Source organism: Theobroma cacao, chromosome 2 (assembly GCF_000208745.1).
Source record: "Theobroma cacao cultivar B97-61/B2 chromosome 2, Criollo_cocoa_genome_V2, whole genome shotgun sequence".
NCBI lineage: Eukaryota > Viridiplantae > Streptophyta > Magnoliopsida > Malvales > Malvaceae > Theobroma > Theobroma cacao.
The window spans coordinates 34,373,300-34,437,383 of record NC_030851.1 but is presented as its reverse complement, the minus strand read 5'-3'; the positions used below and the strand labels follow the sequence as shown (position 1 = coordinate 34,437,383).

General features: G+C 33.3%; 8 protein-coding genes across 8 annotated transcripts in view; 4 read left to right on the top strand and 4 right to left on the bottom strand.

The window, feature by feature from the left end:
• Positions 3,471–5,148, top strand: LOC18609687 (mitotic spindle checkpoint protein MAD2). The gene is made up of 7 exons (XM_007044922.2): positions 3,471–3,797; positions 3,891–3,906; positions 4,038–4,168; positions 4,313–4,433; positions 4,540–4,643; positions 4,724–4,845; positions 4,925–5,148. The coding sequence occupies exons 1-7, from the start codon at positions 3,725–3,727 to the stop codon at positions 4,979–4,981; spliced, it is 624 nt and encodes a 207-aa protein (XP_007044984.1). The 5' UTR covers positions 3,471–3,724; the 3' UTR covers positions 4,982–5,148.
• Positions 5,648–10,793, bottom strand: LOC18609686 (trihelix transcription factor GT-1). Its single transcript, XM_007044921.2, has 5 exons — positions 9,840–10,793; positions 8,659–8,697; positions 7,253–7,384; positions 6,662–6,886; positions 5,648–6,201 (listed from the first exon to the last, which is right to left on the bottom strand). Exons 1-5 carry the CDS (start codon positions 10,384–10,386, stop codon positions 5,999–6,001), a joined length of 1,146 nt encoding a protein of 381 aa, XP_007044983.1. The 5' UTR covers positions 10,387–10,793; the 3' UTR covers positions 5,648–5,998.
• Positions 11,332–13,658, top strand: LOC18609685. The gene is made up of 2 exons (XM_007044920.2): positions 11,332–11,592; positions 12,483–13,658. Exon 2 carries the CDS (start codon positions 12,518–12,520, stop codon positions 13,451–13,453), a length of 936 nt encoding a protein of 311 aa, XP_007044982.2. The 5' UTR covers positions 11,332–11,592; positions 12,483–12,517; the 3' UTR covers positions 13,454–13,658.
• On the top strand, positions 14,042–14,719 carry LOC108660754. Its single transcript, XM_018115117.1, has one exon. The coding sequence runs from the start codon at positions 14,137–14,139 to the stop codon at positions 14,320–14,322; it is 186 nt and encodes a 61-aa protein (XP_017970606.1). The 5' UTR covers positions 14,042–14,136; the 3' UTR covers positions 14,323–14,719.
• Positions 15,377–19,463, bottom strand: LOC18609684 (F-box protein SKIP14). Its single transcript, XM_007044919.2, has 2 exons — positions 17,638–19,463; positions 15,377–16,810 (listed from the first exon to the last, which is right to left on the bottom strand). The coding sequence occupies exons 1-2, from the start codon at positions 18,571–18,573 to the stop codon at positions 16,256–16,258; spliced, it is 1,491 nt and encodes a 496-aa protein (XP_007044981.2). The 5' UTR covers positions 18,574–19,463; the 3' UTR covers positions 15,377–16,255.
• On the bottom strand, positions 21,173–25,778 carry LOC18609681 (signal recognition particle subunit SRP72). Its single transcript, XM_018116223.1, has 6 exons — positions 25,471–25,778; positions 25,246–25,382; positions 24,172–24,524; positions 23,034–23,130; positions 22,641–22,922; positions 21,173–22,482 (listed from the first exon to the last, which is right to left on the bottom strand). Exons 1-6 carry the CDS (start codon positions 25,610–25,612, stop codon positions 21,481–21,483), a joined length of 2,013 nt encoding a protein of 670 aa, XP_017971712.1. The 5' UTR covers positions 25,613–25,778; the 3' UTR covers positions 21,173–21,480.
• LOC18609682 lies at positions 33,559–37,011 on the bottom strand. The gene is made up of 8 exons (XM_018114985.1): positions 36,706–37,011; positions 36,039–36,609; positions 35,403–35,664; positions 35,061–35,255; positions 34,874–34,975; positions 34,519–34,597; positions 34,032–34,383; positions 33,559–33,860 (listed from the first exon to the last, which is right to left on the bottom strand). Exons 1-8 carry the CDS (start codon positions 37,009–37,011, stop codon positions 33,559–33,561), a joined length of 2,169 nt encoding a protein of 722 aa, XP_017970474.1.
• LOC18609680 (probable thimet oligopeptidase) overlaps positions 56,972–64,084 on the top strand; it is an 8,248-nt gene continuing 1,135 nt past the window's right edge. Inside the window, exons 1-17 of the mRNA XM_007044914.2 lie at positions 56,972–57,477; positions 57,600–57,721; positions 57,813–57,976; positions 58,194–58,284; positions 58,541–58,720; positions 59,247–59,327; positions 59,806–59,886; positions 60,672–60,764; positions 61,491–61,571; positions 61,652–61,814; positions 61,911–62,031; positions 62,120–62,192; positions 62,382–62,489; positions 62,647–62,744; positions 62,821–62,866; positions 63,204–63,300; positions 64,025–64,084. The exon at positions 64,025–64,084 is cut by the window's right edge and continues 14 nt beyond it. Of these exons, the coding sequence (XP_007044976.2) occupies positions 57,324–57,477; positions 57,600–57,721; positions 57,813–57,976; positions 58,194–58,284; positions 58,541–58,720; positions 59,247–59,327; positions 59,806–59,886; positions 60,672–60,764; positions 61,491–61,571; positions 61,652–61,814; positions 61,911–62,031; positions 62,120–62,192; positions 62,382–62,489; positions 62,647–62,744; positions 62,821–62,866; positions 63,204–63,300; positions 64,025–64,084 (1,813 nt within the window). The 5' untranslated portion in view covers positions 56,972–57,323. The remainder of the gene's footprint in view (positions 57,478–57,599; positions 57,722–57,812; positions 57,977–58,193; positions 58,285–58,540; positions 58,721–59,246; positions 59,328–59,805; positions 59,887–60,671; positions 60,765–61,490; positions 61,572–61,651; positions 61,815–61,910; positions 62,032–62,119; positions 62,193–62,381; positions 62,490–62,646; positions 62,745–62,820; positions 62,867–63,203; positions 63,301–64,024) is intronic.

Genomic DNA, 64,084 nt, shown 5'->3' with positions numbered 1-64,084 from the left:
CGGCGAGGGGGGTTCTGGCACCCCTGGAGTTGGTGGCCAGAACCCCCATCCCGCGTAGTGGGTGGGGGATGGTACGCCCAGCCATCCCGATTTTTTTTATTATTATTATTTTATTTATTTACTTTATTTAATTTAATTTATATTATTTTTTTAATTTATGTGTCTACATATAGTGGTTGGTATGAGTCTTCAATTTCATACCTTTTGTATTTGTGTGGTTGTTTATGTATTATGATTTCATTAAAGGGAATGGTCTTTCCAATGTAATCACATTTGATAAGGGAGTTGAACCAAATATGATTACATTGGAAAGACCATTCCCTTCAATGCAATCATAATAGATAAACTATATACAAGTATTATGAGAACAAAGGGTAATGAAGTTGAAGACTTATGCCAATCACTAAGTTAGGCGTCGATCCTTCACAAAATCTCGAGGCGTACGAGGCATAGAAGGAAAATGTGCACTAGATGGAGAATCGTTTAATGAACTTGGAGTTGAGTGTCCAGCAAATCTTCTAATGCGTGATGAGGTTGATTGGCCACGCCGAATCTTCATTAGAGCAGCCAATAGGCTTTTCTAATAACGAGATGCATGACCAAGAGACGATGTTAGTACATAGATTTATATTCTTAAAAAACTTGTATTTTTTTATTTATATTTTATTATTGATTGTAGTATTCTTGTTTTTATTAATTAAAAAAAATATTTTTTACATATTTACAATATTTAAAATTATTCATTATTTGTATTTTTTTAATATTTAAAAATTATCGACTACTTTAGCAATTTATGGACAGAATTTGGGATCACATTATCAGTGGAAATAAGGACATCACCGATGAAAGTTCCATCGATAATTCTAACGAAAACCATTTAATATTGACCATTCATGCTACCGTTTGATTAGATGCTTTGCTCACCAAACTTTCAACAGAATATTCCGTCAGAAGTTTACCAATGAAAAATTGAGGTATCGACAAAAAATTGAAACACCAACGAAATGAGCTTTAATTACCGATCACAGTATTTCTAACTAATCATGGCCAATTCTTTAATCTGAGATATATTATGACATAACAAATATCAGAAAATAAACAAAACACAAAGATCAACCTATTCAGGAAGTCTATTAATTTATTCAAAAAGAAATGGAGAGCAAACTTTCATCATGCTAATTTATCCCTGCATCCTTGCCAGAAAGTTAAGTTTATTGTAATCTAAGCAAAGGGTGATTTGATTACAAATTCAATTATATGAATTTGTCCCTTTCACAGCCGATGGAGGAAGGTGCTCGGTCGTCGGGCATGTGCAGAAGTGATCAATGCACTTGCAGGCTGGGCATTTGGAACACACACTACCACAATCTGAAGTTTTGTTGCATTTAAATGAAATAATAGGACCCCTTGCCTCGGCTCCCATCTCCCAATCTGCAACCAATTATTTTTGTTTACTATCTTAATTTCGCAAGAAAAAATAACATTTGTGCTGTATGAGAATATTTCTTCAAATAAAACTGAACAGATTTAGAAGATAACAACAACAATAATAATAATAATAATAATAAGAGATCGAAAATAAAGAAAAACTAACGGGATGCAAAGATTAGAACAGCCAGAAGAACCAAACTAAGATAAGACTTGTCCATATGTATCTTATAAATTGTAGCCTTTGCTTCTGTATTATTTATGTACTTGGAGTAGTTATCTAAGGTATATATAATTCTTTGAGCGGAATAAAAAGGAAAGAAAATCAGGTCAGCAAGAAGCAGATTCTATGTGGATTTGCTTTTAATTAACTTAATCTACTTCTGATTGTTAAACTATGTGCGCCAGCAGTTATTCTAAGGGCCTATGCTCTGGAAGATATGAAAAGGGTAGCCTTAATTAATTAAGTGAAATTTTATTATTTTATATCTAATCTCACAATTTTTTAGTGTTAGGAAATAATAATGCCTCTGTTGTTAGTGTCTGTTACAATTTGCCTGGTTTAAATAATGAGATAAAAGAACAAGAAATTAACAAAAATTGAGTTAAGCGTACAAAAAAAAAATTCTATTATTAAACATGTAAAAAAATTACGCTACTAGCGTAAATATCTTATTTGTCCGAAATTGTTTAATGTGAGTTTCAAAAATAATTTAAGTTAAATCATTTTTACAGTTAATTCGATTTCCATTATTTAACTTTTGGAGTTTGGTCATATTTGAAATCATTTTTAATTATAGTTTATATTACAAATCTCATATAAGTAAAAGATGATATAAGTTTTGAGTATATAAATATATATATTTTTCCTAATTTATCAAGCATGTTTTTAGATTGGAAACGTGAGTTTATAACGAGTGGTATTAGAGTAAACATAATCTTTATTGACGTAGGATTAAATACAAGGGTCGAGATAGATTCAAAGTAGACCCGAACTAGTGTAAGGTTACGAATTCGGATTAGATACACTGGTTTGAGGTAGAACTGAACTAATGTAAAGTCAGGAATCTCATATTAATAAAAAATAAGGTGTATACAAACATAGGCGTATCTTCACCTATTATACATGTATTTTAAGGTTAATTTATTGAGTTGGAAGTCCACTTTAGTAATTGTCAGAGGCCTAGTTTTTTAATTAAGATGGTCAGTTAAATTACTAACTGGATTTATTTTACAAAGATCTATTGGGCTCAAGTCAGTTGAAATTTTAAGCCACTTAGATTTTTGGACCATTTGAACTTTGGAGTCGTGTGGACTTTAAAGCCCAAACAATAATGAAAACCAAAACCGAAAAAAGAAAAAACCACAAAAACAACAACCAAAGAAAAAAACAGGCAAAGGATTAGGGTTTTGGTTTGGGATTCTTGTGAGGCTTTTCTTAAAGAAACTAAACCGATCAAGAGGAAGGGGAGGATGAGCAGAAGTGAAAAGGGGGGTTTCTAGAGGTGGTTGACACCGGGGAATTGGGCCGTGTGGAGAAAGCTTCGAATTTTTTATTTTATTTTCTTAAAAAGATCTCAAGTGAGAATTTTCTCAAAAAATATAAAATATTAAGACAAGGGCTATTTTTTAAAATAAGTTTAAGATAATACATGATTAATTAATATTTTTTTTAAAACCAATGGTGAGGGTCCCGTACGTAACCATACTCTTGAATTTAAATTTGTCTCATAAATTGAAATTTATCAATTTATAATGGATATAAATAAAATTAAAAATTTTATTAAAAATAAGAATTTAATAAAGTGGTTAATTACATTTAAATAAAAATGGGTGGCGATCGAATTCTTGGAATAAGTATATAAAAAGAATAATAACTTTGGTCTCTTTGAAATGTTGGCTTAAAAGATAGAGAAAGAAATTAACGAGAGCCAAACAAATTATGCTACGTCGCCGTACCATTCGTGTCTTAAAAATAAAAGCACCAAAAAAGAAGAAAAAGCGGACCGACTTTCTTACCGTTAAAGGCGCAATTTGAAAAGTTACCGTTGGCTCCAGGAAACTAGCCGTTACTCTGCTTTTTTGGCCCTTTCATGCATTTTTTTTTCTCAAACCCGCATTTCTTGAAAAGTCACCACCGATAATCCCCATCCTCTAATTCAAGCCTAATTTTCTACTTCCTGAATCTCTGATTCCGGTTGCCCTTTCTACTGATTTTAGCAATAACAACATAGAATTTTTTTGAGTAGGCTTCGCTTCAAATCCGAAAGAAGCTGTGATCGTAGAAAGAAGTCCAATGGCGTCAAGAACAGCTGCCAAAGATATAATCACTCTTCGAGGCTCAGCGGCAATTGTAAGCGAGTTCTTTGGTATGTGATTTCTCAAACGTAAATTTCTTTTCTACCCTTTTTGGGTTTTTTGGGAAATTTTGGCTGATTTCTCTCTTCTTTTTTTTTTTCCAGGATATGCAGCGAATAGGTAAAAATGAGTGGATGTTTATTTCTGGGTTTCTTGTCCTTGTTTTCTTATTTATTTTCTGAAGCTAGTGTTTGTTTTCTTTTAAATTTTTAAGCGAAGAGAGTGATAATGTTGGTTTCATAATTGTTTAGCATTCTGTACAATCGAGGGGTTTATCCAGAAGAAAGTTTTGTGAAAGTGAAGAAATATGGGCTTCCAATGTTGCTTACTGAAGATGAAGGTGTTAAATCCTTCATTACTAACCTAACAGCTCAGCTTTCTGGTAAATCAATGTTTTGGTATATTCTTAGTTGCTTATAAAAGATGTTGGAAAATGTGATAAACTTAAATCTATATTAATCATTTCCCAACATTCTGCAAATGAAATTGCTGATGTCTTAATTCGATGTTGAAATTGTTGGAAAAGAATGGCTGGAAGCTGGGAAGCTACAGAGGGTTGTGTTGGTTATAATGAGCAAGGCAACCAATGAGGTCTTGGAGAGGTGGAATTTTAGCATTGAGACTGATAGTGAGGTTGTTGAGAAAGGGTAATATTTGATGATGATCTTTTTACTTCACAGATGTAATTACTCCTGATTTTTGTGTTAGATGTGAGATGGATTTCATTGATGCCTTGTTTGTCTTTGATTGCAGTGTGTCAAGGGAAAAGAGTGACAAGGAAATTATGCGAGAAATACAGGCAATCATGAGACAGATTGCCTCGAGCATCACTTACTTGCCATGCCTTGATGAACCGTGTAAGAGAGATATTTGATTAAAAAGCCGTATTATTTTCTTCCTCATCAGATGTCTCACTTTGTATTGCTTATTCTTCCAGGTGTATTTGATGTATTAGCATACACCGATAAAGATGTTGCAGTACCATTCACTTGGATTGAGAGTGACCCCAAGTTGATTGCAAATCCCCAAATGGTGAAGTTGCATTCCTTTGATACCAAGGTAATGTTTAGTCACAGTAATGGAAATTGACCACAAACTTTTATTTTGCTTCTAAGTACTTTTATGTTGGGTTATGCAGATACACAAGGTTGACACTCTTGTGTCATACAAGAATGATGACTGGGACGAACAGTAGGAGTGCTTGAACCTTCTTGACCGTTGGGTTTATTATAATCTGTGAATCATCTATTCACATAGTTCCAAGATTGCTATGAAAGAAGATAAAGAATGATGTACTGGGTCTGATCTTGTATGGTTGTGAACTGTTGGAATGAAAGTAACATAATCTTTCAAACGTATTGACCTAGTGCCCAAGAATTTCAAGTGTATCTCTGCTATTATACTTCTATAATCAATCAACAAGTCAACAGCAGATAATCAATTCGTACAAGTTGAATCACAATTTATTTGGTTGTCCAAGTTAACCATGCATTGTTACCATGAAAAGCTCTAGCAGGGAATTTTTATATTCCAGGTTTCAAATGCAAAACCCCGTGAAAATAATGCGTGACTGAAATGTGCTTTCGGCTCTTTTTGCCATTGCCACAGCCTGCTTCAAAGCCAGATCGTCCTTTTAGTGTCACTTCTAAGGGCTTTAGACAAAGTTTCGAGTTTGAACGTTAAGATGAATCAAGTGAAATTTATCAGAAAAAAAAATATTACTTCTTTTTCTATAATCTAATATCACATGTACCACAGGCAAAATGGAGCTGTAGTTTGTACCATGCACTTGAAAACTAAGGTTTCATTATGCAGTCTTATTAAAGAGAACCAAAAGCAATATAAATTCTCAAAACTGGAGTTCAAGTTAAGTTGCTGACTGCAATCAAATGCTGTAAAATTGACAACATTGAAAATTTAGAAATACATTGTTTTCATCTGAAGTGCGTATTTACAAGCGGGGGCGTCATGGCAACATTAAAAGAAACTGTACTGACATCCGTGGCCTAAGAAGAAACATTATACAACATGCTATAAACAGCTCAGTTATAGGGTTCAGGATTAGTATGTGCTAACTCGAACATAATCACAATCTTCATAAAGCACCAGAAGCAAATATCAGAATCTCACGTGCACACTTATGTCAAGACAAGGCATCTTTATTATAGCCTCTCGAGAGCACTGCATTTTTGCAAGCAAGATGTGCCAGCTTTCAGCTCACACCTCTATATATAACATTAGTTCGAAGGTCATCCATATTATCAACATTTCTGTACCCATCAATATCCCTGAGACCTGTGTAGCCCCGACGGGCCAGATATTCACGGTAATCATCTTCTGTGTAAAAAATCTTCTCCTCTGTGTGGACTGGTATATGATCTGACTCATCGTAGAGGCACACCTTTATGGCCAAACCTGAATGCAGGAGTTTGAACATAAACAGAGAAAAATAAGTACCTTTCTTATTATTCGCTTCTTCCAGTGACAAAAAATATGTTGTCTGTTTCAATAAGCCCAAGGCACATTTGATAGCAAAATGAAGGCCTTGGCTTAAGGTTGTTGGAGTTTTCGCTATGTAATATTTCATGTGAAAACAACTCTGCACTATCAAGTACAGGCTATATCTCTTTCAGATTAATAGACAACAGATCACAATGTTAAAGAGTGGCCCAATGAACAAGGCTCTCGCATTGTGGGATCTTGGGAGGGTTAAACTCCATAGCCTTAACCTTGCCCATACTTTGTGGATGATAGAAGATTATTACATCATTCAGAGCTGTATCTTTCATCCATTATATTTTTATGAAATCAGTACTTAAGAAATTTTTGTAAGAATGGTTGTAGAAAGTAGAAACTGCATGCAAGTCAATGTTACCTTCATCAACGTGGAGAGTATAAATCCCTAGAGGCATTTCCCTGTCAAGACTACGAACTATATGGTCTTCATCCTCCAACCAAAATGCACGCTTAGTTCTCAATCTAAAAGCAGATTTAATTGCCTCTCTGATGGCATCTGCAGTACCATCTATACCGATCCTTCTGGTGTAGTCCCCAAACTTGACAGTTATAACCCTTCCTCCGTATGATTGACAGTCCCCACCTACCAAAAAGGGTGTGAAAGAGAATGAGAAGTCAATATACAGATTTCCATGAGAATTAAAATTTTCATCTCAGACAAGATTCGGAAGCCAATATGATTGACAGTCCCCACCTACCAAAAAGGGTGTGAAAGAGAATGAAAAGTCAGTATACAGATTTCCATGAGAATTAAAATTTCATCTCAGACAAGATTCAGAAGCCAAAGGCTCATAATCAAGAGAGTTTGCCATGATGACATTCATTTAAGCAAGAAGGAAAATGTGCCCATGATGCACCACCAAAACACCTGAACATTGTGATGCTACATGCAAAACCATCATACTTTTGGTAAAATTGATTCGGAAAATATCTAATTCACAGAACTTACCATTTCCAGGGGTCTCTCTCCAATTCCAAGGAGGAACTCCACTGGCTGCAACTGCATCAGTTGCAGTGATAGCAAGCGGATGCCCATCATGATCTAAACGTCTTTCAAGATTAAGTGTTGGCCTGCCACTTGCTGCACACAAGAAAGTATAAACACAAGGAGATGCATAACTTTTTAAGAAAATTAAAGAAAAAAAGCAACATGGAAAACAAAGCAAGTATGCTATATCAATAGATGAAAGACACTTTAATGTTCAGTAAAGATTAGGCAGCAATTCTGTAGAATACATAATTTTTCATTTTGACTTCAATGTTGATTCAGCATGGAAGACCATGAACATGCACAATTGATGTGCTTTTCTTGTTTAACTATCCATTCTAAATATTCCCAGTTAAATAAAAATTCCATTGAGATTGAAATTTAATTGAAGGCATAAGATTGTATAACCATATCCACCCCATCATAGATGCAGATGACGTTCACTAAATTAAATTATATCCACATAAGTTAACATTCAACAAACCACATTTCACATTGTGTATGCCCCTAATAAAAGCATGTACATTGGATACAGCTAAAGATTGCCAAACCCATAAGCTTTTGGGGCACAAAAAACCCTTATAGCCACTTGCAGACATACAATATCTTTAATATGGAAACATAAGGGCAGATATGATCAAAAAACTTTAGACTGTCTGGAGATGTTAATGGCGCTCTAGGCAAAGACACTTTTAGGAAGAAAGTTGCCATCAGATACTATTTGCGCAGTCCATGAAATAAGCATAGTATTAGAGTAAGACAGTATGGATAACCAACATGGGTTTCTATCATCGCAGGACTAATTCACTCTCAGGAGAACTTATCCTGGATGGGAGAAGGCTAAGGTCAGGATTCACAGCAAGAGATTGAGAATGAAGGGATATAAACAAGCAAGGCTGTCCACTGAGGTGTCTTGGCTTCATGAAATATTTTTTCAATGCTGAAAAGAGAGGTTACTGAGAAAAAAACAATTGGCTGTTCAGTTAAAGTTCAAAATAATATATCCAGTTTAACTAATGAAATAAATAGAGGGTGACAGTTCCTAAAGATTGCCTGATTACTGATTAATATGACAGGTAACAGTGCTGGTCTTACAAAATATATGCACATAACTTGGTGCTCTGCAAGTAGGAGTTCTTTTCAAGATAGTTATGCTCTTCTCAGATTATGCCTCATAAAGCTCCTAAATCCAGGTAAGAAGTTGATGAGGTATATAAGGTTGATAAGATTAATGCCATTGCATTCAATATATTCAGTGATTTACCCAAATTAACTCAAGAAAATATATTACTACAAGCTTATAAATGAGTGAAACAAAAAAATAAAGAAAAACCAGAACACAGCAAACTCAAATTACAACAACATACCTTCAACAGGACCAAATGATATGCCAGTATCCTCAAAACCTGCAAGAGTCAAACCATATTGGTGACGATTATTAATGTCATGATAATTGAAAGAAAGACTTAATATGTGTTGCAAGTTGAATATAGAAACAATACAGCTATCAATCAGGTAGCATACATGAAAAACGCCTTCACCACCCCCACCCCCCCCTTTCTACCCAAAGATAGAGTGATATAGACATTGAAATCTTCATAATTGGGAGGCTAAAACTGATGTACTGCTTTCATGAAGTGACATGTAACAGGGAGGTATTATGTCTGCATAAGACAAAACCAGGGGAAAACTATGTATCATGTGGAATAAAGCTATTGGAAAATGGATGCAACCGCATAAGATAATGGAGAGGAAATCAATAGACTGTACATAGATATCTCTTCCAAAATAAGATTTGAATTCTTAATATATCAACATCCTACCCCCTGCTCTTATTAACAGGTGGTATTCTAAATTTTAAGGAAACAAGATAAGCCTACTGACTTTATGCCATATCATAAAGTTTGCTTTGCAGAAAACTCATTCATGTTCTGCTTAGCATAATTCATGCTTCAAGTACCATGAACTACCTATCATATTTTGAATCACTCATTTGCTCTTTAGACATGACACTTCGCTTCACAAGTAGACATAATACATGTTAAGTATTTACCCACCCAAACTCTGCAATAAGGATATCATTTAAAAGCAGCAATTTTGCAAGTACCAAATTTCATAAGGATACAAGAATGCGACAAACCTGCTACTAAAGCACTCACTACAACCATTGACAAAAACAAAAGCGTACTCGGTCAAAGTCATTTTCAATCAAAGAAACTCCTAAAGGTAAAGAACCAAAAATAATTTCTTCTCCTTTTTCCTTTTTCAACTACAATTCATAAAACCATATTCAGTCACTTTAGGAAGTAATTTTACAACAAATTCAACTTCAAAAATTATAGCAGTCTATGTATAAAGCTACGGCATCGGTGTTTGCATTGAAAATCCGTCAAATTCATATTAACCAAAAGCGTACTTTTAAATCCAAATAAAGCCTTCAACAAAAGAAAACCCATCATCATCCATTTACAACCCAACAACGGTTAGATAAAATTCCATCTTTTAAATGCAAAAAAAAAAAAAAAAACCTCAAACAAATAGCACGTACCCTTATCGGCGAAATGCATAAAGGAATCCACCTTAGGAGGAGGAGTTGGGCTCTTATACGCATTCTTTGTCCTCTCCCTTAAAATCTCTTCAATTTCTTTATAATAAGACATCTTAGCTGACCCACTCCCCCTATCTTGATGCTTAGCTTTCTTAAACTCCTTCAACAAGTTCCTCCACTTGTCTGTACACATAGTCGGCGATCGATCGAACCCTTTCTCTCTCATCTTAGCCGATATCTGCTCCCACAAGTGCTTGTTCGATTTGGATGTGTTGAAAAGGCCGTCCATTTCCCTTCGGAAGCCGATAAGGCTTCGTGTTTCGTCTTGGACCCAGGTCTCAGCTCGTTTCTTTGGGGCTTTGACTTCTGGGTCTTCGCCGCTGCTGTCACCAAGGATCATTTGCTGTTGCTGTTGTTGGAGAGGAGGAGGGTGGTGATGAGGTGGCAAATCCACGTTGGTGGTGACCTCGATGATCATGTCCCGGGCGGTGGTAGGACCTTCCTCTTTGTATAAGTCTATTGGGCGGGGCTTCTCCGATAGGTACATGGCGGAATTGAATCTGAATGGGAAATGGGTTGTTCTTCTTTGTTTTTGCAGGGTATAAAATTTGGTTGGGCAAAGGGGTTTAGGAGTTGAAAAGAGTGAGGGTCTTGACAAGGAGAAGGAGAAGTGAAATCATGGGGATTTGATTTTATTCGATGGGTGTTTCTTTAAGATTCAGCAGAGGGAGAGAAAGCTAGAAGAAGAGAGCGTCAAGTAAAAGCTTGGGAAGTGATGAGTGTATGATTAGCGGAGAAAGAGGAATGAGCTGAAAGTGGACTCGTCTTTTCTTTCTCTTTGCCTTTGGCCGTTGTTTTCGATTTGCGTTGCGTCGTGGCCTGTCCGTCTCGACTCTATCCAATCCTTCTTTTCCCTTGGGGGAAATGTTGTCGAAGACAAAGTTGCATTTGATAATGAGAATCACATGTTGTTACTTCTAAATTAAAAGTACCCTTTTTAATTGCTTGCTTGATTGATTGAAGCACTCAATTTGATACCTTGATTTAATGTTATTGTTATTATTATTATATTTCTAAGTTTAAGTTTGAGCAACAGACTAATACTGCCACATTACCAAATATAAAAATATTGAATGCTATGCTACCCTACTAGTTTTAACTCAAGTTGGTGATTTTGAGCGTAAAAATAAAAAAAAAAAGGTTTCAACGTTTCTATTACTTTAAACATGAAACGCATAAAAGAGATGAACAATGAGAAAGACAATCAGGGTGGGTTGGGTTTTGTATTTTTAATGATAAACTTTGGGGAAATGAATTTCAACCTTAAATGGAATGGAAGTACATATCTTGACAAAAATTCCTACTACAACTACATGCTTCGGCTTTGGCTTCAAAGGGGTTGAACCATTGGGGTAGAAATGCAAAAACTAGTAAATTCCCATATTGCATCATTAGCCCCGCATTATGGAACGACGCCGTTTCAAAAGAAACGTGATAAAACGGTGCATGCGTGCGTTCCTCAAATACTCGTTTTCTTCCCCTCTTCCATTTTCATCGCTCCAGTCTTTGTTGTTGGAGCCAAACCCTAAAAAAACCAGGAAAGGCCATGGTTGCAACCCAATTATATTGGTCAAGCTGATTGAATTCGATTACTTTAAATTAAGGAAAAGCCCATGTTTTGTTTTTGAAACACCCATAGCCATTCTTTCAGCTCCTATTTCAGTCTTATTTAGCAACTCAAGTTCTCCTTCAGGTATTTGATCAAACACCTCTTGGCCATTTGGTTTCTTTAATGTGGAAATGATGGGTTTACTGGGTTCTATGTGAGTTTTGTGGTAGAGGTGGAGTTACGTTTTCTATTTGCTTAATGCCCATTTTGATTGTCTGATGGAAGAAGAAGAAGGAGAAGAATGCTGCTTGCCTCTTCTGCTTCACGGGTTTCTTTTACCTGTCCGTGAATTTAGCTTGGAGTGGGAAATTGGTGACTTTGCTCCCTAATGTTATTTTATATTTTTAATCGAGTCATATGATTTTGTATGAAAAATTCACCTTTGTTTTCTTCTGGGTCAGAAAAGCTTACAATTTGCATGTATAACCTGACTAGTTACTTACTGGATGCGATTGCCTGGAGGGAATTGGTTGCATTGTTGGAAAAAGAAATTATCAGTTGGTTCTACAAGCCACTCTTTTGCAAGTAGTTTTAAGAGGCTTCCTGTTTGATGTCTTTGGTTTTTGAAAGTTCTGTTGTTTCCGTTGTGTAAACATAAATGTAAAGAATAGCCAAATTCAGATTAACTCAGTATTAAAAAATATTTTTTGGTTTTCTTTTTCCCCACCAAGATGAGATATTGATCACTTCGTTAACAAGAATAGAATATGGTGCTTTTCTTGAAGGATTAGAAAGTGGCTTTGAATCTTTTTGATAAGTATTTACTGTGCTATGGATTTGTAACCAACTTATTGAATACTATTTTAGATTATGTTTTTCTGTTTTTTTTTTTCTTTTTAATGCTTTTCATTTATGTCTACTTTTATGATAAATAGAATTTTATATAGGAAATCTATCTAATTATGTTTCTCTCTTTTGGTCCTGAAACTGGGTACATCTAAAATTTGCATGGCTTTTATTGGATCATGTATCAGAATAAAGCAGCTATCCACAGCCTGGTTCCTTCACAATGAGTAATTGCAACGTGACTAAATTTTGTGCCATTCACCGTAAAGCAGTGGTTCCTTTGTCCATGAGCAGAAGGTGGAGAAATGGATATCCAAGAACCCTTTCCACCGGCATTGTAACACATACCTCTCCAGCCACCCGGCTTATTGTTCGTTCTCCATCATCACTAGTGCTAGCTATCAACCTCACCCCATTTGATGCACCTCAACGCTCAGATGAATGGTTTGCCCTTCGTAAGAACAAGTTGACCACAAGCACCTTCAGTACTGCTTTGGGTTTTTGGAAAGGAAAGCGCCGCTCTGAGCTCTGGCATGAAAAAGTATTTGCATCAGAAACGCAGGTTATAGAATCTTCTAAGAAGTGTGCTATGGAGTGGGGTGTGCTCAATGAAGCAGCAGCTATTGAGCGGTACAGAAGTATTACGGGTCGTGAGGTTAGCTCATTAGGTTTTGCTATCCATTCGAAGGAGCAGTTTGATTGGCTCGGTGCATCCCCAGATGGTCTTCTTGGTTGCTTTCCAGGAGGTGGCATCCTGGAAGTGAAGTGTCCATACAACAAAGGCAAACCTGAGACTGCTCTGCCATGGTCAACTATGCCATTCTATTACATGCCTCAGGTTCAGGGTCAAATGGAGATAATGGACAGGGAATGGGTTGATTTGTATTGCTGGACCCCAAATGGAAGTACAATATTCCGTGTGCATAGAGAACGCAGTTATTGGGATCTTATACATGGCATTTTACGAGAATTTTGGTGGGGAAATGTATTACCTGCTAGGGAGGCCCTTTTGTTGGGTAAGGAAGAGGAGGCTAAGGCGTATGAGCCTGCATCTACTCACAAGCAGACAGGTCTTGCAATTTCTAAGAGCATAAAGTTAGCTAGTGAAGCAAAGATGTTATGTAGGGAGATTGCAGGTCATATTGAATTTTATAGATGATGGTCCTAAATTGTTATTAATTTTACCCCGTGTATTTGGGGATCGGCATTCCTGTGGCAACTGTATACTTATAATTCCATTGAGCCATGATTCCTCATAGATTGTAAATGGTTTAGTTCTGATCTACATGTAGTCCATAAAGTTTTCGCAATTTGGTTCCGGGTAACACATTCAGGAGTAAAAATAGACCAGTGTTATTGTTTCATATCGTTTGCCTTGCAAAAGAGGGGCTATATGATTTGTATTATAACTAAAACATGTTAAAATGAGTCCTCTGCCAAACGTTTTCCCTTCTGTTTTCTATATATGGATCATGGTTGAACCTGTCATTACTTGCTGTAGAGATTCAGTCAAAATAGATTCGTGAAGGACGACATTGTTCCCCAAAATAACTGGTGTAGGAGTTAACCCCGGAAGACTGATTTCTATACCCAGAATGAAAGCAATGTGAGCCTCCAGTCAAATGAAAGAGAAACAAGAGCATCAAACTTCTGGCTAAAATAAGCAAAATGGCCGTTAAAAGAGAAATTTCTAATGCTGCACACCGAAAAATAACTAACTTTGGCCAAACTTGCCTATGCTTCCTGTCTCCTCCAGTCAAACAAAAGGGTAAATTATCAACATTGCTGATCTAAAAGCATTTAAGCAATTAATACGGAAGAGGTAAGAGAAAGAAAGGAGAAATGGATTCTGGGTTATCCTGGGCTGATCAATGGGACTACAACAATCCTGACCCTTCACCACGAGCATCCGACAAGAAGAAGAAGAATGAAGGTTCCAGCAAGAGCAAGTTTAGCAAGTCAATATTAAGTTTCAAATGGATGAAAGAACTACGTAAGAAATCTCAGCAAAAAGATGACGGCAAATAAGAAGCCGATCATCTGCTGTGCTCCTCCATGGATCCTCCAACCTCGACCTCATTCTTATTGTCTTTTTGTTACAGCTCTTACCACCTCCCCTCTTGATTCAATGATGGAATTTATCTAATTTCTACAACCCCAACCCCTCTTGATTCAAAAAGAAAAGAAAAACGATAACATCTTCTTTACTAGTTTCCTTCTTTTCATCTTTCATTTGATTCCATATGTTTCATTACTTTTGTGGAATGTTAAATCAAAAAGGAGATGATGATACTGAGCGCATCTCTCTCTCTCTCTCTCTCTTTTTCAGGTATAAGCATTTATTTGTTGGTTATGTGTGTTATGTTGTATCTGCTCATAATTAAGCTGATGCTCCCAGAGGGACGTGCATCTATGTGTTGATTGACCCTGTCTTGGCTTGCTTTATTTTTACGGGTAAATCTCTGGGTTTTGGACATGTCATCGAGAGAGAATCAATGTACATTAGTAAGGGTTTTGCTGTTACATGCGGACTTGGGAAATAAAGTTGAATTCTTCTAGACTGAAAGGAGATTTATGAAAAGGGAATAGGATTGCGAATAAACCAAAGCCGGCTATAGTATTATGCTGGCCTTTACAATTTGAAAGTTATTCAAAACAAATGGAGTTATGGCATATGTTTGAAGTTGCACAAATTTTATATTGTAGAAAGAAACAAATAAACCACATTTAAATCCCATATCAAATGCAAAACGAGCAAGCCGAAGAGATTAGAATTGTTGATAAGATTTGGGTTATTAGGCTATATGGAGACTAGATAAGAATCACCTTTCCAGGTAGGAGAAGCATCTCCAGAGGAAAGCTGTCTGTCTGCAAATATTGCCTCACAAAACACTGCAACCTATCTACACTGGGACTTACTAACAATCTCAATATTTGCATGATTCTGGAAATCATACAAATTCACAGCTTTGACTTCTCTCCCCTATACTTACAAAACTCAAACAAATAATTTGAACTAACTAGCATTGAAGAGAACCCTATCCTAATTGAATTTACACTAGATTTCCTCCAAATAATTTAGTTGTAGAAAACCCAATAGATGCTTAAGTAAAACTTTATTTTACACCATTCCACTTCACATCTTACATTTTGGGCAGCACACTATCCTGTGATGCCCAATACACTCCGACATGTTTAGGGGAAGCAAACGTCTAAATTTTACATCAAACAATAGAATATGTCTTCCTCATAACCAAGGACGAAATAAGTACCATTGTATTGTTCTTAATTCCAATCACATGGTGGAATATAAAGATAAATTCCAATTATTATGGAAACAAGCCAGAATCCAGGGAACAAATATCGCACACAGCTTCCCAACTCAGAGCGGAAAGTGCTGCAAACAGACTCCACTGAGAACCACGTGAGATAATCCTTGAAGCATGGCCTGCCTTGCAACATGCTTGATCAAAGCAAATTCCTCCGGCAACAGAAAGGCCAAAAGAATTTCTCAATCTACAAAACAAAAAGATTACTGTTTGCTTGGGAAGCCTGTTCAAGTTAACGACTCACACTTTCCACCCTACTCTTGACAGCGCATAATTACACAAGGTCATGTCACGCCCAACTTCAGCATTGACCATCCACAAGCGAACACAAATATGTCAACCAAGTGACAATGCCCAACTATAGAAACCACCAAAAAAGATTATTCGTCTTGGACAACACATGCAGCACAAGATTTTTATCTTCTTTTCCCCCTTTTCTCCAAAAATCACCAAACCTTGGCTCAAGAGGACCATATGGCTCACCCAAATTTAAACTGCTAGCAGATTAAAAAGGCAATAACAAAGATAAAACAGTACCATAATCTTTGCATTGCTGCCTGGCTGCCTTGAATTATCACAAACGCAACATCTTAACCACGATTAGAAACCAGAAAATGTGTAAACAATTCAGTCTAGCCATGGAGATTAAGGTTGCCAGTCTGTTGGAGAGCAGGTAAGTTTGATGGGCCAATCATCCCATTCTGCTTCTCCTGGCACTTCACCAGTTGTAGCTTCCAACAATCCGAACAAAGCAACTCCAGACAAAAGGTTTCCTCATACTCACTGTCATTAATGCACCGACCACACTGAACACACCGTGCTATGCAAAGAGTGCATGCCCTGCATAACTGAGCAGCATGCTCTTTCTGCTGACAACCCTCCGCAGGACAATCATAAACAAGCCTCATGTTATGGCATCTTGGGCACATTTCAATATCAATGGCACGATCATCATCACAAGAGAGATAGAAATTTCCTCTGTTATAATGATGCGGCTTGTGCACAATCTGCTGAATCTGGCTGTCCATGCCCAACAGGAACTTCAGCTCCTCAAAATGCTTCGGTGTCACCCCATAGAGCCCAGCAATCCTCAAATGCTTCACCCCTTGTGTGCCCATAGACTTCAAAGCCTTCAGGGTATTCAAAATACCTTCAATACTTAGTCTTGTACATCCAGGTACACTCAGCTACAATGAAGAAGAAAATATTTAGCAGCTTACAGTAGAAAAGAAAGACGTATAATCTAAATATAAAAATGTCAACAAATATATTAAACTAAACCAAAATATTTCATACTTACAGCAACTATACTTAAAAATTATACGCCCATAGTAAACAGAGTCAATCATGAAATTTTCCCAATTAGGTTTTAAAAATGCTTCAAAAGCTTAAACTCGCACAACACCAGCCAAAATATCTGTTTGTTTCTTCCAAACCTTAGGTTTTCCGTGCATTAAAACGACCATCAACATAAATTTCCTAAATATATCGTTGCATTGAAATGCACATCTCTGATGTTAACTTATAGTTAGACTACGTTAGCCAAATAGAAGCTAAAAAGCTTTAATCCAACAACCTTGACATTAACTTTGACAAGTTCAGTTTGATCATATTGATGTTGGTTTATGCAACAGCAGAAGCACCACAAATAACTGCAGTGGACCTACACATGTATGTTGCTCAAGTAGAAAACACACAGGCAAACTACCACATAGTACCTTTCTCACATGCGTCTATAAAGGAAGAAACTATTTCTCGGTTTAATATATTCACAATCAGCGTTGGTACAACAAAACAAAGATCAGAAAGTAGATAGCAACATCACTCTGCCGACACATAAAAAGATTAATTCACATAACATCATGAAAGCATCTTCAGTCTTATATTCAAGCTTATATAATTACTATATATGCAATCATAAGTGCATGAGCAAATACACTTGTAACACGGAAACAATAAAACCCAAGATTCAGAAATCCACATGCAAATCAATGTTTCAAAGCAACAAACTAACCTTTATTAGTTTTGGATTATTTTCAACCACAAGCTTTAGGCCCTCATCAGTAATCCTTTGGCAATCTACCAGGCTCAAGCATTGCAAGCTACCTTGAGCCCTACTAGTTATTTGCAAAAGAACATCATCGGTAATCTTCTCATTCAGTGGCTGATCTATGTGAATACTCCTCCATAAAAGGGGATCATTCTGAACTGTATATCGGAGAGATGTGCAGACCTTTTCAACAGCAAAAAGATCCCGTACACCCAGATAACCAAGGGCCAAAATCAAAGCTTCATGAGGAGCTCCTTCATCTCCATCAGAACAAACCTCGCAATCTTGAAACTCTTCATTTTCCTGATCAACAGAAACCAAATCTTCATTCCCAAAAGCAAAAATGTCCTCTACATTACAAGCTGATCCAAGACCAGCACAACCAGGCACATGCTCTCCTTCCTTCACCTGAGAACACCCACCAAATCCACCAGAAACACTACCTTTACATTCAAACCCCATGCTTCCAGGGAATGTTTGGAACCTCATGGCGTTGTTCCAAATAAAATTCAACCCTGCAAACAACTGATAACTCCCATCACCAGTCCCCACCTCATCTCTCACATAACGGCCATAATCAACTTCCAAATCCTCCAGCCAACCAGTAATCGCAGTGAAAGTAGTGGTGATATCCATTCCAAAAGGATCCGATGGCAAAAGATCAAGAATGTCATTAGAAACAGACTCCTGAGAACCACATCGTTCACCACTCCTATCCCTTCCATAATCAAAGCAATCTTCCACCTCACAGTTCAAATGCCATGATTTCGAAAACCCATCTCCATTCTTCTCTGGAATACCTTCAACAAGGTACCCATTTGCAATCCTCATAGGAGAAACCAGATTATCTTCAGTCAAATGAGCAGGAAAGATCGGCCGATGGGAAAAATTCAACGCCATTGTTCTATATACAACAAATTCTCCAATCTTTCTATCCTCAATATATGTAATAATTTTAACCAGAACCCCTAAAGATCTTTTTTATATGCAAACCCCAAAAATTTCTCTTCTTCCTAATTTTTTTCCTTTTTTTCTTTTTTTGGTTCTTTTGGAGGGTTAGGAGATAAACAAGAACTAAAAAGAAAAAAAATTAAAAAAAGGGCATAAGAAAAAGGGAAATTTTTGAGGAGGATCTAATCTAACAAGACAAAACCCTCGATTTTGATGGCAAACTAAAACAACGCACCAAAAATTTCACAGAGTTTTCCTTGTACTAAGATACCTAAACATCAACTACAATCCCAGAAAGGATAGAACGAAAAACCAAAACGGCCGTAATCTAATCTCCGTATACACAAAAAAGAATCAATTAAATTTCCTAATCTCACTTTTTTATTTTTTTTTTTTGAAGTTTTAAATCCCTCAAAACTAACCTAACCAAGACTAGGGTTTGCGACGAATCAAATAGGTCAAAGAAAAGGATAGATCAAAGAAGAAAACCTGGATTGAGCGATAATCAAATCCACATTAAGATTAAGATTACCACCAAAAAAGAAACTCCTAATTCCACTCCCGCGAAACGCAATCGACAGAGATTATAGCAAAATTCCCTCTTGGCTTCGAAATAAAAACCTCTTCGAGTTCAGGGCCAAAATTGGCAACTTTTTTTTCCTTTTTCTCGGTTTGGTGGTGGTTGGGAGACTGGGAAACTCGATCCGATACAGACAAGAAGGAAGAGGCCTTCTTGTTTTTTTTTTTATTATTATTTTCCTGTCGAGAGCGAGAAAACGCGAGAGAGAAAATAGAAATGAAAAGAGACAGAAAAAGAGAAATGTTTTTGTTGGGAGAAGAGGGCGGAAACGGGTGACGGTGAAATCGGTCCTATATTAGAAGAGTTGATGAAACGGTAAATGGACACGTGTCAGATGCGGTAAAAAAATTTGAGAAAATTTTATTTATTTACTGCTGCTTCTTCGCAGCGAGTTGTGGCGGGTGTGGGAGAGGGAATCCTCATGTCACGCTCTTTGCCTTACCTCCCTAATCTCGCTCGCTCTCTCTCGATTTCCTTAGAGTACTACAAGTACTATTTCGATAAAAGTGGATGAGCGTTTTCTGAGCGTTGGATTTTAATCGGGCGGTCGAGAAGAAAGCTTGTCGATAAGATGGGCTGTGATTGGTGGAGAGGGCTACGTGTCTTCGAAGTTTGTATGACTGACGGGTCAGTGATTGGATTTGGGATCTCCGCACCCGGACCCACTACCAGCCGCGTGGATTTGGACTTTATTGTTGTTTGGGATTGGGATCCGAACCCCTTCTTTCCACAGGGACAAGGACACAAGGTTTCCTTTCGGATCTTTCGTTTGGTAAAATTTTTATGCTGGTTAAATAATTAAAAATAATACATTTAAAAATTGAATAATTATTTATTCGACTTTTATATAATTTTATTAATTAGGTTGAGATCACTTAATTTATGGGATCAAACTCAACAATTAATTTTAAATATAAGTATAAATAAACAAATTATTATTATTATATTAAAATTATGGAAAATTTTGCTTACTTGTATTTGGGTCACCACTTGCGTTATGGGGAACTCTCTCAACTCAAAATCAAAATGAGTTGGGATTTTTTTTTTTTCTGTTTTTTATCCTAAAACATCAAAATTTTCTCATTCAAAAATAGTAATAAACTAGTAATGATCGTTTCTTTCCTAACTATTGTTCTTGTTTTCACTTTACGTGGTCAAACCTTTTCCATTCTTCATATTGTTTAATATTAAGTTATTAATCAAATTCTCAAAGAGTTTTTAAATATATCTCAACATTTTAAAGTCAATAAAATATATATATATATATGTATATATTGTCAATAATAAAATCTTGATTCTAAGATATTAAACCGAGTTTTTGAAAACAAGGCGACTAGAATCATGACAAGAAAAGTGCGGGAGCTAAGTATTTATGACGTGAAATAAAATAACACTATCATTGGCAAAAGTCAAATTATCATATCCTTGGTGAGGAAGTGCGTGGCCGTCACGGTTTTAAGGTAGGAAAAATTTAGAATATGAAAATGGGTCAAGATCAAGAAAAACCCACCTTGGCTTATTGATTTCCAACGTTGGAATAGGAGAATCCCCCGTAACTTGCAGCCATGAATAAACCTCCTGTCCAAGGAAATCTCAAAGAAATTCTTGAAGCCAAAGCTTAGAACATCATTGAGATTGTCCAGACCAAGCTCCTTCACCCGACCGCAGGAGTAGTCCCCCATCACTTTTCCCTCTTCCCCAAGCCAAAGTACCTGATTCCTTCTCAGAGAAGGTCACCGACAAAGTTACCAGAGGCCTATACAAATATAGTAGCTTCGGCTTTGGGGAAGCTAATCCAAACTCAACGTTTGGGTGACTTGTCAAGGAAGCCAGACAACTAGAAAAATTGGAAAGTGCAAGATCGATCCATGCATCCCGCACCCTGAGAGGCAAAGACACTGATCTAAACAATAATGTGTGAACCTTACCTCCATCCAACTCCAGCATTACGTGCTGACAATACATCAGTTGCCTCAACCTTATTTTGCATAGAAACAATAATCTTGTTAACTGTCTCCAAAGCTTTTTGAGAAAATGAGGTCATAGCTCACCATCACATAAATGACTGGTGACAAAGGCACAATAAAACATAACAAAATCCAATGAAATTATGAAAGAACTAACTCTCCCTCCAAAACCTTCTCAAGGTTTGATAGGTTCTACATGAAGCCAACATCACCAATTAGTTCAACTATCAGAGATCCATGAAGACCACATAATATTAAATTTGAAACAATTTGAAAATTTCTGACCCCAAAAATGTTGTTTTATCCTAATTAGTTTCTTGACTTCTTTCTTGATGACTTAGATTGAGGTCGGGAAGGCTCGGCATTCTGTGAAACTCCTTTCGAACTAGTAGCTTGGTTTGATTTCAAGTTAGAACTATTAGAATTGGTAGCTGAGGCACTAGCTTCGCTCTTTTCTCTAACTACTGCACCCTGAGAACCTCTCACCTGAGCTGCCCTCTTATCCTTTCTCTTGGGCCTGTAACTTGACCTTTCTCTCTTTGGGAGCCATCTTTCTGGATCTGGTGGAGGACCTGGATTTGCCGGGTCAAACCCTTTCGGATACCTTGGCTTTCTCTTTCTCTTTTTCTTTGATTTCTCCTTAATCTTACCATCCTCTTGAGCTTCAGCAAGCCCACCATGTGGAGCATCTTCAACATGTTTTGCCCCAGAAGTTCTCTCCAAACCATCGACGTCAACCCCATTTAAACCTGGTAATGGCTTCAGTTGCTTCTCATAAGCTTCGGCCTTGTCAACATTCACATGAGCAACAGTAGTTATTAGCCCAACTAATGCCTCTATGCTTCCATGACTTTTCACAAGCTCCTCATACAGAAGGGCGGCATCCTCTTCCTTGCCATGCCTGAGCTTGAAGGAAGCAGCCTCTTGCATTATAACACTGAGCTGGTTGTCCTCAGTCATGGCAGATTTCCACCATTTGATTGCAGAGTCAAGTACAGCAGCAGCACCATTTATATCTCCAGCACGTTCTTTGAGAGCAACAAGAGTGGCAACAGTGGCAGGCATGTGCTGGATATCAGGTACCTTAGCAAGGGATTCAGCTGCAATTTGATGATGGCCAGCAGCAGCAGCAACTTGTGCCCTTGCTAAGAAAATAATCTTTGATTTTTCAGGGAATTTCTCAGCAAACTGACCCAACATTTCTTCTGCTTTCCCTGCCTTGTTTTCTCTCACCAAGACAGCAGCTTGAAGCAGTACTGGCATCACACTGTCAGGAAACAGCTGTGGCAAAAAAGCAACAAGTTCCCGAGCCTGTAGAATTTCAACAACAAATAGAAGAAATAGGGAGAACAGGAAAATTCATTAGCTGGCAGTCTTTGTTTTTTTTTTTGAAATTTAAAAAAAAAAAAGAGGGCTGAAAAACAATGCAGATCAAAAGTGAGAAATGCAGAATCCCAAAATTGAAAAACCTGATCCATCTTATTTGCATGAATAAGTAGAAGAACCCGATTCGCATAAATTGTCTCCTTTTGTTTTGGTGAAAGCTTCAAGTCAATTGCATGCGCAAGCTGAAACTTCTGTGAGTCTTTCTCTTTAAGCCAATCAAGTTTCCTTAAGCTATCAGATATGTCTTTGGGACCTTTCATTGCAATAAGGTTGTTCACTGCCACTGCAAGAGATGGCTCATCTGCCAAATTTCGGTTTACAATGTCTGTATAAGCTCCAACAGCCTCTTGTGTGTGACCAAGAAGCTGATAAAGCAAGCTGATTCACATTAGTGGTTGTGTTACCTCTCTTCACAGAAAAGAGAGAAAGGAAGGGGAGAATATGAGGAAAATGCTTGCAGAATGTTGTTGTTTTACCTGCTGGACATAAGCTAATTGGACAGCTATAGGAGCTAGTTCAATCTCTATATCATCATCAGCAAGGTTCTCTTCTGTAAGTGTTTCCTGACCAATTCTGACAAAAAAAAAAAAAAACAGATGAAACAAAGAAAAAGCATGCATTTCAGCATTTGATGTCAGTAAATTTATAATACTCAACTATCTGGATACATCTAATTACCCCAGTGCATAAGCTAAGCAACAGAATATCTTATATCAAAATAAAAATAATTAATTGCCCAAAACACAAATATAGACAGACTGGCAAGATCAAAAACAATTTGAAAAATATGTAACTTGAAGAAATTCTTGATTAGCACGTTAAAATTAGAAGCTATACAAAGCCTTCACTAGAAAATAAATATCGGTGCCTACGAGAACAAACCTCCACAATCATACTAAAAATATCAATTCTCTCAAAATCCAGTGCACTAGACTGGAAAGTTGACTCTAAGATGAAACTAACACAACTTTGATTATGATAGTTTTTTTTGCTCAATACTCTTCTTATGATATGAGTTCAACTTTCAACTTCACTTTTGAACATTACCTCTCTCTCCATCTGAAAAGGGATTGATTGAACATAATCATCTGAAAGCTGATTTAATATCTACACTTCTTTTGACATAAATTTTCTCAGGCATTTTATTTAATGCTTCAAGAAAAGAAAGCGGTGCCTGTTTTAAAATTATGCCAGATAGAAATGCATAGGATTGGCCAAAAAAACCTATATTGAAAAATAAGTGAAATTATCCAAAAACCAATCAAAACACAAATGCAGGCAGCTAGCATGTTTAAACTATAATGGTAAAATTCCTAGATACAGAAGGCCCACCAACATATGCTTGATACTTTTCTCGCTTTCTCTGAAGACACTATTACAACATGATACTAGCCCAAAACATAAGCAATCCTCGGATCTACTAATAACATTAAACATTAACCATTCCATCAACAACTACTGAGTGACACTATTACAACATGATACTAGCCCAAAACATAAGCAATCCTCGGATCTACTAATAACATTAAACATTAACCATTCCATCAACAACTACTGAGTAACAAGAAAATCTTTTCATCACAATGAACATCCAAACAAAAATTACTGCAATACCTTCGTGCAGTGAGCAAGAGTTGCTCCGCATCCTTGTGCTTATTTCCTTCAATTAAAGAACAAGCAATATTATATGCCAACTCAAAGCTGCTAGTTGCCTTAACCTTAAGTGTGTCCAAAGTTCCCTGAACTTCAGAAACTCTCCCAGCCGAAATCAAACCAGCAAGCAAATTTATTTCCAAGGAATCAATCTTTGCTCTTTGAAGATTCCGACAGATATCAACACAAGCATCCATTTTTCCTAAACGATATAGAATCTGAGCTTCTAACAACATACTCGAATGAGTCTTATCTTGTTTCTCCAAAAATACCAAAGCTTCATCCAACTTGTTTTGTCTGTATAGGCAATATGCCTATTTAGAGATACCAATATAAAAAAGAACATCAATACAAATAAGCAAATAAATTTTGTGATACTTATGCAGCCAGGATATGGTGATAAATTATTGATCAAATAATATTAAATATCAGAAAAGCAAACATGAGGTGCAAGAGTGAAACATGAAAAAACAGGTCAAGTTGTATACTTGTACACACTACGTGTAAACCATCAAAAAGAAGAAAAAAGAGGCAATGGAAGAATAAGATAAATAATCAAGAACTCAAACTACCAATCATGATGACTTGTCTTCCCAAATCATTCTACTGAATAATACATCAACCAAAGCAAATACAATTAACTTAATCTCCGTATGGTTGTTGTTTTTACTACTTGTTTTTTACTATTTAAGATTTGCTTTCTCATGATTTGCTAATTATGATTAAAAATGTGCATAGAACTAAAAAGTGATACACATTAATACATAACTGTTTCGTATAAAATTAAAATCCTATATTTTTCTATTTCGTTTTTTATTATTAAAGACTATCATTTGCTTCTGTATCCAAATGCGAGTAACACAAGCAACAATCAGACTGTAGCTTAATAAGTTTGAATCGGTAGCGGCATTCAAGTAAACTAATCCGATTAATTTACGCAATGCAGTGAAAGCGAGCCACTCACTAATCGCACAATATTGAAACTAAGAACAGGAAAACAACACAAGGAAAATTGAACTGCAGGAATTGACAGACCTTGTAGAAACTGAAATCGAAAGAAACCTTCTGAGCAGACTGAATTGCTGAGAGAGCCTCCTCAATGTTGTCGCCTTTTATCAACGCCACAACTTTGCACCGAATGGCGTCCTCATCTCCCGGCGCAACTGACAGAACTGCGTAAATTTAAAAATATAATAATAAATTTCAATTACTCAGATGTGATTAATTTTGAAAACGCATAAAATTATGGATAAAACGGACCTTGATTTGCAACTTTGACCGCTTGTGTGAATTCTGATCGTTGGATGTGTCTGTTGAGAGAAGTGAAGAGATCTTCGATTGGGGGAGGAGGCTGCGACGGCGATGGAGCCGCTTTTGGCTTCTCTTTGGGCTTCGGAGCCATGGTTTTCCTCGAACGGAGAAATCAGATTTTCTTTCTTTCTTTCTTTTTTTTTTCTGGGTTCCCAAACGGATCAAAGAAAATGATAAACTGAGATTTTTGAGGGTTTTGACGGTCTTTCCAGCTCTTCGGTTTTCACTTGTTTTTGCTCCTTGGTGGCGTATTCTCCTTTCAAATGGGCCTCGAGCCCCGTGAGATGCACAGCCTAAGAGGGACTCAACCTGTTGTGAACTATATGGGCCTGGAGCAACCGCACGATCATGCCCATATCATGGGAATTGCAGAGTTATCCGTGTGCGGGGCCGCATCTTAGAAAGCTAAGTCGACACCTGCCTATGTAGATAATATTTTTTTAGATCAAAATACCTACTAAGTTTTTATATTAATGTATTTTATTTAATTTGAGCTATATACTCAAAATCAAAACAATTCAATCCCTTAATTTTAAAAATTATTTCAATTTAATCTTTTTTTTCATAATGATATTTAATTTTACAATTAAAAGATGACGTCAATGCTAACGTGATATATTTTGATGGCGTGGCAATGTCATAATGATGTGGTATGCCACATGGTACTAACGTGATGATATTGTAGTACCACGTGATACTAATATGATTATATAGCATTGACAAGCTGACGTGTAAGTACCATGTGGAAGATAAAAATTTTTCAAAAATATTGTACTAGGTCATAGGAATTAAATTGAATAAAAATATATAATATATGGATTAAATTAAACAAAATTGAGATATTGAGAGATTAAATTAAAAAATATTTTAAAAAATATAAATATTTAAGTAAATGATAGATATACTTATTAATAAGCCAAGCATTTAAATGTAAAATATTTATGGTGTTAAAAAAATATATATAAATATTTTCTTACTTGATTATTTGATTCTATAATAGAGACATTAATTTATCTTCTTTGCAAAAATTAAGTTCGAATTCTCCTTCTATAAAAAAAAATTTAAAAAAATTCATACCTAAAGCTAAATTTAGATTAATAACTTGCATAATGTTGGAATAAAATAATTTAAAAAAACTAAATAAATTCTTTTTTTTCTTTTATTTAGAATAGTATAAAAATTTGAAATTTATTTGACTTAATTTTTAACTAGAGCTAAACTTAAATTAACATAATAAGTTGATTTAGTTTTTTTTTTTTAAAATGAAGTAGGGAGATATGAAGTTAACGATGATTATAAAAATAATTCTTCATTTTAACTTGCTTAATTTGGACATGACAAACTTCTTATTTTATCCATAGAATTTGAGCCATTCCATCCCTTCAATTTTTTATTTATTTTTTATGTTTTTATTTTGTTTAATTTTCATGTTATATTTTTTAGATTAAAATTTTCTGGATTAAAGACTACATTTATGGTTGATAAAGTTAAATATAATTGTAAATATTTATATTATTTTATTTTGTATTTACAAATTTTTGGTACATTCGAATTAGTAATTTAAATTTAAATTTAGCAGAATTTGATTGTGGCATTTGAACTTAAATAAAATCATTTTATAAGAAACTTTAAATAAATTTAAATAAAAGGTAATTTTGCTAAAGGTTGAATACACTACAAAAAACCAGATTTTTTCCAACAGATTTTCAATGAAAATTTATTTTGACTTTTTTCGACGGATTACCAATAGATTTTCAATGGAAAAATTCCAACAAAATTTTTCGTTGGAAATCCATCGAAGATTTTTTTGGCGCAAAAAAAAATTACTCTTTTCAAATTTTTCAACAGAATTTCCAATAGGTTTCCGTTGGAATTTTCCTATGAAAAATTATTCGTTCGAAATCCATCAGAAAGTTTAAAGCGCCAAAAAATTTAAAGCCTGTTAAAGTTTCTAATGGAATTTTTCATTGGAAAAAGCTATTATCAACGAATATTCTGTTGAAAAATTCTGTCGATAATACTATTTTTAAATTTTTTTATATAAAATATATTAAGAATTTTATAAATTTTATTAATCTTTTATAAAAAAAATATATTAATAAAAGCAAATATATACATACTGATGTTTATAATATTAAAAATTTAAATATGTTTTCCTTTACTTATTTCTTTATATTTTTGAAAACTTTATTGGATCATAAATTACAAATTAATAGTTCTAAATTCATTAATTTTATTAAATTAAAGAGTATATAAAAAGAATATAATAATTTTTTTAATTTTATAAAAATAGATGATAAGATCTAATAATAAATTAAACAAAAAGTAATAATGCTTTATGTACACAGTAATATTAGTTAATATAAATTAAGAAGATAGATATATAATAATCTTATTAATATAATATATTTAAAATATATTAGTTTATTTTATGTGTGCATACAAATTAGAATTATAGCTATGGAATATATATATATATATATATATATATATATATATATATATATGTATGTAATATCTATCAGAAAATCAGACAACTGCGATGGAAAATTTTCTGTCACTATATTTCTGTTGCAAATAATGACTTATAGTGATAGAATTGTGATAACTTTGTAATAGAAATATTGACAATTTGTTTTTGAGAATTTGTAACAGATTTAGTGAGAGTTTCTGACAAAATTGTGACGGTATTTTAAATTTGTCACTAAATCCATTACAATTAATTGGGGAGCGAAATTTTATCTTGGTGCCAAAAATTAGTGACTAAATCCTGTGACAGAAACTGTTACAATATTAAAATTCCTTGTTTAGTGACAAAATTAGCGATAGAATTGTGACAAAAATTTAATTCGTGCAATCTGAGTAAATAACATGTGACCAATGTAAATATAGTTACAAATTATTATGACAAAATAATTTGTCACATGGATTAGTTTAATTTAATATTATATTTTTGTGACAAAAATAATGACGGATTTATGACATAATTTGGAGAGAAAAAGAGGTGCTTTGCTAAATTAAAAATAAAATTGGTCGTTACAAATTTGTCACTAAAAATCTATCACAAAGGTTATTTTCAATGTTATTTATATAATTAAACAAAAAATTAAATACTTTCGTTTGGATAAAATAAAAATATTATGTTTTATTTTTTGTGTATAATATATACTTGAGTCTTTATAAGTATTTAAAATTGATAATATATATATATGTAAACTTGTATTAATTACTATAAAATTCCATGTAATTATATATTTAAAGTGATATAAATTATATGTTAATATTAATATATGATATTAAACATGACTTACATATTAATATGCTATGTATATCTCTGTTGGAATTTTGAATATGGTCATAATTATCTAACTACTGCTAATTAACAATGTTAAGCAAGCATAAATTTTGGTGCAAATATATATATATATATTCTTATAAGCAACCATGGGCCATGGCGAAATATCTAACACAATAAATATTAGTTTTTCCATATTCTAATTTTTTAGTTTACAATGAATAAAGAATGAATATGAAAATTTTTATATTTTTATAATATTTATAGATGTTTACTGTGAAAGTATTTGTAATTTAAAATAAGTTTAATAAAATGAATATAAACATTTGTTTTCTCATTTTCTTATTAATATTAGTAAAACAACGTGTCAAGGGAGCTTCTGGAACAGTAATTTTATTTAGTAATTTCTCATTTTATCAAAGAAAATTTTCAATCCTTTGTAAATCATAAATTGAAACCTACTTAACTTGAAAGTTTAAATAAATTTTAATTTTAATTTAATAAATTATTCGACATTTCAACTATTAATGCTTTCTCAGATTGACATACATGTTAGGTTTATATCCTTTTGCTCTAATTCCTTTCCACTATATAAAATTAATATATTACTTCTACTTATTGATGTATAAGTAGTTAATATTTTACAAAATAATTAATTTAGTTAATAATTAATTAATTATTATATAAGGACTAAAATAATATCAGTTTTGTTTATAATTTAATAATATTAAATATATTATATTATACATTAATGTCAAATATATTATGAATATCTAAAGATATTATTTATTTTTATAATGTTTATAGTTTATATAATAAACTTTAATATAAATATATTACATATAATATAATATAAATATATTAAAGTTTATTATTATTAAGAATTACTCATTTGTTAATAAAATAAAAAAATTTAAACTTTATTTAATTTATGTAAAATGAAATTAAACTTTAAATCAATACTAATCCCTAACCCTAACTCATGAGGTTCACTTTACCAAATTTCATTTCTACAACTTCCTTGCCACTTGCCCCTTGCCCCTTGCTGCCACAGCTGAAACTTCATTTCGCTACTAAAAAGACCAAAGTTCTCTACTTTGTTCTTCTTTCTTCTAGTAACTCTCTAAACTCTTCACTGGTTCCGATCTTACAATTGTAGAGCTTAAGGTTTTTTTTCTTCTTGTTCTCTCTCTCCCCCTGGTTCTTACTCTTTCTCTCTTTATTTTTTCCTTATTTGTTGTTGTTAGATCTAGATCTGTTTGAGCAGATTTAATTTCAACTGGTGGATTTATTTTCGCTTACTACTTGCTAAAGTTCTTGATGAGTTCGGCTTGGATTAATGAAGAAAGAGTTCAGTAGCTTTTTCCTTTCTTTTATGGTCGAAGACATTATTTATTCTGTAAAAAAAGTACATATTTGATTGGTTTTTCTTACACTCAAAATCTGAAATAGGCGAAACAGAGACATTCAGGGCTCTTGTTCATGACAATGCACAAAAGTAGATTAACAACGGATTATTTTTCATGGCCCAAAAGTATTGCCAGATCAGACATGTCATCATCTTCTTTTTCATAGACAATTCTTGAGACTTGAGAGTCAAAACTCAAAAGTAGATTACTGAGGGTTTCAACTACTAAACACAAACGTGAACTGCTGTAACCTCTATTTTCTTTGACAGGCAATGGAAACATGCCAATATCTTCCTAGTGTGCTACTCTTTTTAAGCATGTCAACAAGCTCATGCTTCATGATCCCCACTGTCATAGTTTTAGAATCCCAACCATGCAAGAATTATTGATACTTGAGTAACCAATTGGTCATGGAAAAAACATATAGATAGCAAAAAAGAGATTCTATTACTGTGAATCCATTTGGACAACAAATGTTTGAAAGGGTTCAAGTAGTTAAATGGACAGCATTAATTGGATTTATTTTTTGGACAGTGACATGATGCATGGATTTGTGGTTTGCAAAATTTGGATAGTAACTGCGTGTCTAATTTACTATTTTAATATCCAATTTTCTTTAATTGGATATTTTTATTTTTTAGTGGTTGTTTTTATGTACTTTTTAGTATTTCTTGTAATCAGAAACACTACAAAAATTCATGTGTGCGGTTTTCAACGAAAATTTTCGTTGAAAATAGTCTTTTTTTCGTTGAAAATGTTTATATCCAATGAAAAAGTCCGTTGGAAATTCCGTCGGTATAAGCCTTGTGAGTAATACTTTCCGTTGAAAATCCGTTAGAAATTTAAATTTTTGTCCCTTTTTTTAAGAAATTCCGTTGGAAATAGATTTCCAACGGAAAATTCGGTTGGCATTTCCAACGGAAATTTCCGTTGGAAAACTATTAACAACGGAATTTTTCGTTGGTAATATTTTGACCTATTATTTTTATAATAAATTTTCAGAAAAAATTACCATATTTGTTTCCGATACTAAATTTAATTCCGCATTCAACTCTAAAATATATAAAAGAAAAACACATTACAAAATTAAGATTCAAGTCCTAACATCTAATTAGAAATTATCCTTAACACACAATATATAATATAATTTGATACATATGAATATTAAACATAACATCCTTAAAAAGTATCCAAGTGTTTGCTCTGAAAATTATACATCATGTGAGGGAATTTTTTTTCTTACTTGTCAAGTCTTGAAGATCCCGCATCGCCAAGGGTTGAACGCGCATTACTCATGAACATGGTTTCCATACGTGCCATAAATTCACTCATGCCTTCTGCCATCACATTTCTCATTTCTTCACGTATTTCCTCACGTATCTTATTCAAATTTTGTGCAAGATTTTTAACTTTTTCTTCCAATGCATTTGCGAGACTGTTAAAGTTTGAGTTGATAGGGCCACACGCAGACTCAGATGTTGGTACATTGGATTGTGTTCTAGTGAGTAAAGTTGTCGCAGGGACACGAGTGCCAAACCCATACACGTGAGTACATGTAGTCTCCTTCCCTCCAATTGCTTCAGTCCAAGCATGTGGATCGAATTCCGGCTAAGAAGATGACTCATCGCCATACTTCTGCGATAGTACAAAATTATACATTTCCTGCATAAAAACCATCATTAATGATTAATATTGAAGTAGAACATCAACTTAGAAGAAATAGTCAAAATTAATGAATTTTTACTTACACTCGTAGACTTGGACTTGTTATCAATAAAATCACCATGATCCCCTAAGCGCTTATGAGTATGGTTGAAAACTTCCAAGAAAGTAACATCTCGTTTCAGCTCAATTGCCTGAATTTATTAACAATTATATTTAGTCAATATATATATATATATATATATATATATATATATATCCTGATATATATAACATGTATAGCAAAACCAAAATCCAACTTTGGGTGAACAATTTAAATGAAATTCATGGGAAAACATACATATTAATTCTGAGTAACATTAATTCATACCATCCCTTTTGCATGAACCACAAATGGAATTGAACCGCTAGTGTGCTTTGGAATGCTTCCTTCTTTTGGCGTTAAACGATTTTGCCTTGCTTTTCGTAATTTGTTTTGCCACTCTTCTGTACCCCATACTGTATCGATCAGGGTGTCCCATATTTCATTTGTGATCCATCCCTCGACATGCCTCTGCATTCTGTAATGTTGTTAGTTTTGGCTTCAGTCATTGCTTTATGCCTTTCTTCTGAAAACATGTCTCTTAATCGATCGGAACAAATTTTTTTCCATATGCGTCGAACTAAAACATCTTTATTTGCAGACCAAACACACTTTTCCTACAACATAATGTAATACAATAAGTTAACAAAGTTATACAAATTAATGGAAAAGTGTACGCTTAATAAATATAAAACAAACATAATACCTGAAATTTTCTAAACATTAACTCTTTGATATCATTAAGGACTTTCCTCCATGTCGACCATGGATCATGAAAATGATTTTTGATGATCCTTGTTATTGTAGATGTGACCCCTCTCTCGAAAAAAGTGCTTGTAAAATATTTCAAATAATTGTATATATTAAAATTAAAAAAATTATAAATTGAGTTGAAAAATATAACAAGTTTAACAAGATAACATACCTATCCCCAATAAGAGTTATACGCAGTCTGTCCGATGGATCTACAGGAGTCTATAGTCCTACATTGGGTCCTCTACCTCTTGATCTTGACGATTCCTTATTTGCATTTCCACCTAAATCCATAGATAGGGATCTTGTAATATCATGTGTAGATGTCTCATTTTCTACTTGCTCTGCAAATACATCGTACAAAGACTGTGTCTCAAATGGCGCATCAATATTCTCCTATTGCACCTGTTGTGGAATGGATATATCATCACACACTTGGGAACTTGTAAGCACAGCCATACTCCCTGTTGCATATGAAGACCTAGGTCTCGATTTTGATTGCTTCCCTTTAACCATCGTTCCTGCAATATTGTGTTGTTAAAATCCCATTAGCAATTATTATCAATATGATTATTATTATTATAACAGAATAAAAAACATCAATTCATAGCAATGACACATATAATTCTTAATTATTAGAAGCAAAGTAGCAATTATATATTAACTAATTTCAACATTTAAATCTTGATTTTAACTCAAACGTTCTAATTTTACATCATGTCAAAATACTTTAATATTATAAAATTTAAGTTCAACAATACTGTAAAAAGAAAATATTAAACCAATATCATACGTGCCTACAATCATCATTCACTTCCTTAATAATCAAACTCATGTTATGCATTATTATCACTATCATCATTATAAGTTTCACAATCGTCGTGCTCCACATGATCTTCATCTTCATCTTTATCTTCATCTTCTTCTTCATAGTCATATTCATCTTCATCTTCATCATCATTTTCATTATCTTCTCCTTCCATGTCGTATTCTTCATCTTCATCTTTATCGATATCATCTTCTTCATCCTCAATCGATAGATTAACCTCTTCATAATCACCACTCACTAACTCTGTTAAATCAACTTCCTCTGATTGAGTACTAGTAATTGAATTAGACACATCTTCTTGGTATACTCCTTCATTCAAATCACTTTCATTTTCTCTATCACCACTAATAGGAATTTGAAATCTACTCTTAGCTTTTGTTTTAAATACTGCCCACTAATCACGTCGATCTCTTCTTCTTGATGGATAACTACTATAATAAACTTGGTGAGCTTGGGCAACTAAAACAAATGGTTCATTACTTGCCAGTATTGAGTTGTAATTGACATCAACAAGACCATGCAGTCGATCTACCTTTATTCCTTTTTCAGTATCAAACCAATGACACTTGAATAGAACAACTCTATTCCCTACACCAAAATACTCTAACTTGATTATATCCACTAAGATGCCATAAAAGTCACGCTCATGATCATTGTAAAAACTCCCTTTTATGCAAACCCCACTATTCATTATCTTACGATTTTGGCCGTAATCTAAGGTGTGAAACTTGAAACCATTTACAAAATATCCACTGTAACATGTTATCATACGTCTGGGACCATAAGAGATTTCAATTATATGTTGGTCTATTTCCTCATTATGCTTTGCAACCTACAAACATGAGATACAAGAGAATAAAATAATAAATTACATAATAAAAAAGAAAATGATTAATAAAAAGTTCACTTCTATGTTAAGGAGACTTACATAATTTTTAAACCATTTAACGAATCTCGCATCACGTACTTTCTCCAATTCCTCTTTCGAAATTTCCACAACATCTCCCTTCACAATTTCATCAAATATCCTATCATAATATCCATGACTACATGATTAACTTCAATCTTATTATAGGGTATTAACAAGTTAAAAAAGTAATGGTACTTACTTTATATATGGTAGCATCTCTTCACAATTCATTAAAACATATAACTCAGCAACATAAAACTCATCCTCATCTAAAAATCAACATTTATCACATGAACCAAAAGCTCGCCCCGGGTGAGTGAAAATTGAAAGACGACCTATAGAGTCCACCTCTCCCCCATCATCATTACGTGGCACTCGATTTACTCTTGTTCGCACAGCAGGTTCAAAATACCATGAGCAGAATGAGGAAACTTCCTCGATAACATAAGCCTCATATATAGATCCTTCAACAAAGGCACGATTTTTTACTTTCTTCTTCAACTGTTGCAAAAACCTAACAACCACAATATTCATCAATCTTACGATGTACTTTTAACTCTTCAAAATAAATATATGAAAACAAATAACAATTATTTTACCTCTCAAATGGATGCATCCATCGATACTGGACGGGTCCACCAACCTTGACCTCGTAAGGTAAATGAATCGACAAATGCTCCATCAAGTCAAAGAAACCCGGAGGAAATATCTTCTCTAGTTTGCATATAGTTTCACATATTTTTCCTTGCAACGTTTCCATATGATCAATACATATTTCAGTTACGCACAAATCCCTAAAAAATTGAGATATCTCAGTAATTGCATCCCAAATTGTTTGAGGCAGCATATCACATAATACAATTGGGAGCAATCGTTGCATAAAAACATGACAATCATGACTTTTCATCCCATAAAATTTTTCATCAATCTCATTAACACACCGAGAAATGTTTGATGCAAAACCATTTGGTAATCTCAATTGTTTAACCCAAGCACAGACATTTCTTATTTCCTCCTTATTTAATGTGTACACAGCCTTGGGCTTGTACAGTTTTCTATTATTTTCCACCAATTCCAATTTTGGCCGCTTGCAATACACCTTCAAATCTTGTCGTGCCTTTATGTTGTCCTTTGTCCTTCCTTTAACATCGATCATTGTGTTGAGTATATTCTCAAAAAAATTACGTCCAATATGCATAACATCTAAATTGTGACGAATAAGAAGCATATGCCAATAAGGTAGAGACCAAAATATACTCTTCTTCACCCAATTATGACAAACACCATATCCCGAACTCTTTCACTCACCACATTTTGTTCCAAATGGGAGATGATGAAGCGAATTCAAACGTGTCAATTTTCTTCACCTGATAATCGAGGAAATGGTAAGTCATGTTCAACTCTTTTTTTAATAAATTTGTCTCTCTGCCTCCTAAAAGGATGATTAGCTGGCAAATATTGCCGATGAAAATCAAAGAAACAAGGTTTCCTACCATGTTTCAATATGAAAGATTTAGAATGTTCCATGCAATATGGACATGATAATCGTCCATGTGTACTCCACCCTGACAACATACCATAAGCAGAAAAATCATTAATTGTCCACAATAATGCTGCCCTCATATGAAAATTTTGTTTCCTATATGCATCATAGGTCACAACACCTTGTCTCCATAATAAAGTCAACTCTTTAATCAAAGGCCTCAAGAAAACATCTATATTTTGACTTGGACTTTTTTTACCCGGAATAACCATGTTAAGAAATATGTATCGTTGTTTCATACGTATCCATGGGGGTAAATTATACACACAAAGCATTACTGGCCAAATAGAATAAGGCTTGGCCGTCGATCCAAAAGGGTTGAAACCGTCAGCACATAACCCGAGTCTTACATTTCGAGGTTCCATTGCAAAGAATTCATGTGTACAGTTAAAGTGTTGCCAAGCCTCACCATCAACAGGGTGTCTAAGGAGTCCATCATCACGGTGGTGTTGCGCATGACATGTCATATGTTCAGCAGTTTTACATGACATATAAAGCCTTTGAAGCCTCGGTATAAGTGGCAAGTAACGTAAAATCTTGTAAGGAATTTTCTTCTGCCTTCTTACACTTGAATTCCTTTGTTTATACCGAGGATGTCCACATACCTAACAATGCTCAAATGTAGCAAATCGCTCATAAAATAACATGCAATTGTTTTTGCAAGCATCAATTTTGATATATCCCAAACCAAGCTTTGCTACCTTCTTCTTCATCCTATAAAAGTCGATAGGTAAATTCTCATCAGATGGCAACATATTCTTTATTATCTTCAACAGTAGATCAAAACATGATTCACTCAAATTGTACTCCGCCTTAACATTTAAAAGTTGGGACACAGTTGAAAGTGTTGTGTGCTTAGTGCAACCTACACACAAAGGTTCCTCTGCATTGCTTAACAAAGAGTAAAAGGAAGACACATTTGGATTAGGATCTTTTTCCACAAAGCTCAACTCATTTTCAAAACCATGGTTGAAAGCAACTTCGGGACGCATGGCATCCCTAACCATTCTAGTATATGGATTTTCTATTTCATCTTCATATGTAGGTTCTCGAAAAGCAGCATCTCCCTCAAATCTAAGGGATAGTTCAACTCTAGATCTACTTCTTGATGATTGTCCAACATGATCTTCCCCATGTAAACTCTAAATTATGTAAGCCCTAGTAAAACCACGGTTTAGGATGTGTTCTGTGACTCTATCTTTATCTAAGAACTTGTTGTTACTACATCATGTGCAAGGGTATCTAATTTTATTCTTCCACATAAATGTAGTCTTCGAACATGCGAAATTAATAAATTTAGTAACTCTATTTACAAATTCAGCTGTAATGAATCCATTTTGTAATCAACAGTATATCCAAGAGCGATCTTCCGACATTTTATAATCCTAAGTATCATAGAATATCATTATCAAGACTAATTTGTATTGATGGAAACAAAACAATTTGTTAAACCATACATTCCAATATGTATTATATTTATATATATATGTATATATTCAAAATTACATTGTAAGATGCAAAGTAGCCTTTATAGTATAAATTATTGCATACATGAATTATCCGTTAAACCTAGGAAAATGGTTTATATTTATTAGGATAGCATCAGATTGAACAGCATGAGTGTTGTGGACGGCTCAAAATATATGTACTATTATCCGTTGGAAAGGCTAGTATCATTATTTATAAAATTGAAGTTTAATAGGGGTGGTCAGTTCTCAAATACCAACATTTAATTGCTTGTGTGTTTAGCTTACTCACCTCAGAAATTAGACCAAAACCCAATCTCGTTTTGAAGCAGATCGAACACAAGTTTGATGCTTCTAGAGCCGACCTTAGCCTTTGACTAAAGTTAAAGTAATGAAATGTTTAGACTTGTAACCGTAAATCAAATAATTAAAACACAACAACATCATTAAAAATACCTAGGGCGCATCAATTGATAAACAAATCTTGATAAACATCAAATAAACAAGATATACAAAATTAACCCCTAGGGCTAAGAATGTCAAGGGCTCATGTACCCTATTAACTACCTGAATAATTTTAAAATTAATACTCTAACCTTAACTCTATTACATTTTTACTACCTTATAATTACCCTAACCCATTTAAAAATCTGATTATATTAAAAAATTATTAAAATCTTCTTCATACAATTTCTCGTGTATATCCGAATCCGTATACATATACAATAATATTTCTCTACGTATTTCATAAAATTAACTACACATTAAATTTTCTTCCACAAAAAAATTACAATTTAAGTTTAAATAATTAAAAACAAATATCTTAAACTTAAAATTAAATAACTAAAAACAAATATATGGGGAATCAGACAACAACATTATCACCAAATTCACAAGTTTGAAAGTACTAATTGCAATATGGGGTAATGAAAAACTCTCTCGTAAATTAATGACAATATCGACATTGGCATGTTCCATTAATTCTTAAGGTATCACTTTTCAGAAACATACAATACAGTAACATTTAAATGATATTGTAAATGTAGAACAATAGCAACACATCAACTCTAAAAAATTGTCTGAAGCAGTCAATAAGCTAGTATCATTTTACAGTAACAAACAGCCCTAATTGAAGCATCAAATCTTGTTTGCATAACAATTATTAAGAATGGCGTGGGGCTTAGGGCGACACAGAGGCAGTCGACAAGAAGTGGCTGTGGCTGGGCAACTGGGGAGAAAATTCAGATGAACTGATGAAGGAGCCGAGCGTGGCGGGGTAGGTCGGCAACAAGGGAAGAACAAGGGCATGGAGCTTGGGGAGACACCCATGCAGTCAGCAGACCCTGGCTGTGGCTGGGTTATTGGAGAGAAAAGGTAGATCAACCGATGAAAGATCCGAGCTTGGCGTGGTAGGCTAGCAGCTAGCTGTAAACACCATATTTTTTATGTTAAAAAAATTAATAATAATAATACTTAACTAATAAAAAAATCAATAAAAAAATACTGGCAGGGCGCGGACGCAAAATTTCAAAAAAACTACGGAAAACACCATATTTTCCAACGGATTTCCAACAAAAAATTTCGATGAAAAATTTTCAGTATAAGTCCGTTAGAAATCCGTCAGAACAAGTAATTAAAAATTTTAATTATACTTTGTTGGAAATCCGTTGCAAATCCGCTGAAAATTTCCAACGGAATATTTTCTGTTGGAAATACAAAGATTTTTTGTAGTGAAATGACCAAAGTCCTTTATGACTTTAGCTATCATTTATTTAATGGCATCATATTTTTAAAAGATGTTCTTTTTCATTTTTTTCCATCAATATTAATCTTAGATAATGGCATCAGATTTGTTGTAATTTTTTTGAATTATGTATTACTTCATAACAATGCACACCTTCTAATAGAAAATTTCGATCTTTCTTTTATAATTCATGAGCTTTTACATTAGCTACATAAATCTACAACTTTATGCTTCGAATTGCATGAGCTAATAAACCACCCAAAAGTTTGTTTTCTAGTAATAGTTTATCACAAATAAGCTTAAGCCAAAATTTAGTCTTCACAGCTATGTCAAACAATAAATGCTTCATATAAAAAATTGAAGGAATGTTTACTTTTGCTTCAAAACAAGGTCATAAATTTGTAAAGAAGGAAGTTAGCAAAATTGCTGCAAAAACTATCGAGGGTTAGTTTGCCCATGTTGCTTCTCAAATAGCTAAAGAGGATAAAGAATACATTGCAGAACAAAACATCCAAAAGTAAGTAACTAATCTTCTGTGCACTAGAAATATTAGAAATATTACTAATAAGATGCATTGTAAAAATGTGCTTAACTTAGTTGCTGAAATTATTTGAGTTTTCATAATAAATATGTATTTTGGTCATCTTAAAAGTTACCAATATGTTATTGAATTGGAATGATACTTAACACTAGGCAATTGTGTGAAATCATTTTTACTATCTTGACATGTTATTATATTATTTTAATTTATATTTAAAATGTTTAAATGTATTTCATAATGGCATGTATTTGTTAACAATTTTTATTGTAAACATGAATGGGAATTACTCCTGATTATTATATTCTATGACACTTAGGATTACAAATGGTGGGAGGTCAATATTGAATGTACCGCTGCTTAACTTTTGATGGATTCATTAGAGATGAATTTATATATGGAGTTAAAGAATTCATTGATTTTGCATTTTCTAACCCTTCAATTATGTGGGAGAATAAGAGTAGATGCCTTTGCTCATAGTGTAGCAACAAGTTTCTAAATTTTGATAAAGTGGTAGAGCACATCCTTAAAAAGGGTTTTACTGATACTTACACAATATGGAGTTTACATGAGGAACATGATGTTGGACAATCATCAAGAAGTAGAGATAGAGTTAAATTATATGCTAGTCATGGGGAACCTACATATGAAGAGGAAATAGAAAATCCATATGCTAGAAGGGTTAAGGCTGCTATGGGTCCGAAAGTTGTTTTCAGTTATAGTCATGATAATGAGTTAGGGTTTGAGGAAGAAGATCCAAATCCAAATGCAGCTAACTTTTACTCTTTGTTAAGTAATGCAGATGAACCTTTGTAGTCAAGTTATATAAAGCACACAACACTTTCAGCTATGTCGTAATTTTTAAACATTAAGTCAAAGTTTAATTTGAGTAAATCGTATTTTGATCAGTTGTTGGAGATAATAACGAATATGTTACCATCAGATGAAACTTTACCTACTGACTTTTATAGAATGAAAAAAAAGGTAACGAAACTTGGACTTGGATATATCAAAATTCATGCTTGCATCTTAGTTTATGAGAAAATTGTTGATTTGGGGTATTGTATGATATGTGAGCATCCTCGATATAAACTAACGAAATCAAGTGTGAAAAGGCAAAAGAAAATACCTTACAAGATTTTGCATTACTTGCCACTTATACCAAGGCTTCAAAAGCTTTATATGTCAGGCAAAACTATTAAACATATGACATGGCATGTGTAAAACCAAAGCCATGATGGAGTCCTTAGACACCTTATTGATTGTGAGGCTTGGCAACACTTCAACCACACACATGAGTTATTTGCAATGGAATCTCGAAATGTCAAACTAAGGTTATGTGCTGACAGTTTCAATCTTTTTAGATCAACTGTTAAACCTTATTCTGTTTAGCCAATAATGCTCCGTGTGTACAATTTACCCCTATGGATGTGTATGAAACAAGCATATATATATTTCTTAACATGGTCATTTCGGGGAAGAAAATTCAAGCCAAAACATAAATGTTTTCTTGAGGGTTTTGATAGATGAGTTGAAAGTATTATGGACCGAAGGTGTTGTCATGTATGATGCATATAGGAAACAAAATTTTCAACTAAAGGCAACATTATTATGGACAATTAATGATTTTCCTGCTTATGGCATGTTGTCAAGGTGGAGTACTCATGGATGATTATCATGTCCCTATTACATGGAACGTTCTAAATCTTTCATATTAGATCATGGTCGGAAACCTTGATTTTTTTATTGTCATTAGCAATTCTTGTTACCTAATCATCCTTTTAGAAGGTAAAAAGATAAATTTCTTGAAAAAAAAATTGAGCATGACTTTTCATATCCTTGATTATCAGGTGAAGATATATTGTCACTGTTGAATTCGCTTCCTCATATCTCATTTGGAATAAATGTGGTGAGCAGAAAATTTCGGGTTACGATGTAAGTCATAATTGAGTGAAAAAGAGTATATTTTGAGATTTTTTTTATTGGCATACGTTTCTTAGTTGTCACAATCTAGATGTGATGCATATTGAGTGAAATGTATTTGAGAATATATTAAACACAGTAATGCATTTTAAGGGGAAGATGAAAGACTACTTAAAGGCAATGCAAGATTTGAAGGTGTATTGCAACTTCCAGAATTGGAATTGGTGGAAAATAATAGAAATATTTTCAAGCCTAAGATTTCATACACTTTAAATAAAAAAAAAGAAAAATTATTTGTGCTTAGGTGAAACAATTGAGATTACTTGATAGTTTTGTGTTGAACATATCTTAGTGTGTTAACGAGATCGATTGTAAATTTTATGCAATGAAAAGTCATGATTGTATTTTTTTTACAACTATTTCTCCCAATTGTCTTTAGTGATATGGTGCCTCGCTCAATTTAGGATGCGATTATTGAGATATTTATTTTTTTTAGAGATTTATACTCAATTGAAATACTTGTAGATCACATGAAAGCTTTGGAAGGAAAAATATGTGAAACTATATGTAAACTAGAAAAGATATTTCCTCTCGATTTCTTTGACTCTATGGAGCATTTACTGATCCATTTACCTTATGAGGCAAAGGTTGGTAAACCCGTCCAGTATCGATGAATGTATCCATTTGAGAGGTACTACACTTGTTATTTATTTTCAAATAGTTTATTAAAAGAGTTTACGATACTTATTAAGTTAAGGTATTTATTAAGTTTTATATATATTATGATTTTTAGGTTTTTTGCAACATTTGAAGAAGAAAGTAAAATATCGAGCCTTTATTGAAGGATCTATATGTGAGGCTTATATGATCGAGGAAATCTCTTTGTTTTTCTCATTATATTTTGAACATACTGTGCGAACAAGATTAATTTGAGTGCCATGTAATGATGATGGGGAGACATGGATTCTCTTGATCGTTTTCAATTTTCACTCATCTTGGGTGAGCTTTTGGTCTATTAGATATATCTCGATTTTTAGATAAAGATGAGTTTTATGCTGCTAAGCTATATGTGTTAATGAATTGTGAAGAGATACTCCCATATATTGAATAAGTACCATTCTATCATAAACCCAAATGATTAATCATAAGAATAAACTTCATTTGTAAATTGTGGATATGATGATAAGATATTTGATGAAATAGTGAAAAGAGATGTTGTGCATATATCGGAAGATGAATTGGAGAAAGTACATGATGCAAGATTTGTGAAATCATTTACAACATATGTAAGTTTATGTAAAGTAGAAGTGAACTTTTAATAACAAATATGCATTATGTATGTAAACTAATCATTTTTGGTCTTGTATTACATGTTCGTAGGTTTCAGAATGTAAGGATGAAATTTTTCACGTATAATTGAAATCTCTCATGGTTTAGGACATATGATAAAGTGTTACAAAGGATACTTTGTAAATGGTTTCAAGTTTTACACCCTAGATTATGGGCAAGATCGTAAGACAATGAATAGTGGGGTCTGCATAAAAGGGAGTTTTTACAATGATTATGAGCATGACTTTTATAGTATTTTAGCGGATATAATTGAGTTAGAGTATTTTGGTATCGAAAACAGAGTTGGGCTATGTAAGTATCATTGGTTTGACATTGAAAAAGGTACTAAGCTAAACCCTTTTGATGGTCTTGTTGAAATTAAATACAACTCAATACTTGCCACTAATGAGCCGTTTGTTTTAACTGGACAAGCTCACCAAGTTTATTATAGTAGTTATCTATCAATAAAAAGAGATTGACATGATTGGTGAACAATATTTAAAACAAAAGCTAAGACTATATTCCACCTTCCTAGTAGTGAAGATAAAGAAAATGAAATTAATTTGAATAAAGAAGTATACTAAGAAGATGATATGTCTATTTCCATTAATATTACTCCATCGAAAAAACTTGATAACTCTACAGTTTTAGCAAATGGTGATTATGAAGAAGTTAATCTCTTGATGAAGAAGTTAATCTATTGATTGAGAATGAAGAAAATGACATGTAAGGAGACGAAAATGAAGATGAAAATAAAGTTGAAGACAAAGACAAAGAAACTTTTACTGATGATAGTGATAATAATGAAAAACATGAGTTTGCTTATTTTGAAAGTGATTGATGATGGTAGACATATATGATATTGGTTTATATCTTTTGTTACACAGTTGTTTAACTTAGTTATCAATATTATAAGATCTTGACATGTTATAAAATTATTATAGTTTATATTTTTAATTTTTGAAATGAATACTTTATAGTGGCATCTTTTATTGTACACATGATTAGGAATTACTCTTAATTGTTGTAATTTGATGATTTTTATAGTTTGTTTAAATTTTTTTAAAATTTGTGTATGAATTTTAACAAAAAAATATTGCAGGAATGATGGTTAAAGGGAAGCATTCAAAATCGAGACCTAAAGCAACAAATGCCTCTGGAATTATGTTGTTGCCTATAAATGCTAGTGCGTTTGCTGATTCATCCATTTAACCACAGATGCAGCAGATCAATGATGTGCCCTCTGAGCCACCTTCTTCGTTACGTGCATCTGCAGAGCAAGTAAATAATGAGACATTTACTCACAATTCTTCTAGATCCACATCTATTAATTTAAGTACAAATGTAGATGGTGCATCCTTAAAGTCAAGGGGCAAGGAGCCAGGTGTAGGATTACAAACTCTTATAGATCCATCTGAAAGATTGTATATAACTCCTAATATGTAATCTTGTATTATAATGAGATAGTTATATTTGTTATATATTTTGCTATGCAATAATTTTCTTTTATCTTGTACAAGTAATTTTTTCAAGCGAGGGGTCACAGCTACAATAACAAAGATCATAAAAAATCACTTCCATGGTCCATGGCCAACATTAAGAAAAGTTTCTAATGACATAAAAGAGTTAATGTTTAAAAAATTTCAGGTACTGTGTTTGTTATTCAATTAAATTATAACTTTTCGTTTCCAATTAATTTGTATAAATTTTTTAAGTTACTCTATTATTTTGATGTAGGAAAGATGTGTTTGGCCTACAAATTAAGATGTTTTGGTTCGACGATTATAGGATAAAATATGTTCCAATCAATTAAGAGACATGCTTTTAAAAGAGAGGAATCAAGCAATGACAGAAGTCAAAACAAACAACATTAGGGATCGCAAAGGTATGTCAATAGAATGGATCACAAATGAAATCTAAGATGCCCTTACTGATACGGTATGGGGTAGAGAAATATTGCAAAACAAATTGAGAAAAGCAAGACAAAATCATTTAACGCCAAAAGAAGGAAGCATTCCAAAGCACACTGGCAATTCAGTTCCATTTGTTGTTCATGCAAAAAGGATGGAATGAATTAATCTTACTTGGCATTCATATGTATGGTTTTCTTTCAAACTTAATTTAAATTGTATGTTTAGTGATTTGACTTTGGTTTTTCCTTACATGTTATTTATATATATGGATCATGATTGAGTATATGTAGTTGTCAATAAATGAGAGCAATTGAGATGGAACGAGATGTTAGCTTCTTCAAAGTGTTCAACCCGCACTTATAAACGTTTAGCGGGTTATGGTGATTTTATAGACAACAGGTCTAAATCTACTAGTGTATGTACAAAATTGATTAATTTTTATTTCAAAGTTTATATAATTGGATACTCATCTTTTTTTATTTTTTTGTAGGAAATGTATAATTCTGTATTATTGCAGAAGTATGGTGAAGATTCATCTTGTCAAGACCCGGAACTCCCCATCGAGCCCGTGACAACCGCTGCGAGGCCTCGACAAACATTATTCACCTCGAATGTCGATCGAAACCTCGCAAGGCTCTTGTATCAGCTTCCACACTTCCCCAGTGAGCAATAGTTATCAAATATCAAAATACAAAGGATTACAAATCATTTCCAAATCAGAACATAACATATTGTTTTTTTTTTTGGCTCACAGGGGTATTTTCGTTAATTTTTTTCAAAAATCTCAAAACTTGCTAAAAATGTAGTAGGTAAGCAGAAAATATATATTTAATGATTTAAAAACAAATTAAGTATCTAAAACGTTCATTTGAAGTGAAAATTTGACCATTTGAATATAATAAAAATATTCAATAAAATAAATTATTTTCTTATAAAATAATTTTCATAAAACTATCGGTACATAATTCTTATAGCGTAAAAGTTAATTATATTCATATATACCATAAAGCAAATAACCAAAGCATAAAATTTCTTTTACAGTGACACGTGGGTCCACCTCTAACCAAAATGCATCGGAAGCTGGAAACCTATAGCTTTTATCGATTCGAGTCTAAATGAAAGTCCTTATCAAAGTCAGCTAACTATGGAATTCCTCGAGCCTGAAATGTGAGGAAATGAGGGTGGTGAGATTATAAAATCTCAGTGAGTAAACAGATACCATATAAACTATCTAAAGTCGAGTAAATGGAGACAATTAAAATAAGTTATCATACTGTAATTTCATTACCTTTCAACTCATTTTAACCAAATAAAATCAATCCATATAAATCGAGTAATCAACTTGGCTTATGAATTTTTTAAAACTTTGGCTCATGCCAAAACTCATACTCGATGATACCTTGCGCAGGGTATCCAACCGAGTCCGCCAAGGCTGTTAAAATTTTTGTATACACTTAAAATATATTTTTAGTTTGAGAAAAATACAGTCGTTCCTTGGCATTGGCTGAGTTCCCCTTCACGTGGTGGTTTAACGTGAAGTGAACCCTAAACTTTACCCTACGAGATACCCTACGTGCCTCTCCGTTCAAGGTAAGAATATAATGGAGTTTACCGTGCCCCTCTAATAGGCTGGTCCACGGAACCCCCTCTGCAGTGAATAATTAGTATATAATCCACCAATCAATAAAATTCATTCTAGCATGACATGACAATTTATCGCAACCTAGCCTCTCAAGGCTGAATACACAGTATAAATAATTATAACACCAAAATCAGTTTAGCCATTCATGCTCATTTATTGTCATAAGCCATTCAATTCAGAACCATAAATTTGCAACACAAACTAGCAGTCTCCAATTACTCTATTTTCAAAACCAATATTCGATTTTTCAGAAAATTTATAAAATCATTTTATAAAATCACAATTTCCCTTAAAACATAACAATTTACCATTTAAACCCATTTTTCATAAAATCACACAGTTGTATAAAACTACTCTAGATAATTAAGACGATAATAAGTTTACTCACAATGTCTAGAATGCAGACTTTCGAAGCACTCTGTCTACTGGTCCTCGGATGCAATTTCCTTGCCTTTATTGGAGGACTCACCACCTTGACACAGTACAAAATCGAGAATTTCACTAAGTTGGTACTAAATCAAAATTAAACTAATTTGGACTACCAATGCATGATATGGAATGCAAAAATGCACTGGTAACTATCTAAACCCGGTATTGGCCTAATTCGTCTTATCACCCGATTAAATTCCTAACGGGTTCGTTTAAACTCCAATTTAATTCTTTTCAGTTTCTATACCTCAATTGCACCCAAATTAACTTAATGTCCCTCAGTGTGATGCAAATTATCAGTCCCAACAGCAAATTACGAAAATACCCCTAGTGGGTAAAAATTCGTATTTTTGCTCCGAAAATTCCCATTATTTTTCTAGGCTCATAATTCATTATTCCTTAACCAATTCTCCTAGAATAAAATCAAACTCATCCTCACTCACTACATGGTAAATTCAGCCATTAATGGTTGGGGGAGAAAATAAATTCTTTTCTTGTTGTTTTGTTTCTAAATATGCTAAACTAACTAAAAACACTAACATAAATTAAAATCAAATAAATCCAACAACTTTCTCTCTCCTAACCCATTTTTTCAGAATTGAATTCATCATGAAAACATGTAATTTAATCATGGAAAATAAAGAGAAATGCTTGGGAATAAGAAAACTCAAGCTTAATAGAAAAAATCTCACCTTTTTCACTTAATTTCCTTGAAAATTCACACTTTTTCTTTGATTTTCTCTCGCTAGGGTTTTGTTTTCTCCTTTCTCTCTCTTGTTTCTTGCTTGGCCGAATGTTGAAGAAGAAGAATGGGTGGGCTGATTTTTTTTATGCCTTTTTATTGTTTAATGAAATAATATTATTTTATTCATATTTTAAATATTTTATTAATTCATTTTTTTTTCTAGCCATCCACTTGTCCTATTTTTTTCACCATGCATTCCCTTTGACTTATCCAAGTCTTAAGTGAAATTTCCAGATTTTTCCAAAGTTTTGGTGGAGCAAATTTTTCAAAATTACACTTTTGCCCCCGAACTTTTCAAAAATTACATTTTTACCCCAAAAATTGAAAATTTTCCATAATGCATAATTTTCACTCCTCATACTCATTTCACACTCCAAATAATTAAATTTGATCAAAATCCTTTCAAAAAATTAAATTTTCGATTTCGAATGGTAAAATTACCATTTTACCCTTTTACTCCAAATTATACCGAAATTAAAATTTTTCACTTCTAAACCTCAAATCTTACTCCAATAAGTCAAATGGGGCCAAAAATCTTTTCTAAAAATTTCCATTTTGTCCCCAGGTGGCAAATGACCATTTTGCCCCTAGATAGCGAAAATTCCAGTTTGACTCCAAATTGATCCTCGAACTCCGAATCACCATATTAACCCATTCTGGGACTTTAAAATTCTTAATTTCATTGTAAATTCTCTATTTGATCTAGTTCGAGGCTTAAATCAACTTTATTGTACCTCTAGGTACAATACCGACTTTTGTAAATTTTTCAAGACTCTCTTAGCATGTAAACATGCTATCCACCACATGTATGTCATCACAAATATTTCTGTAGAGTCGGGCTTGTCATCTTCTCCCCCACTTGGATCAACCATATGATCCTCCTTCTTGATTGACTTCGACATCCGGCTAAATATTAATATTTTAATATTATTTTATTAATAAAATATTATTTTATTCTAAAAATTTTATCTTGTCTCCTTGGTACCCAAAATACCTTATTATGCCTCACTTGACTTCCAAATCGCCTTTTATCTCACAAATTCTCCTCCGATAAAATTATTATTATTTTATTATTATTTTCTCATTTGCGAAATATTTTATCCTAAACTACTCCTTTCATCTTTTATCACTTCTAAACATTTTAATTGACCTCAATTTGCATTCGATCAACTTTATTTATCACCATATCAAAGTATGGGGTATTTCACATCTTCTCAGCCAGAATTAAATCTGCATGCTTGGACTGAAGTAATTGGAGGGATGAAGACTATACGGACTCACGTGTATAGGTTAGGTACTCGGGTGCCTATTACAGCTCTACTTAGTGGAACACATAGCAATGCAACAACATCTGAGTAAGATGTGGCCCTATCAACTCAAACGCTACCAGTCACATAATTACATTGGAAGAAAAAGTGCAAAATCTATCAGAAAACTTAGGTAAGATACGTGAGGAAATACGTGAAGAAATTAAGAATGCAATGATAGAAAGCATGAGTGAATTTATAGCACGTATGGAAACAATGATCGTGAGTAATGCACTTTCAAAACAAAGAAATACGAGTACTTCAAACTTAAATCTTGACAAGTAAGAATGCAACATTTTATGATATGATGTCTCTTTTTCGTTGTTAGACTTTTATACTTTTTTAGTATGGATATATAATAGCACATTTAGCTTTACATTCATATGTATTTGACATTTTAAGATATTGTGTGTTTATGATGATTTTAATTGTATGACCTTGACATTGAATTTTAGTTTTTAATGCGTGTTTCTCTTATAAATTTTGAATGTCAATTGTGGATGTCAATTAATAATTTATTATCGAAATTTGAAGTCGTAATTTTTATTAGAAAGGCATTACTGACAAATATTCTACCAAAAATTAGTAAAGGAATTTTCGTTAGAAATACATCACCAATGGAAAATTCCATCAAAAATTTTCAATGAAAAGTTTCGTTGAAAATTTCTTACGGAATTCCGTTAGAAATGCTTTACCAACGAAAAATTCCATTGGAAATGTTTTTCCAACGGAATTCCGTGGAAAATGCTTTTCCAATTACAAGTTTTTGACAGAATTCTGTTGAAAATGCTTTTCCAACAGAATTGCTATGGTATAGTTGACGGATTATGTATTTTTAAATGAAATTTTTTGTTGAAAATTTTCGATGGGTTTCCAACGGAAAGTATTTTCTACGAGATTTTTACTGACGAAATTTTCAACAAATTTTTCCATTGGAAATTTGTCGGAAAAAGACATTTCCAACGGAATTTTAACTTTTTTCAATGAAAAAATTTCATAGGAAAATGCTTGTTTTTTAGTAGTGATAATTCCAAAAGAATGGGTATTTGTAAATTGTAAAGTTGTAACTAAATCAACCTATTTTATTAATTTGAGTTCAGCTTAAGGTAAAATTTAAGTCAAAGAAATTTTAAATTTTTTACTATTATAAATAGAATAAAAAAATGTATTTAGTCTTTTTATATTATTTTATTTCAACATAATACAAGTTACTCATCTAAATTTGACTTTAGGTATGAAATTCTTTTCAAATTTCTTCTATCGAAGGAGAATTCAAACTTAATTTTTGCAAAGAAGAGAAATTAGTATACATATTTTAGAATCGAATAATCAAGGGTAAAGTACTCTCACCCCATAAGTTTTAATCGAAATTATACGGAGGCCCATTAGTTTTCAAAATGGACACTCCGTTTCAAAAGAATATCGTCTGTAGGACACATAAGTCCAGCTGTTAGTCAACCATTAGTGTTTTCGTTAGTTTGATGATGTAGCAATATTAAAAAGACAATGTTACTCTTTATTAATTTTAAAAATTACTATTATAAAATTTTATCAATTTTTTATTAATTAAAAAAAAAAGAGAGCCCGATTTTTGTGCTCCCTTGGAGACCCCGATCAAGGTTCAGATTCTCTCAGGAAGCACCGATTTGGTGTTTTCCATGGGTGGTTGGTTTGTGTAAGGGACGTCATAGGTTGGCTTGAGAGAAATAAAATAATCTAAAAAGAAAAAAGGTATTTCAAATAATTCATATTTAGCATTAACGTCATTTAGATGTTTAGGACGGAGTGTCTATTTTGAAAACTAATAGACCTTCATGTAATTTCGATTAAAACTTAAAGGGTAGGGGTATTTTACCCAATAATCAAGTAAGAAAATATTTATACATATTTTTTAACACTATAAATATTTGGCTTATTATTAAGTATAAATATCTACTTAAACATTTTGTATTTTTCAAATTTATTTTCAATTTAGTCCTTCAACATCTCAATTTTGTTCAATTTAGTTCTTATACTATATATTTTTATTCAATTTAATCTATATGACATGGAACTAATTTTTTTTGAAATTTTTTTGATTTGCCATGTGGCATCGACAAGTCAGTATTTCAAAGCCACATCATCATATTGGTGCCACGTGGCACTCTAACATCATCATGCCAATGCCACGTGGCATGCCATATTATCATGTTGGTGCCATGTCAACAAAATGCGACACGTCAACGTTAATGTCATCCCCTTTAACGGTAAAATTAAATGCCATTAAGGGAAAGGATTAAATTGAAGTAATTTTTAAAATTAATAGATTAAATTACTTTGATTTTGAGTGTAAAAACTAAATTGAATAAAATGCATGAATACAAGGACTTAGCAAATATTTTGACCTTGTTTTTTTAGAATTGGTGAAAAGAAGATTCGACTTTTTAAATTAGAAGATCATGCATCAATCAATAAATCAAAAGCTTGAGTGCGTACATAATAATTTATTTATAAAATAAAAATATTTGATATGCTGAGATTTTTATGTTTTTAATTTTATTTAGAATTAAAACCAAATAACACATATAATATAAATGAATTAATAATTTCAAGCTATTAGGTTTTACTCGTGGGCTAAAAAATTTAAACCATTCTAGGCTTTAAGCGGGCCAAGCTTGTGGACTTGCCCAAGTTGCTTAGCCTCCATTGCTATGTGAATTCCGTCAGCTTCCATATTTTTTTTAACTTAATTCATTGTTTAAGAAAATTTAAAACTTTTAGAAAGTGTTAAGTAGTTCAGAAGATGAAGAATTTTATCGGTTATGTCATTTTTTTTATAATTAAATGTCCTAATTATTAGAGATTGAATAATTTGAAAGGAGAATAGGAAGTCCGTTCTCTATTCTATAATTTATTATAAATATTTTGATCTCTTATATTAATCTAATCTCATGTTTTAGGTAATGGAATGCTCCACGACAATTGTCACTTGATTTAAGTTAAGAATATATTATTAGCAAATTATTAACTTGTTTGCACTTAAATATTTAATTTAATGATTAATGTATAATTTTTTTATTTAATAATAGATTCAAATCTCTTTTTCCCAAATTAAAGGAAATCATTAACCCATTTAATTAGGTTAGCTTTTTGGTATGATATTTAATGGAATAGGTAAAGAGGTGGGTGGCTAGTTCTTGTGGGGACGCAGAATTAGGACTTGGCAGCATTTATATTTATATTTATAATACAACTTCTGCAAGACATAAGTTAAATTCGATGTTTTGACCAAAGAAACAAGAGCAGGCCAAGAATTATGGCTAAGATTAAAGGTTAAGGACATTACACAGGTGGTTGTTTGTCTATATTTTATATACATAAATGGGGTAGCTCATTTTGTGATATTGCCTTTGCCAACTTCCATTTACTCCAATTTGCCTAACAAAGTTTACACATTGCTGCTATTGTTCTTTATTGACTTAGTTTGAACAACCATTCATTTTCAAATTTTAATATCATGATTTTGTTACAGTATTATTAAAGAACCAAAATAGACTCTATTCATAACATTTCTCTTCCATAAATTTTTTTTTAAAAAAAATTTAAGAATCTCGAAAAGACAGATGATTCAAATAATAAACCTTATATTTTTTAAAGGCTTGATTCATATAATGGTGAGATTAATTTCAATAAAATTGAAAAAACCGGTAATAGTGAAATTGGTAATCGTAATGGTGAGATTACAGTTATAGTAATGAGATTGAAACTAATGGTAAAAATGGCGTGTTTGGTACAAGCAATAGTAGTAGTAGTAGGAAATATGGTGAGAATGGAAAATGATTGTTAAGGATATCAACCCAAAATAATATTAATAAACATCAAACATACTAAAATCTTCAACTTTTTACTATAATTACACGTAGGTTTATAAATTTTCAAAATAAACATTCTGTTTCAAAAAATATCTTTTAATGGATACATAAGTCCTACCATTAGTCAACTGTTAATATTTTCATTAGTTTGATAACATGACAATATTTTTAAGATAATTTTGCTCTTCATTAATTTTAAAAATTACCTTTATATAAATTATAATTTTTCATTTTAATTTTTTTTTCTCTTATTCAAAAAAATCTCTCGAACTTACCATTCGTCGATCGGCCACCCTACAGCTGACGTCAATTAATGCTCTCATAAGGAGCATTGATACTCCCCTAAAGAGATTTGACCGGATCTGGCATTCCAAGGTCAGATTCAGCCATGAGATGGTCAATCGGTGTTAGGGAGCATCACCGGCCAATCTCAGTGAAAGGAAAAAAGTGTAAAAAGAAGAAGAGTATTTTAGATATTTTACGTTTAGGCATTAACGCTATTTACACAATTAGGGCGAGTTTTACATTTCTGAAACTAATGAATCTATGTGGAATTACGATCAAAAGTTGAGGATGTCATTGTATTTTATCCATATTTTTTCTTAGGCCTGTTCAAAACCACGATAAGGTGCAGTTAGGCACCTTTTTTAGTTCAATTGCATCGTGGGTTGTTGTTTGGTAAGCAACCCACGATTGTTGTTGGGGCAGGAACTTGCATTGAACCTTCAGTGAATAATGTGACTAGTGCTGACAGGGTCCAAGTCACCTTGATCGACCTAGACAATATTACCTTATCTAGTCAGTTTTTAATTCTAATTTTGTCCCTAAATGTACATTTTTAAGATGAATACTTTTTCTGGACTCAAAAATTACATCCCTTTTTGCCCATTTTATTTTTTTCACTTTTTACCCTTAAATAATTGATGATGTTCTTAAAATACCCTCTTAAATAATTTTTTGTACTTAATTTATTGATTATCATTTTAATATAAAATAATATGTGCCAATAAGTTTTATTAAATATAACTTTTAAGAATTTAAAGTTGTTATATTAAATTTACAATGCACATGAAATAATTATTAATAAGGTAAAATACATGGACATCTTCAACTTTTGACCATAATTATAAACGAGTCAGTTAGTTTTCAAAATATATAGTCCATCCTAAAAAAATATTTTACTAGATACATAAGTCCTACCATTAGTCAACTCTCAATATTTTCATTAGTTTGATGACGTGATAATATTAGACAATTTTACTTTTCATTAATTTTAAAAATTACTACTATATAAAATATATTTTTCATTTTAAAATTTTTTTCTCTTTTCAAAAAAACTCTCAACCCGACCACATTGTGGTCTGTGACGCTCCTTTGAGGAGCATCATGCCCCTAAGATTGGTGCTCCTTGTGGAACAAGATTAAGGAGAGCTTGAAATCTGGGGTGCACAGCCAAATTTTGGGCTCTTTTGGGGAGATACAGTAAGATCTAGCATTCCACGGTTAGATTTGGTTGTGGGTTGATCGACCAGTGTAAGAGAGCATCATTAGCCGACCTAAGAGAAAGAAAAAGAGTAAAAAAAATGGGCATTTTAGGTATTTCATGTTAAGGCATTAACATTGTTTACATGGCGGACTATCTATTTTCAAAACTAATGAAGCCATGTGTAATTATGGTCAAAAGTTTAGGGTGTTAGTGTATTTTATCCCCAAAAAGGTAAAATATCCCCAAATCCCTAGGATTTCATCTTAATTCATTTCAAGTTCATTAGTATTCAAAATAAATATTTCACCCTAAAATCCCAAACATTGTTAATAGATGTTGGAAAATGGTTAAACTAACCATGTGATAAAAACACCAAAATGTGTCTTTTAACCCAGATTGCATGCTTTGCTTGACTATTGCATGCTTTGCTTGACTATTAGGATTCTCTTCATCATCTCCAACATCAAACATCTAAGTTGATCCTAATAGGTTTTTTAGGGTTTCCAAAATGCTTCATCGATGAATCATGCATCCTACAACTTAAAATCCAAAAACCCAAGTGTATCTCATTACTTTAAAACCTAAATAGTATTTTTGAAACCCTAAAACACTATTTTTGAAATTGAAACTAATTAAAAGGGAAAAGCGAGGAAAAAAGGCAATATTTTTGGGTTGGATGTTGTTGTGCATCGATAAATAAAGAAAACTTTCATCAATTTAATCAGTTGTGGTAAGTGAAACCCTAGCCTTAACATTGATAGAATGTAATTTGAGGTTTTCAAACCTTAGTTAGAAAATTTTCTATTTTCAATATAAAAGTAGATTATTGTACATGCTTTATTAATGTAAAATTATTTTGTTGTAATTGCTCTCAAATTCTAATCGAATGTCATTTGGGGTTTTCAAATCCTAATTGCAAAGTTTTCTATTTTCAATGTAACAGTAAATTATTGTACATGCTTTATTAATGTAAAATTATTGTATTGTAATATAGTCAATGGCTAGCAAGATTTTGCACGACTTGATGGTTCATTGCAACAATAATTGGGTCACCATAGGGAATATTGATCTTAACAAGTATCTTTTCATTGAGTTGACAAATAACATTTTTAAAGGTATTATAAATGATTCTACTATTGGCATGGGAATGAGTATATGCACGGCTTACAAACGTCTAAGGAATTATTTGAGTTAGGAAGTGATGATGATGTGTTGAAACTGTTCGAAATGCATTAAGGTTTAAAGAAAATTCACTTGTACTTGGATCTTATACTTGTAATTCCTCTTCAAACAATGTTCAAGCCTGTAACAAGTAACTTTTCTGTTAATAATGTTAATAATGTTAATATGCCAAATATTTATATTGATGCTGTTGGAAATGGTAGTGGCAAAGGAAAAGGTAATGTAGTTGTTAGTAGTTCAACTACTAGTTTAGTGAGAGGGAATGTTGATGCAGTTAATGGTAGAGGCAAAGATAGAGTGAATGTTACGGCAGCTAATTGTAGAGGTAAAGGTAGAGGAATTGTTAATGTAACTAGTGCTACCATAGGTAGAGGCAATGTTGGTGTTGATGTTAGTAATTCATCTGTTGGTAGAGACAAAGGGATTGTTGGTGTTGATGCTAATAGTTCAATTAGTGGTAAAAGTAGAGGTAGAAGGAATATTGGTGTTGGTGTTAGTAGTTCAACTAGTAGTAGGGGTTGAAGGAATGTAGGGACAAATATAATGAGTGAAAATGATTCTAGTAGTGATTCAATGGATGATAATGAGGAAAAATGATTTGTTATGTTTAGTGAAGATGTTGATTGAATGTTTAAAATTGAGAGTGATAACCAACAAAGTCAGTCAGAAGGCAATGGTGTTAAGAATATAGAGATTGAGAATAGGGCACCTTATAGTGATGTTAATGGTTTTATCTAATCTTGAAAGTGGCGTTGAAAAGGGGAATCATGGAAGTTTTAATTTTGATAGAAAGGGTAGAGCAATTGATAGATCTATGGTAGGTATTCCTCGTACACTTGATGAGTTTGGAAAAGTGAGGCTTATAAAGAATATATTGTTTAACAAAATTGATCACTTTAGGGAAGTCCTAACTTATTATGAAATTCGAGAAAAAGAGATATTTAGAGTTAAAAAATGATAAGACTGGATATACAACATACTGTAAAGAAAATGATTGCAACTGGAAGACGGGGGAAGAGCATGCACTTGTCATGGGAAAAACCTAATAAGAAGAAATAAGGAATAAAAAGAGAAGGGAGAATCCTCACTATATCGAGCTCTACTCTTTTTAGTTTAAAATGAATTTTAATTAAAAAGTACCATGATGACCTATCATTTACTAGTTTTTAAATAAAAATAAAATCAAAGTCACGATATCAATATATATGTTATGCAGCTTAACCTTTACACCTTTTTTAAAAAGGTTATGGTACTAACATGTTACGTAAAGACTTTGGAGAGTAAGATCACCTAATGACTTTAAAAGTACTCATCAACGTCCGTCGGGCTTGGGGCCCAAAGTTTCAAGGTCCAGATTGGTATCCTATAGGGCCATTAGTGTTTTAAACCCCGTGCAATTCCAGAAATCAGACGGGAAGCCAAATCAGAGTAGGGCCATGATTTTCCTTTAGGGGCCGGCCTTTTCCCTGAAATGTAACGATCGAAAACGATAGCGCTACGGCTCAACCAAAACTGGCGTCCATTTTTTCAGCTCTTTTTCAAAACTTGAAGCAAAAATGTCCCCTCACTGCCCGGCTTCCTTTTCCATTTCAAGAAAAGTCAAAAATCCACTTTGTTCTCATTCATCAAATTAAATGAAATTTAACGTTTTTCCGCTCCGAATGACGGAAATTTCCCTCCCAATCTAAACTCCTCAAAATTGTCCTCTGGTTGGCTCCATAGAAGACATAATCAAACAGCAAAGAAGAAAAATCAAGAGGCAAAATGGAAAGCGAAGGAAACAGTGAGAAGAAAATGAGCAGCAAACCGAGGAAAGGAAGTAACATCGTATCACTCACCGGAGCTGCCGCTCTTCTCACTCTCGCTGTTAGCCTCGCTATCACCGCCATCAACAACCGAAGAAACTCCAAGAAAAAAGGTCACCCCTATTTTCTCTTCTTCAACGGATTTTTTACGGCCTTTTCTTTACTTGTTTGCTACTCGTTTAAATATGCTAATTCTAAATTACTTCGTTTCATTTTTATTTTTATTTAATTTTAGATCTTCCGGGATGTAATGTTCGAGTTAATTTGTCGGCGAGTGAGATTCTAAAGTTAGCTGACCGAATCATTGCAAAATCAAAGGAAGTTCATGATGCTGTTGCTTCAGTTCCGCTCGATAAGGTTTTTTCTTTTCAGTACCTTTTTTTGGCCTATTATGACATTTGAAATACGGAAATTCTTATCTGTTTATGTTGTTTTAAAAAATCCTCAGGTTACGTATAAGAATGTTATATTACCGCTGGCAGAATTGGAGGCACAGCAGTTTCCATTGGTGCAATCATGCGTGGTTCCAAAGTTGGTTTCTCCTTTCGATAAATTGCGTAAAGCAAGCGCTGAAGCCGAGAAGAAAATAGATGCCCAAGTCTCCTCATGCAGGTTTCATTCAATTTTGTTTATGACTTGTATTAGAATCAAGATACATTTACTTTGTAGTTACTTTCATTTAGTTGGTAACAATTTTTTGAATCTAAATTATTGATTGAACTATTGATTATGCCTTTGTAAGTGGTTGTAGATATGAAAGTTCTACTTTGCAATTTGTTTACTGAGCCTGTAATTGAATATTGTACTATATTTATGAGGTGCTGATTAGTAAGCGGGAAGATGTATACCGTGTTGCTAAAGCTTTCGCTGCAAAAGGGGAATGGATGGGTCCAGAAGCAAAACGCTATGTTCAGTGCTTGGTAAGGAAAATATTTACAATTTCTCATGGTTGTTATGTGTATTGTGACATCAGGTTCAATGTTTGTAGCTAATCCCCTGCTCAGAAGTGAAAATGGTAACTTTAGTTTTATAAGAAGGAATATCCTGATGAGGATATATAATTCAATGTTCTGTGCTTAGAAACACTAATGTTTTCAATGTTTTTGATCTTCTGAATATTTACTTTGTGGGTAAGTTGTTCAGTCCTATTATTGATTCCTTTCTGACCAGTGACAGATCAGAGACTTTGAACGGAATGGATTGAATCTTACAGCAACAAAAACAGAAGAAGTGCAACGCTTGAGAGCTCAAATTGATGAGCTAAGTTTGCAATATGTTCAGAATTTGAATGATGATACCACTTCTCTTTTGTTCCATGAGAATGAGCTAGCTGGATTATCAACAGAGTTCCTCAAGGTTCTATATATTCTTTATGTTCATTTACTCTCTTATGTTGTTGCTTCATTAGTTTATATGTGGAAATTCTGACTCTATATCTGTCTCCTTTGAACAAAAAATTCCAAATGTACATTGATTTTTGTATCTGATTTGTGCTTGTTTGCTGGTGATAAATTTTCCTATGGTGATAATTTAAAATGTACCCTATTCATATCTTGGCCATTGGGTGTAGTGGAATTCAAAGAACATATGCCTTTAAAATAAAGATTTCAAATATCAATCAATAGAAAATTGCATAATATGATTCATAGGTACTGCACCATAGAAGCCCAAAGAGCAAAGCTCTCCCATTTTTGAAACAGACCTATGTATAGTGCTGCTTACTTGCATGGATGTTCAAATTATGAACATATGTAAAGTTTTAATCCTGGAAATCCGCATCCCATCATGATGGACTTTTCTTTGAATGACTCAGCTATACATTGTTTAAAAATTTTAATATAAACTTTGTAATAAATTTTGTTTGGTTCTGCTTCTTTTGCAGACTTTAGAAAAAATGGAAAATGGGATGTTCAAAGTCACATTGAAAAGTCATCATGTTGCAGTGGTAATGGAGCTCTGCAAGGTATGATTATCCAAGTTGATTAATGTTGTACTGGCAATATTGTTGACAATGGCAGTATCCTTGCTGTTGGCAACCACTTTTGAACTAACTTATAAGATGAATTATGAGATTGTAAAACTTGTGATCAATTATGTATTTTGGAAGTGCAGAATGCTTAAGGAATCCTGATTTATTTTCTTATTACAGGTTTTAAAAGATATCTGATAATGCCGAAGTAGCATGACAATAAAATCCAGCAATTGTAAATTAAGTGCATGTTACCACCGCAATGGTGAATGTGTCAAATGCATTGCCTTATCATGTGCATGATTGTGACAGCTGCTCAACTAGGATAAATTTTGTTCTATATATTTGTCTTTGTTTTGGCTTTGGATTGGAAATCTAGTGCGGTTTTCTTTGATTTGTATTTTTGCGGTATTGCGTGAAATATGAGAATGACTATTGTGGAGTTTCCTATTTTCATTCTGAGCCTTTGCAGGTAGGAAGAACAAGAAGGACGGTAGCTATGGCATACGGAAAGAGATGTGCAAAAGTCAATCTTTCTGTCTTGGAAGATTTGGTAAATATTGCATTCCCCTGTTTTTTCTTTGAAAAATTGTTTACATAGGAAAGAGAAATCGGCACATAAAACATCCTCATTCTTAGGCTTGGAGTGAAATGATATTCCAAATTAAAACCAAGGGCTATGTTCACATAGCCTATATTCAACAATTTGGAAAGTGAATTGACTTTGTTGATCTGAAATTGTTAATACTTTTGTATAGGCATAAGTTACTAACCCTCCTTTTAACATGTCATTTATGCCCTCTAAAACCCACCCAACAAGGTAGGAGGGGGGGGCAGGGGCGGTTTTGCTGAACTTTTTCATTTGCTATAGTTATTATGTTCCATTCATAATACTTCTCTTGCTATTTATGCCATGATAGAGGGGAAACTGTCAGATCAACATATTCACGTGGGGGTTTTTGTAAATTAAGTTTTTATCAAGAGAAAATCATGTTGTTATGACATAAAAATTATAAAAATTAAAATGTTATGGCTTTTTTGGTGACAACTTCTTGGTTACTGATGTCTTGATAAACGGCTGTTTTAACTTATCAGCAACTTTAGGGTGTTCATATTATTGCAGTGTGTGTGACTTCACTAAATAAAAACTATCTTATAGACTGTAAAGAACTCTTTTATCTTTAGTTTCCATATCTGCAATGTTCTTAGTCATGTGGATCTATACACTGATTTTCAATTGAGCCTTGAGTTTGCATTGCTATCTATTTCCATTTCTTATTAAAGTGTGTTGGAGTATAAGAGAACCAATAAATTTTAACTTTTCTCTCTTCTGATAAGGTTCAAGTGCGTCATAAATTTGCTCGTTTACTTGGCTATTCAAACTACGCAGACTACGCATTGAATCTTAGAATGGCTAAGACGTCCTCGAAGGTTTGCATAGTATCTTTATTTTCTTGGGAATATTTGTATCTAATTTGCTGCATGAATGAAAAATCGTAATTTTCATGTCTTTCAGCTTTCACCTTCTTTTAATGGTTTTTTATTTATAAAAGGTATGCAGTCTTTTATGAATTAAAGTTACTGAAATATTACCACCTCTTTCCCTCTCCCATTCTCTTCTTTCTCCTTTTTCATGAACCGCAATGAACTTTTGTTGTTAGATTTCTTTTTTATTGACTAGGTTGACCCAGATGCAATTGCCTTGAGATTAATGAGAATTTGCTGGCTGCCTCTTAGCCTGTCATCTATCGTAAAGGATTTGTTGCTTTATGTGATAACTCCTGAAATTAAGATCTTAACAATTCATTTCCTGAGTGATATGAAATGAACTATGTACAACTTGCTCACTTACTTAAACAGAAATATTATGTTGTAGTGGCAGGTTTCTGCTAATTGTGAATGATCGCTACTTCCTTTCCTCTCTTTTGGATTTAAGTTTGGAAATTCAACAAGTTATCATGCATGAGTTGCCTCATTCTTGAGACATTAGAAACGTAGATAAGAATGAGTTCTGGGGTTGTGCTTTGTGGAACCTAGCAATTGTATAAAAACACCAATACAAAATGTATTTCAAAGATGCATCTAGTTTGTGTATTATTTCTCAATGCTTCATTAATGAATGTAATATTGTTCTTAGGACTTTGCAAATGTGGTCAGGTATTGGAATTCTTAGAGGACATTTCCTCCAGTTTATCAGACTTGGCCAATAAAGAGTTGGCTGTGTTGAAAGAGTTAAAGGTCAGAACATAATTTCCATTTTCTGAATCCTTTTTTTTTCTTTCAAATAGATGTTTTATTTGCTTTTGTTGTGTGATCAGAAGCAAGAGGAAGGAGAGCTTCCATTCGGAGTTGAAGATCTGTTGTACTATGTAAAGAAGGTTGAACAACAGGAATTTGATATGGACCTTGGAGCTCTCAAACAGTACTTTCCTGTCAATTTGGTTCTTTCTGGAATTTTCAAAATATTTCAAGATCTTTTTGGTAAGTCATAAAAACGTGCATATGAGTTATGCAGCCATGGTGAATGTTCATCTCTATGTGATGGCATGTATCATATGCTCTGTCCACTTCCTGCAGGTTTAAGGTTTGAGGAAATCGCAGATGCTGATGTCTGGAATGGCGATGTTCGAGTTTTTTCTGTTTTTGACTTGAGATCTGGTGAACTTTTTGGTTACTTCTACCTTGATGTGTTCACAAGGTTCACACATTACTTTGAGTTTACTTCTTTATTTGTTTTTGTATTCCTTGCTCTAGTTAGAAAGAAATGGGCTCTCATTGTGGAACAGGGAAGGGAAATATGGTCAGACTTGTGTGGTTGCTCTTCAAAATGGTTCAGTAGCATTCAGTGGTGCACGACAGGTAATTGACATGACATAATCATTGTGCTGCCAGTCTCTAAATGGCTAAACATATAAAATGTTTTCTTGCTGTCTTCTTTGAGCATCTAAGTAGAGTAAATTTGCTCAAATCTTACTGAGATATGCTATGTCCATTATCTTGAAAACCAGAGACTGATATTAGTTTTTTTTCCTTGCTTTTCTCTACCAGATTCCAGTGGCATTGCTGATTTCTCAACTTCAGAAGGACAGCAGTGGCATTCCGGGCTTGCTAAGGTTCTCTGAAGTGGTCAGTCTTTTCCATGAGTTTGGCCATGTGGTATGTTTAAATTATCTCCTTGGTTTTATCATTTATGATTTCTTTAATATATTGGCTAATAGTAAATGCTTTTGTGGTAAAATTTAAGTAGATTGTGTGTTATTTACTTTGATGTCATTGGTAGATAATATGGATTTCACTCTTTATGAGCATTTAGGTGCAACATCTATGCAATCGTGCATCATTTGCTAGATTTTCTGGGCTGCGCGTTGATCCTGACTTTGTGGAGATCCCTGCTCAAGTGCTAGAGAATTGGTAAATCATGGCTCTTACTATTTCTTATTCTTTTTGGACAGATGCAACTCCCCACTAATGGTTCTTTAACATGTAGGTGTTATGAGAGCTTTTCGTTGAAGTTGATATCTGGTTTCCATCAGGTGATACATCTTGACAAGTTCTGCATATACGTACTCAATATATGTATGTATGTGTCTGTGTGTGTCTTAGTGTTGACTTTTATTCATATATGCATAGGCTTGGACTTCTGGCTTGATTTTCTGTTTTGGGGTGTTTATGTGTGTGTGTGTGTATGTGCTTTTATAATCTATTTGGATTGTTTTTTTTTCTTTCTAAAGTGATTGAGAAAGGAAAAATTGTAGTGCTTCACAAAGACATGGTAGATGGTCCCTTTTTATTTAAAGGGTGGACCGTGTATTAAATATCTAAAAGGAAATTAAGTACTTGTGGTTATACATGTGACATTATCATTTGCAGGATATTACAAAGCCCATCAAGGATGAAATATGTAAATCGCTTAAACGATGGCGATATTCCTTTTCGGCACTTAAATTGAAGCAAGAAGTTCTTTATTGTAAGCCTCTTACTTTATCATCAATCAGTAAACTCCAATTTTATTGAATCTATTCGAGACCTTGATATTTGTACATTAAGAAAATCTGTTTTGATCTGTTAATCATTTCATTTTCTCCATTTCGATAAGATTTTGGAATTTGATCCCAATACGTGATGTATAGCCTTTTACTTTTACTTGAGTGAAGTCTAGCCTTTTGGAATGAGATCCCAATATGTGGACAGCTTTTTATCAGTTTCACCAGGATCCCCAAAATTCTATAATCCAATAAAACTTGTTGTTGAAAACTTAAAGAGGGGGCTGGGGGCATTCAATTTCAATGGGAAATTTGATATGACGTATGATCATAGGAGTTTTTGTTTTGTTCTTGGTAGCATGAGTAAAACGTCCAGCCATGTTGGGCAATGGTTCTCTGAATCTCCATGGCTCCTTGGTTCTCGAGTGCAGCCCACAGTTCGGCAAAATTACAAATGCTTTCTTCCTGTTGTTGCAACATATACAAGTTTGCTTTTTTTCCTGAATAAAAATGTGTATTGAGGTGCTTTTTGTTGATTTAAATATTATGAGTAAACTTGTGTTTCTATGGAGTCAATTCCTAGGAATTTGTTTTAGAAGAAAAATTGGCATTCTAATTTATCACATCCGCATAGATGATTGCTGTCTGCTGTAATACATATTATTTCCCTGTCTTCAGATAAGCTCTAAAGATGTTTTCAACTGTCAGGTCTTTTTGATCAAATTATACATTCTGCTGAGAATGTTGACATTGTTGAGTTATTCAAGC

Bases quoted from the DNA above. Each gene is read 5' to 3' on its own strand.
- LOC18609687 (XM_007044922.2), top strand. From the start codon at position 3,725: ATGGCGTCAAGAACAGCTGCCAAAGATATAATCACTCTTCGAGGCTCA. The intron at 4,434-4,539 runs GTAATATTTGAT...CTTTGATTGCAG, and splicing joins AGTGAGGTTGTTGAGAAAGG to TGTGTCAAGGGAAAAGAGTG. The intron at 4,644-4,723 runs GTAAGAGAGATA...TTATTCTTCCAG, and splicing joins GCCATGCCTTGATGAACCGT to GTGTATTTGATGTATTAGCA.
- LOC18609686 (XM_007044921.2), bottom strand. From the start codon at position 10,386: ATGTACCTATCGGAGAAGCCCCGCCCAATAGACTTATACAAAGAGGAA. The intron at 7,385-8,658 runs GTATGTTGTTGT...TCTTGTGTGCAG, and splicing joins ATCATTTGGTCCTGTTGAAG to CAAGTGGCAGGCCAACACTT. The intron at 6,202-6,661 runs GTAACATTGACT...TCCTGCATTCAG, and splicing joins TACTCTCCACGTTGATGAAG to GTTTGGCCATAAAGGTGTGC.
- LOC18609685 (XM_007044920.2), top strand. From the start codon at position 12,518: ATGAGTAATTGCAACGTGACTAAATTTTGTGCCATTCACCGTAAAGCA.
- LOC108660754 (XM_018115117.1), top strand. From the start codon at position 14,137: ATGGATTCTGGGTTATCCTGGGCTGATCAATGGGACTACAACAATCCT.
- LOC18609684 (XM_007044919.2), bottom strand. From the start codon at position 18,573: ATGGCGTTGAATTTTTCCCATCGGCCGATCTTTCCTGCTCATTTGACT. The intron at 16,811-17,637 runs GTTAGTTTGTTG...TCTTCATTGTAG, and splicing joins ATAATCCAAAACTAATAAAG to CTGAGTGTACCTGGATGTAC.
- LOC18609681 (XM_018116223.1), bottom strand. From the start codon at position 25,612: ATGGCTCCGAAGCCCAAAGAGAAGCCAAAAGCGGCTCCATCGCCGTCG. The intron at 24,525-25,245 runs GTCTGTCAATTC...ATCTCTAAATAG, and splicing joins TCGATTTCAGTTTCTACAAG to GCATATTGCCTATACAGACA. The intron at 23,131-24,171 runs GTATTGCAGTAA...TTTTTTTGTCAG, and splicing joins CTCTTGCTCACTGCACGAAG to AATTGGTCAGGAAACACTTA.
- LOC18609682 (XM_018114985.1), bottom strand. From the start codon at position 37,011: ATGGTTAGGGATGCCATGCGTCCCGAAGTTGCTTTCAACCATGGTTTT. The intron at 35,665-36,038 runs GTATGTTGTCAG...GTCACAATTTAG, and splicing joins TAATGATTTTTCTGCTTATG to ATGTTATGCATATTGGACGT. The intron at 34,384-34,518 runs GTACGTGATGCG...TCATGTTTGTAG, and splicing joins CGAAAGAGGAATTGGAGAAA to GTTGCAAAGCATAATGAGGA.